This window comes from Engystomops pustulosus, unplaced genomic scaffold (genome assembly GCF_040894005.1).
Source record: "Engystomops pustulosus unplaced genomic scaffold, aEngPut4.maternal MAT_SCAFFOLD_423, whole genome shotgun sequence".
Taxonomy (NCBI): Eukaryota; Metazoa; Chordata; class Amphibia; order Anura; family Leptodactylidae; genus Engystomops; species Engystomops pustulosus.
In genome coordinates, this window is record NW_027285302.1 from 907 (window position 1) to 68,751 (window position 67,845).

Sequence of the window (67,845 nt, forward strand, 5' to 3'; positions counted from 1 at the left end):
AGAGGGGGAGCGGGCCAAACCACCGGGAAGAGAGAGAGCCAGACACCGGGACAGAGGGGGAGAGAGGGCCAGACCACCGGAAAGAGGGGGAGAGAGACAGGGCCAGAGCGAGAGCCAGACCACCGGGAGAGAGAGAGAGGGCCAGACCATCGGGAGAGAGAGGGTCAGACTACCGGGAGAGAGGGCTAGACCACCGGGAGAGAGGGGGAGAGCGGGGGCCAGACCACCGGGAGAGAGGAGGAGCAGGCCAGACCACCGGGAGAGAGAGGGAGAGCGAGGGCCAGACCACCAGAAGAGAGGGGAGAGAGAGAGGGGCCGGACCACCGAGAGAGAGAGGAGGGCCGGACCACCGAGAGAGAGAGGGAGGGCCGGACCACCGGGAGAGAGAGGGAGGGCGGGCCAGACCACCGGGAGAGAGGGAGAGCCGGCCAGACCACCGGGAAAGAGGGGGAGAGAGCGAGGGCCAAACCACCGGGAGAGAGGGGGAGAGGGCCAGACCACCGGGAAAGAGGGGGAGAGAGACAGGGCCAGAGCGCGGGCCAGACCACCGGGAGAGAGAGAGAGAGGGCCAGACCACCAGGAGAGAGGGGGAGAGCGAGGGCCAGACCACTAGGAGAGAGGGGGAGAGAGACAGGCCAGACCACCGGGATAGAGGGGGAGAGCGAGGGCCAAACCACCGGAGAGAGGGGGAGAAGACGAGACCACCGGGAGAAGGCCAGACCACCGGGAGAGAGGGGAGAGGGCCAGACCACCGGGAAAGAGGGGGAGAGAGACAGGGCCAGAGCGAGGGCCAGACCATCGGGAGAGAGAGAGAGGGTCAGACCACCGGGAGAGAGGGGGAGAGCGAAGGCCAGACCACCTGGAGAGAGGGGAAGAGCGAGGGCACGACCACCGGGGGAGAGAGGGGGAGCGAGGGCCAGACCACCGGGGGAGAGAGGGGGAGCGAGGGCCAGACCACCGGGGGAGAGAGGGAGCGAGGGCCAGACCACCGGGAGAGAGGGGGAGAGCGAAGGCCAGACCACCGGGAGAGAGGGGGAGCGAGGGCCAGACCACCGGGAGAGAGAGGGAGCGAGGGCCAGACCACCTGGAGAGAGGGGGAGAGGGCCAGAACCACCGGAAGAGAGGGGGAGAGGGCGAGACCACCGGGAGAGAGGGGGAGAGGGCCAGAACCACCGGAAGAGAGGGGGAGAGGGCGAGACCACCGGGAGAGAGAGAAAGGGCCAGACCACCGGGAGAGAGGGGGAGAGGGAAAGACCACCGGGAGAAGGCCAGACCACCGGGAGAGAGGGGGAGAGGGCCAGACCACCGGGAAAGAGGGGGAGAGAGACAGGGCCAGAGCGAGGGCCAGACCATCGGGAGAGAGAGAGAGGGTCAGACCACCGGGAGAGAGGGGGAGAGCGAAGGCCAGACCACCTGGAGAGAGGGGAAGAGCGAGGGCCAGACCACCGGGAGAGAGGGGGAGCGAGGGCCAGACCACCGGGGGAGAGAGGGAGCGAGGGCCAGACCACCGGGAGAGAGGGGGAGAGCGAGGGCCAGACCACCGGGAGAGAGAGGGAGCGAGGGCCAGACCACCTGGAGAGAGAGGGAGAGGGCCAGAACCACCGGAAGAGAGGGGGAGAGGGCGAGACCACCGGGAGAGAGAGAAAGGGCCAGACCACGGGAAGAGGGCGAGACCACCGGGAGAGAGGGGGAGAGGGAAAGACCACCAGGAGAGAGAACGAGAGAGGGCCAGACCACCGGGAGGGAAGGAGAGAGAGAGAGGGCCGGACCAGCGGGAGGGAGGGGGAGAGAGAGAGGGCCAGACCTCCGGGAGAGAGGGCCAGACCACCGGGAGAGAGGGGGTGAGAGAGAGTGCCGGACCACCGGGAGAGAGGGGGTGAGAGAGAGGGCTGGACCACCGGGAGAGAGGGGGAGAGAGAGAGGGCCAGACCACCGGGAGAGAGGGAGGACCGGACCACCGGGAGAGAGGGAGGGCCGGATCACCGGGAGAGAGGGAGGGCCGGACCACCGGAAGAGAGAGGATCGGACCACCGGGAGAGAGGGGGAGAGAGAGAGAGGGCCGGACCACCGGGAGAAAGGGGGAGAGAGAGTGCCGGACCACCGGGAGAAAGAGAGGGCCGGACCACCGGGAGAGAGGGGGAGAGAGAGAGAGGGCCGGACCACCGGGAGAGAGGGGGAGAGAGAGAGAGGGCCGGACCACCGGGAGAGAGAGAGAGGGCCGGACCACCGGGAGAGAGAGAGAGGGCCGGACCACCGGGAGAGAGGCGGAGAGAGAGGGCCGGACCACTGAGAGAGAGGGCCAGGCCACCGGGAGAGAGGGCGGGCCACCGGGAGAGAGAGAGGGCCGGACCACCGGGAGAGAGGGCCGGACCACCGTGAGAGAGGGAGAGCGGGCCAGACTACCGGGAGAGAGGGAAAGACCACCGGGAGAGAGGGCCAGACCACCGGAAGAGAGAGAGGGCCAGACCACCGAGGCAGAGGGTGAGACCACCGGGAGAGAGAGCGAGAGAGGGCCAGACCACCGGGAGGGAGGGGGAGAGAGAGAGGGCCTGACCACCGGGGGAGAGAGAGAGGGCCTGACCACCGTGGGAGAGAGAGAGGGCCGGAACACCGGGAGAGAGGGGGAGAGAGGACCGGACCACCGGGAGAGAGGGGGAGAGAGAGAGGGCCGGACCACCGGGAGAGGGAGAGAGAGAGGGCCGGACCACCGGGAGAGAGAGAGAGGGAGGGCGGGCCAGACCACCGGGAGAGAGGGAGAGCCGGCCAGACCACCGGGAGAGAGAGAGAGGGCCAGACCATCGGTAGAGAGAGAGAGGGTCAGACCACCGGGAGAGAGGGGGAAAGCGAGGGCCAGACCACCTGGAGAGAGGGGAAGAGCGAGGGCCAGACCACCGGGAGAGAGGGGGATTAGGCCAGACCACCGGGAGAGAGGGGGAGAGCGAGGGCCAGACCAGCGGGAGAGAGGGGGAGAGCGAGGGCCAGACCACCTGGAGAGAGGGGGAGAGGGCCAGAACCACCGGGAGAGAGGGGGAGAGGGCGAGACCACCGGGAGAGAGAGAAAGGGCCAGACCACGGGAAGAGGGCGAGACCACCGGGAGAGAGGGGGAGAGGGAAAGACCACCAGGAGAGAGAACGAGAGAGGGCCGGACCAGCGGGAGGGAGGGGGAGAGAGAGAGGGCCAGACCACCGGGAGGGAGGAGGAGAGAGAGAGGGCCGGACCAGCGGGAGGGAGGGGGAGAGAGAGAGGGCCAGACCACCGGGAGAGAGGGCCAGACCACCGGGAGAGAGAGAGGGCCAGACCACCGGGGCAGAGGGTGAGACCACCGGGAGAGAGGGAAAGACCACCGGGAGAGAGGGCCAGACCACCGGGGCAGAGGGCCAGACCACCAGGAGGGAGGGGGAGAGAGGACCCGACCACCGGGGGAGAGAGAGAGGGCCTGACCACCGGGGGAGAGAGAGAGAGGGCCGGACCACCGGGAGGGAGGGGGAGAGAGAGAGGACCGGACCACCGGGAGAGAGGGGGAGAGAGAGGGGGCCGGACCACTGGGAGAGAGGGTGAGAGAGAGAGGGCCGGACCACCGGGAGAGAGAGGGCCGGACCACCGGGAGAGAGGGGGAGAGAGAGAGGGCCGGACCACCGGGAGAGAGGGCCGGACCACCGGGAGAGAGGACCGGACCACCGGGAGAGAGGACCGGACCACCGGGAGAGAGAGAGAGGGCCGGACCACCGGGAGAGAGAGAAAGGGCCGAACCACCGGGAGAGAGGGCTGGACCACCAGGAGAGAGAGAGGGAGGGCGGGCCAGACCACCGGGAGAGAGGGAGAGCGGGCAAGACCACCGGAAGAGAGGGCCAGACCACCGGGAGAGAGGGGAAGAGAGGGCCAGACCACCGGGGGAGAGGGTGAGACCACCAGGAGAGAGAGCGAGAGAGAGGTCCAGACCACCGGGAGAGAGAGCGAGCGAGTGAGAGAGAGGGCCAGACCACTGGGAGGGAGGGGGAGAGAGAGTGGGCCAGACCACCGGGAGAGAGGGGGAGTGGGCCAGACCACTGGGAGAGAGGGGGAGCGGGCCAGACCACCGGGAGAGAGGGCAAGACCATCGGGAGAGAAGGGGAAAGAGAGAGGGCCAGACCACCGGAAGGAGGGGGAGAGAGGGAGGGCCATACCACCGGGAGAGAGGGGGAGCGGGCCAGACCACCGGGGGAGAGAGAGAGAGAGAGAGAGGGCCAGACCACCGGGAGGGAGGGGGAGAGACCACTGGGCCAGAGGGGGAGAGAGGGGGAGCGGGCCAGACCACCCTGAGAGAGGGACAGAGGGGGAGAGACCACGTGGGAGGGAGGGGGAGAGACCACGTGGGAGGGAGGGGGAGAGACCACGTGGGAGGGAGGGGGAGAGACCACGTGGGAGGGAGGGGGAGAGACCACGTGGGAGGGAGGGGGAGAGACCACGTGGGAGGGAGGGGGATGGGGCGAGACCACCGGGAGAGAGGGGGAGAGAGAGAGGGCCGGACCACCGGGAGAGAGAGGGAGAGAGAGAGGGCCGGACCACCGGGAGAGAGAGGGCCGGACCACCGGGAGAGAGAGAGAGGGAGGGCCGGACCACCGGGAGAGAGAGAGAGGGAGGGCCGGACCACCGGGAGAGAGAGGGAGGGCGGGCCAGACCACCGGGAGAGAGGGAGAGCCGGCCAGACCACCGGGAGAGAGAGAGAGAGGGCCAGACCATCGGTAGAGAGAGAGAGGGTCAGACCACCGGGAGAGAGGGGGAAAGCGAGGGCCAGACCACCTGGAGAGAGGGGAAGAGCGAGGGCCAGACCACCGGGAGAGAGGGGGATTAGGCCAGACCACCGGGAGAGAGAGGGAGTGAGGGCCAGACCACCGGGAGAGAGGGGGAGAGCGAGGGCCAGACCACCTGGAGAGAGGGGGAGAGGGCCAGAACCACCGGGAGAGAGGGGGAGAGGGCGAGACCACCGGGAGAGAGAGAAAGGGCCAGACCACGGGAAGAGGGCGAGACCACCGGGAGAGAGGGGGAGAGGGAAAGACCACCAGGAGAGAGAACGAGAGAGGGCCGGACCAGCGGGAGGGAGGGGGAGAGAGAGAGGGCCAGACCACTGGGAGAGAGGGCCAGACCACCGGGAGGGAGGAGGAGAGAGAGAGGGCCGGACCAGCGGGAGGGAGGGGGAGAGAGAGAGGGCCAGACCACCGGGAGAGAGGGCCAGACCACCGGAAGAGAGAGAGGGCCAGACCACCGGGGCAGAGGGTGAGACCACCGGGAGAGAGGGAAAGACCACCGGGAGAGAGGGCCAGACCACCGGGGCAGAGGGCCAGACCACCGGGAGGGAGGGGGAGAGAGGACCCGACCACCGGGAGAGAGGGGGAGAGAGAGAGGGCCTGACCACCGGGGGAGAGAGAGAGAGGGCCGGACCACCGGGAGAGAGGGGGAGAGAGAGAGGACCGGACCACCGGGAGAGAGGGGGAGAGAGAGGGGGCCGGACCACTGGGAGAGAGGGTGAGAGAGAGAGGGCCGGACCACCGGGAGAGAGGGGGAGAGAGAGAGGGCCGGACCACCGGGATAGAGGACCGGACCACCGGGAGAGAGGACCGGACCACCGGGAGAGAGAGAGAGGGCCGGACCACCGGGAGAGAGGACCGGACCACCGGGAGAGAGAGAAAGGGCCGGACCACCGGGAGAGAGAGAGGGAGGGCGGGCCAGACCACCGGGAGAGAGGGAGAGCGGGCAAGACCACCGGAAGAGAGGGCCAGACCACCGGGAGAGAGGGGAAGAGAGGGCCAGACCACCGGGGGAGAGGGTGAGACCACCAGGAGAGAGAGCGAGAGAGAGGTCCAGACCACCGGGAGAGAGAGCGAGTGAGAGAGAGGGCCAGACCACTGGGAGGGAGGGGGAGAGAGAGTGGGCCAGACCACCGGGAGAGAGGGGGAGTGGGCCAGACCACTGGGAGAGAGGGGGAGCGGGCCAGACCACCGGGAGAGAGGGCGAGACCACCGGGAGAGAGGGGGAAAGAGAGAGGGCCAGACCACCGGAAGGAGGGGGAGAGAGGGAGGGCCATACCACCGGGAGAGAGGGGGAGCGGGCCAGACCACCGGGGGAGAGAGAGAGAGAGAGAGGGCCAGACCACCGGGAGGGAGGGGGAGAGACCACTGGGCCAGAGGGGGAGAGAGGGGGAGCGGGCCAGACCACCCTGAGAGAGGGACAGAGGGGGAGAGACCACGTGGGAGGGAGGGGGAGAGACCAAGTGGGAGGGAGGGGGATGGGGCGAGACCACCGGGAGAGAGGGGGAGAGACCACATGGGAGGGGGAGAGAGGGAGCGACCACATGGGAGAGACCACTGGGAGGGATGGGAATAGGGTGAGACCACCGGGAGGGATGGGAATAGGGAGAGACCACCGGGACGGAGAGGGAGAGACCACCAGGAGGGAGAGGCAGAGACCACCGGGGGGGGGAGGGAGAGACCATCGGGGGGAGAGGGAGAGACCATCGGGAGGTAGGGGGAGAGGGAGAGACCATCGGGAGGTAGGGGGAGAGGAAGAGACCACCGGGAGGGAGGGGGAGAAACCGGCAGGAGAGCAGGGGGCTCCAGAGAGTGGGAGATGTCTTAGTATTCGGGGTCTGTCTCGCAGATCTCTGTCCGCTTTGATGATGTGGCCGTCTTCTTCACGGAGGACGAGTGGCGCAGCCTGGAGGAATGGCAGAAAGAACTCTACAAGGACGTCATGAAGGAGAACTACCAGACCCTGGTGTTTGTTGGTGAGTGACCCCCTCCTCTCCAGGAGGCACTCTTCTTTCTGCCAATCTCACTCTCCCAATCTGCGCTCCCCCCCCCCTCCTGCGCTCTCTCTCGCTCTCTGCCCGCCCCCCTCCTGCGCTCTCGCTCTCTGCCCGCCCCCCTCCTGCGCCCCCCCTCATGTTTCTCGTTTTCCTTAGATCAGCCGGAGATCTTGTCCAGGATTGAGAGGGGGGAGGATCCTTGTATCAGGTCACCAGAGTTGAGCCAAGAGGCCGACACCCACACAGGTCTGGGAGGGGCTTCCAAACAGTAGGAGGGGTTTCATTTTCTTAAATTATTTTAGTCATAACTTTATTCACGTAATTTGCAGAAGGAACCAACTGCGTGTTTACCGATGAGGAGCTGGACATGGAGCTACAGATAAGCTGCCCAGGTACACGCCCCCGTGATACAAACACACGCTGCCCAGGTACACGCCCCCGTGATACAAACACACGCTGCCCAGGTACACGCCCCTGTGATACAAACACACGCTGCCCAGGTACACGCTCCCGTGATACAAACACACGCTGCCCAGGTACACGCCCCCGTGACACACACACACACTGCCCAGGTACACGCCCCCGTGACACACACACACTGCCCAGGTACACGCCCCATGACACACACACACACACTGCCCAGGTACACGCCCCCGTGATACAAACACACGCTGCCCAGGTACACGCTCCCGTGATACAAACACACGCTGCACAGGTACACGCCCCCGTGACACACACACACGCTGCACAGGTACACGCCCCCGTGACACACACACACACTGCCCAGGTATACGCCCCCGTGACACACACACACTGCCCAGGTACACGCCCCATGACACACACACACACACTGCCCAGGTACACGCCCCCGTGACACACACTGCCCAGGTACACACACACACTGCCCAGGTACACGCCCCCGTGACACACACACACACTGCCCAGGTACACGCCCCCGTGACACACTGCCCAGGTACACGCCCCCATGACACACTGCCCAGGTACACGCCCCCGTGACACACACACACACTGCCCAGGTACACGCCCCCGTGACACACACACACACTGCCCAGGTACACGCCCCCATGACACACTGCCTAGGTACACGCCCCCGTGACACACACACACTGCCCAGGTACACGCCCCTTCGACACACACACTGCCCAGGTACACGCCCCCGTGACACACACACACACTGCCCAGGTACACGCCCCCGTGACACACACACACACACTGCCCAGGTACACGCCCCCGTGACACACACACACACTGCCCAGGTACACGCCCCCGTGATACACACACACACTGCCCAGGTACACGCCCCCGTGATACACACACACACTGCCCAGGTACACGCCCCCGTGACACACACACACACTGCCCAGGTACACGCCCCCGTGACACACACACACTGCCCAGGTACACGCCCCTTCGACACACACACACACTGCCCAGGTACACGCCCCTTCGACACACACACACACTGCCCAGGTACACGCCCCTTCGACACACACACACACTGCCCAGGTACACGCCCCTTCGACACACACACACACTGCCCAGGTACACGCCCCTTCGACACACACACACTGCCCAGGTACACGCCCCTTCGACACACACACTGCCCAGGTACACGCCCCCGTGACACACACACTGCCCAGGTACACGCCCCGTTGTCTCTCTAACTGCTCTTGTCTTGCAGAGGATCTGCTGGAGGAGGAGGAGGTACAGCCGCAGTGGCACATGCTGGACATTCTCATATTCCTGGACGAGCTCTTTGACCTGTAGATGGCGCCGGGGGCGCAGTTTATGGTTTTTTTAAATAAATTGTTTATTTTGTATTTGTGTCTGTGGTCTCTTCCTGCAGTCAGGGGATCTGGACCGGCGGCGGGGGTGCGGCGCCCCATGGGACCGGCGGCGGGGGTGCGGCGCCCCATGGGACCGGCAGCGGGGGTGCGGCGCCCCATGGGACCGGCGGCGAGGGCGCGGCAACCCCATGGGACCCGTAGCGAGGGTGCGGCGCATCTTGGGACTGGCGGCGGGGGGCATACCTGTAGGGCAATGGCATGACTGGTTTGTGTTACACCAACACAACGAGCAGCGACACATTGGATCCAGAGTTTATTGGAGAAGACATTATGGCGGCCGCTCGCTACATGTACAGGGGAAATCAGTGACATTGTACAGGCAGTCCCCGCACTAATCCCCAGGATGCCTCAGTGTCCCCGCACACACATCATGGATCCCAATCCCAGAACGTTACACTCCTTGTCCACAAGGAGTCTGTCATAGTCTCTTCCGGAGCAGCGCTCTCAGTTGTGCAGTCTGTTGTAGCCCTATCAATCGTATCCTCCGGAGCAGCGCTCTCAGTGGTGCAGTCTGTTGTAGCCCTATCTATCGTATCCTCCGGAGCAGCGCTCTCAGTGGTGCAGTCTGTTGTAGCCCTATCTATCGTATCCTCCGGAGCAGCGCTCTCAGTGGTGCAGTCTGTTGTAGCCCTATCTATCGTATTCTCCGGAGCAGCGCTCTCAGTGGTGCAGTCTGTTGTAGCCCTATCAATCGTCTCCTCCGGAGCAGCGCTCTCAGTTGTGCAGTCTGTTGTAGCCCTATCAATCGTCTCCTCCGGAGCAGCGCTCTCAGTGGTGCAGTCTGTTGTAGCCCTATCAATCGTATCCTCCGGAGCAGCGCTCTCAGTTGTGCAGTCCGTTGTAGCCCTATCAATCGTCTCCTCCGGAGCAGCGCTCTCAGTGGTGCAGTCCGTTGTAGCCCTATCTATCGTATCCTCCGGAGCAGCGCTCTCAGTGGTGCAGTCTGTTGTAGCGCTATATATCGTATCCTCCGGAGCAGCGCTCTCAGTGGTGCAGTCTGTTGTAGCGCTATATATCGTATCCTCCGGAGCAGCGCTCTCAGTGGTGCAGTCTGTTGTAGCGCTATATATCGTATCCTCCGGAGCAGCGCTCTCAGTGGTGCAGTCTGTTGTAGCCCTATCAATCGTATTCTCCGGAGCAGCGCTCCGAGGGTTGTTCAGTCTGTTGTAGCGCTATATACCGTATCCTCCGGAGCAGCGCTCTCAGTGGTGCAGTCTGTTGTAGCGCTATCTATTGTATTCTCCGGAGCAGCGCTCTCAGTGGTGCAGTCTGTTGTAGCCCCTATCGTCTCCTCCGGAGCAGCGCTCTCAGTGGTGCGGTCTGTTGTAGCCCTATCTATCGCCTCCTCCGGAGCAGCGCTCTCATCTGGACATCTCAAGCTTGACTACTGATGTGATAAGATCCTCCTCTCACTCGTGGATCGGCTGTTGGGTTTCTGTCTAACGTCTTGAGACTTCCTCAATCTGCCTTCACACTTGTTCTGCAAACTCTCTACAAGACGCAATTCAAGAATAAACAATTCCGCTGGTCCAGCCGTTGTTCTTTCAAACTTTTATTAAGTCATCTTCGTTATCCACAGGGTCATTCCTTAAATCCATCATTCCTACGCGTTTCAAACGGACTAGCCGTTCTTAATCTACAGGACGCGCTCTCCCGCATTCGCTCTCTCTACGGCACTCGCTCTCTCTACGGGACGCGCTCTCCAGCACTCGCTCTCTCTACGGGACGCGCTCTCCCGCACTCGCTCTCTCTACGGGACGCGCTCTCCCGCACTCGCTCTCTCTACGGGACGCGCTCTCCCGCACTCCCTCTCTCTACGGGACGCGCTCTCCCGCACTCGCTCTCTCTACGGGACGCGCTCTCCCGCACTCGCTCTCTCTACGGGACGCGCTCTCCCGCACTCGCTCTCTCTACGGGACGCGCTCTCCCGCACTCGCTCTCTCTACGGGACGCGCTCTCCCGCACTCGCTCTCTCTACGGGACGCGCTCTCCCGCACTCGCTCTCTCTACGGGACGCGCTCTCCCGCACTCGCTCTCTCTACGGGACGCGCTCTCCCGCACTCGCTCTCTCTACGGGACGCGCTCTCCCGCACTCGCTCTCTCTACGGGACGCGCTCTCCCGCACTCGCTCTCTCTACGGGACGCGCTCTCCCGCACTCGCCCTCTCTACGGGACGCGCTCTCCCGCACTCGCCCTCTCTACGGGACGCGCTCTCCCGCACTCGCCCTCTCTACGGGACGCGCTCTCCCGCACTCGCCCTCTCTACGGGACGCGCTCTCCCGCACTCGCCCTCTCTACGGGACGCGCTCTCCCGCACTCGCCCTCTCTACGGGACGCGCTCTCCCGCACTCGCCCTCTCTACGGGACGCGCTCTCCCGCACTCGCCCTCTCAACGGGACGCGCTCTTCAGCTGACTCTGTCCTGTATTTCTGAGATGTCTACGTCGCGGAGAGACACTTTACACACAATTTAAGAAGAACAATGATTGGACAATGATTGGTTGTAAGGGCTCCGGGTGCACAGGCCCCGGACATCCTCCTATAAATACTGTTTTGATAAGGACCTTTCACCACTTCCTCTCCAGGTCCTGATTCTGGATAATTTTAACATTCAATATGCAGAAGAGCTGCTCAATTTCAAGTGGACGGGAACTGGCAGAATAGCACCACCCCCCTGACTATTAGGTAAAGAGCTGAAGGAAGTGGTGATCCTGAGGACGTTCCTCCTTAAAGGGAACCTGTCAGCAGCTTTCCCAGCCCAGAGCTCACAGCCTCCTCAGGTAAGGGAGGGAGCGTAACGTCAGAAGACTCTATAACAGCTAGAACCGTCTCACACTCTCCATTTCTGAGCTCATTTGCATATCTGCTGGAGGTTGTGCTAGAAACGAGATTTCATTCCCGACCCAATGGTACTGCTAGTGGTGTAAAAGCTGCTGACAGGTTCCTGTAACACTCTTCGTGAAAGTGCCCTTGAAGGTCCTGCAGCGACGCCCCCCTTCCTGCTGCTGACAGCAGGTTCTGATCCCGAGGGGCACAAGGTCCAGAGGAAGCACCGGCCTCCCCGGATCTGACTGGGGAGCCCAGGATCCCCTCTTTTACCTTCAGGCATATCCACATGACAGGACATTGCTGTACGTCCTATACACGGACGCATCAATGGGCTGTGGAGTAATCAGATGTTCTGGTGATGAGGGGCCCGAAACCATTGGGTCTGTATTATATGGGCAGTATTAATATATATGGAGATCCCGCTTCAGCCTCCTATGGGGGAGGGCACAATATGGCCGCTGCCTGCAGAGAAGAGGAGGCCGGAACCTCAGTCAGACATGATTATTCGATAAATAAGTAATAAAAATAGAAAAAATTTGATAAAACAGTCATGAGGCGACCAGAGAGCGGGGGTCTTCCTGGGGAGGGGCTCTGTTCAACATCTCAGGGGTCATTCTGGGGAGGGGGCACAGTTCATGGACCTGGAGGTCTTCCAGGGGAGGGGGCGCAGTTCATGGACCTGGAGGTCTTCCAGGGGAGGGGGCGCAGTTCATGGACCTGGAGGTCTTCCAGGGGAGGGGGCGCAGTTCATGGACCTGGAGGTCTTCCAGGGGAGGGGGCGCAGTTCATGGACCTGGAGGTCTTCCAGGGGAGGGGGCGCAGTTCATGGACCTGGAGGTCTTCCAGGGGAGGGGGCGCAGTTCATGGACCTGGAGGTCTTCCAGGGGAGGGGACTAAGTTCATAGACCTGGGGGTCTTCCAGGGGAGGGGACTCAGTTCATAGACCTGGGGGTCTTCCAGGGGAGGGGACTCAGTTCATAGACCTGGGGGTCTTCCAGGGGAGGGGACTCAGTTCATGGACCTGGGGGTCTTCCAGGGGAGGGGGTGCAGTTCATGGACCTGGGGGTCTTCCAGGGGAGGGGACTCAGTTCATAGACCTGGGGGTCTTCCAGGGGAGGGGACTCAGTTCATAGACCTGGGGGTCTTCCAGGGGAGGGGACTCAGTTCATAGACCTGGGGGTCTTCCAGGGGAGGGGACTCAGTTCATAGACCTGGGGGTCTTCCAGGGGAGGGGACTCAGTTCATAGACCTGGGGGTCTTCCAGGGGAGGGGACTCAGTTCATAGACCTGGGGGTCTTCCAGGGGAGGGGACTCAGTTCATAGACCTGGGGGTCTTCCAGGGGAGGGGACTCAGTTCATAGACCTGGGGGTCTTCCAGGGGAGGGGACTCAGTTCATAGACCTGGGGGTCTTCCAGGGGAGGGGACTCAGTTCATAGACCTGGGGGTCTTCCAGGGGAGGGGACTCAGTTTATAGACCTGAGGGGTCTTCTTAGATAGGGGGTTCAGTTCTTGGCTCTGGGGCTCTTCCTGCAGGAGAGGGGGAGCTCAGTTGATGGATCTGGAGACCTTACCCCGGTTGTGGGTGAGTTCATGTTTGCGGAGCTTTGTGCGGTCGATGAACCTCTTGTCGCACACTGTGCACCCATGTGGCCGCTCGCCCGTGTGCATCTTCTCATGGCGCTTCACGTGGGCTTGCTGGGTGAACTTCTTCCCACAGAAGGAGCAGGTGAAGGGCTTCTCTCCGGTGTGAATCAGCTGGTGGTGCCGCAGGGTCGAGCGGTCGCTGAAGCTTTTCCCACACTCGCTACACTGGAACGGCTTCTCATCCGTGTGCGTCCTCAGGTGCACCACAAACGCAGAATTCTGCTTAAAACACTTACCGCACTCCAGACAAGTGTAGGGCTTCTCCTTTGTGTGCAGCCGCATGTGGACTTTCAGGTAGCCTCCATCTCGGAAGGATTTGCCGCACTCTTTGCAGGAGTAGGGGCGCTCTCCAGTGTGCACAGTGCTGTGCTGCAGCAGGGTGAAGTGACGGCTGAAGATCTTCCCACACTGTTTACACTGGAACGGCTCCAGCCCCTTCAGTGGTCTCTTGTACCTCTTCTTCAGATGTAGGATGTGGATCTTCTCGGCCGACTCTGCAGGGTGCTCAGGGTGGACATGCTTCATCTGACTCCTCACACACGGTTTGTAGTCTTTATCACATGTGGGATTTTGAGCTTCTACAGTGGGGTCGCTGATTTTATGTCCATATGTAAAGTGCTTCTTCATGGTAGGGTTCAGATGGTCATGGGTCTTCTGGAGAACGTCAGGCCTGCTTTTTGGAAGCTTCTTCTGCTGATTGTAATTTGATGAATCCTTCCTATTCTCCGTTATACCACATTCTCCGTATTTTGTGTGGACCCCATGGTCTCTGCTGTCCACAGTCTTTTCAGGCTTCTCTTCACAAGATTTGGAGTTTAAGATATTCTCTAGAGATTGAGCTGAAGTATCTGCAGCCGTTGTGTCACTGGCTGAGGTCCCTGTGATGGTCTTCAGGACTTCCTTAGTGTGCCACCTCTTGTGAACCTTTAGGTCTTTCCTGTCCTGGAAGGATTTGCCACATTCCTTGCAGAAGTAGGGACACTCTGCAGGGGTTTCTTTTTGTAAAAGACTATGGTGATGGGTGAGGACATTCCTATACTGGACCGGCTTCATCCCTTCTAGTGCTTGCTCGCGCTTCTTCAGGCCTGAAGAACAATTCTTCTGACTCATTTCAGCAGAGCACCTGGAATTGCCGTGTTTTGCTATACTCTTGGTGACTGTATCAGGTTTAGGATTTTTTGGGTTCATGATACAACTCTGTACATAAGTCGAGTGCGTCTTCAGAGCAGCTGGGAGAGGGTGTGGGGTCTTCTGGAGCACAGTGCAGCTGACAGTCGTAGTTGGATTTGTATGCTGGCTGGAGCTTGTTGGATCAACCGTTTGCTCCTTTAAAACAAGTTCTTCACATTTTGTATAGTCCTCATGTTTTCCGCTGTCTCCACTCTTTGTACGTTTCTCTACAGAAGATATGGAGGTCAGGTTCTCAACCTTTGCTCCTCTGCTCGGTCTAGATTGCAGATCTGAATCAGCAGTGGACACGATGGTGGCCGAGGATCTAACTAAAGTCTGCAGCTTAGGATGGAGGTTGATGCTTATGTTGGAATTTTTGGCTCCTTGAGAGCTTTGTGGATGACTCTTGTCTATATCCATGTTGACTCCTGATTTTGGAGCTGATTTTTGGAGCCTTTCTGCTGTTTTGTCATTTTTACCTTCCTTATGTCCTCTTTGCTTTTTATTAACGTAGAAGCTTCTCCCTGAATGCGCTTGAGCAGAGGAATTGGCTGGATCCTGTATAAGGGAACACATTAGCTGGGGTGGTTCTCCAGACCCTGAACCAGGTGAAGGAGACAGTGGATGGACCATAGGGCCAGGAGTGGTGGCTGAGCTGCTGCTCCTGTGATGACCGCACATTCTGCACATGTGAGACGCTGACCGCACTAGGTTCTCCTTTTTATGGCTGCTGAGATTTGACCAGTGGGTGACTCTGCCACATTTTGAGCAGGAATAGGACTTTATGAACTCGAGGCTTGTTGTGTGGGTGGTTGTTTGTGGCGGCCCTGGGGACGTGTCTGACTTCCTGTCTTCTCTCTTCACGTTGGGATATTTCTCTTTGCATTTCCCGGCCTTCTTCATCTCCGCACCGTGCAGCTCATGTCTCTGCGCTACCACATTTTTGGTTAAGAATTTCAGTTCTGGGACTTCTGGGGACAATCCAGTTCCTTCCACAATCCTCTTCTTGCTGCATCGTGTAGGGTCTGGGGGTGAACCTTCCAATGTTTTAGTCTCTTGGCTTACGACAGCCGTTCTCTTTCTTTCTTTCGTAGTTAATGCTCCGTTGCTAGATGGGGAGTCCTGACCCTGAGATGTTGGGTTTTCATGTCCATCACTGTACTTCTTCATGCTTTGCTCTTGGACATTCTCATTTGCAGTGCTGTACGTAGAAGGACACACTCTCTGTATATTCCCTCCAGCCTCCAGGGCTTCAGTGTAGTGTTTTTTAGAAGGTTGGTCAATGAGGATCATGGTGACCACTTCATTAAACTTGACATGCTTGTTCTTGTGGTGCGCTGGTTTGATTATTGTAGTCGATCTTTCTTCCTTCTCCATTATACTTTTTTGGTTTACAATCTTGACATTCCTTGTACTTTTGTTTATCAAAATATCTGAGATTTTGTGTACATGAACATCTTCGGAATCGGCGGTATCACCATCAGGTGTTGAGTCAAGGTCATCTTTTGCATGTAAGCTTTCCATTGTCGGTAGCAGATGAACATCTCCTGAAGGTTCTTCTGAGCTTTTCACGTCTGAGTTGATCCCTGCACCTCCTGTCAGGTTTCGGTTTTCTGGAACGCTCTCTTCATGTATGTCACACGTGCCCACAGCTTTTCCTGGAGACAATTCTTCTGATCCACCATCCATCGCCTCCTCAGGTTCGAGGTCTTGGCTCTCCTGTAGGTTTATGAATGGCTCTTCAGGAAGAGGTTCATCTTGAAGGTTTCGTGGTATCTCCAGTGAGATAGAGAGATCACAGTATCTTCTCTCCAGCGATGGTTTGACTTGACGATCTTCACCAATAATCTTCTTGTCCGCAGATCGTGCTAATATCCGGTGATAGGGACGACTCCGACTTTTCCGTTTCTTGTCCTTCTTTATCCACCTGATGGGGTTGACTCGGGGATAGCGCCGCTGCTTTTTCACGTGCACCTCACATTTACTACGCGGAACATCACTGCAGCGTTGCTGGATCAAAGATCTGTCCTCGATAATATTCTCATGCCAAGAGCCTATCAGATAAAAGAAGACAAAATTAGTTTGAGGTAATAAAGACAGAAGCCATGCCCCATCACTACTGTAACCATAGAGAACCCTGCAATCAGGCATGTACACAGTGACTGCACCAGCAGCAGAATAGTGAGTGCAGCTCTGGAGTATAATACAGGATGTAACTTAGGATCAGTACAGGATAAGTAATGTCATGTATGTACACAGTGACTGCACCAGCAGCAGAATAGTGAGTACAGCTCTGCAGTATAATACAGGATGTAACTCAGGATCAGTACAGGATAAGTAATGTCATGTATGTACACAGTGACTGCACCAGCAGCAGAATAGTGAGTGCAGCTCTGGAGTATAATACAGGATGTAACTCAGGATCAGTACAGGATAAGTAATGTCATGTATGTACACAGTGACTGCACCAGCAGCAGAATAGTGAGTGCAGCTCTGGAGTATAATACAGGATGTAACTCAGGATCAGTACAGGATAAGTAATGTCATGTATGTACAGTGACTGCACCAGCAGCAGAATAGTGAGTGCAGCTCTGGGGTATAATACAGGATGTAACTCAGGATCAGTACAGGATAAGTAATGTCATGTATGTACACAGTGACTGCACCAGCAGCAGAATAGTGAGTGCAGCTCTGGGGTATAATACAGGATGTAACTCAGGATCAGTACAGGATAAGTAATGTCATGTATGTACACAGTGACTGCACCAGCAGCAGAATAGTGAGTGCAGCTCTGGAGTATAATACAGGATGTAACTCAGGATCAGTACAGGATAAGTAATGTCATGTATGTACAGTGACTGCACCAGCAGCAGAATAGTGAGTGCAGCTCTGGAGTATAATACAGGATGTAACTCAGGATCAGTACAGGATAAGTAATGCCATGTATGTACACAGTGACTGCACCAGCAGCAGAATAGTGAGTGCAGCTCTGGAGTATAATACAGGATGTAACTCAGGATCAGTACAGGATAAGTAATGTCATGTATGTACAGTGACTGCACCAGCAGCAGAATAGTGAGTGCAGCTCTGGAGTATAATACAGGATGTAACTCAGGATCAGTACAGGATAAGTAATGTCATGTATGTACACAGTGACTGCACCAGCAGCAGAATAGTGAGTGCAGCTCTAGGGTATAATACAGGATGTAACTCAGGATCAGTACAGGATAAGTAATGTCATGTATGTACAGTGACTGCACCAGCAGCAGAATAGTGAGTGCAGCTCTGGAGTATAATACAGGATGTAACTCAGGATCAGTACAGGATAAGTAATGTCATGTATGTACACAGTGACTGCACCAGCAGCAGAATAGTGAGTGCAGCTCTGGAGTATAATACAGGATGTAACTCAGGATCAGTACAGGATAAGTAATGTCATGTATGTACACAGTGACTGCACCAGCAGCAGAATAGTGAGTGCAGCTCTGGGGTATAATACAGGATGTAACTCAGGATCAGTACAGGATGAGTAATGTCATGTATGTACACAGTGACTGCACCAGCAGCAGAATAGTGAGTGCAGCTCTGGGGTATAATACAGGATGTAACTCAGGATCAGTACAGGATAAGTAATGTCATGTATGTACACAGTGACTGCACCAGCAGCAGAATAGTGAGTGCAGCTCTGGGGTATAATACAGGATGTAACTCAGGATCAGTACAGGATAAGTAATGTCATGTATGTACACAGTGACTGCTCCAGCAGCAGAATAGTGAGTGCAGCTCTGGGGTATAATACAGGATGTAACTCAGGATCAGTACAGGATAAGTAATGTCATGTATGTACACAGTGACTGCTCCAGCAGCAGAATAGTGAGTGCAGCTCTGGAGCTCGTTACATCGTTAAGCTCTGTCTGTTGCTGTCAGAGGCTGTGTGCTGCTGCTGCTCTGAGCTCCAGGAATAATCCATCTCCACCTGGGGCCTGCTCTCTCCCTTCCCAGGGTTTCCAGGCATGAGCCAGAGCGGCAAGCCCCAGGCTCCTGCTTCCCGGGCCTGGCGGCGGGGGGCAGGGATAGCCAGCTACCGGCCAGCGCTATGGAGGACTCAGGGGTGAGACGTTCCACCAGGAGTCGTAGTAATACTGCTCCTACTCCCCCTGGGTCCAGTGTAAAGAGGCAAACCCAGAACCTGGATGTCCATGATGGTGCGGGTGACAGCGGTCCTTCCGGGGCTGGAGCCATGAAGCGGAGTGCTCACAGAGGTAAGGCTGACCATGCGGGGAGAGGCTGGGCGGTGCAGGGGCCCTGGGAGTCTTTGTCCACCTATGCCTCCCGGGTCCAGAGCCACCTCTGAGTATGAAGAGGCGACCAAGACCATCAGGAGGCTCCGGGTGGAGCTGCGATGTGCCCGCGCCAGGGCGAACACAGTGCAAAAGAAGCGCAAAATGGAGGTTAAAGGAGAAATTAACCACCTAAAAGAAGAGATGGATAAGCTGATAAAAAGAAAGACCTTTATTTGTAAGAACAGCAGACCGTTTAAGGAAAAACTGATTAATGATGACCGATTTGCTCATATGGCTGATAACAGAGAGCAAAGGCTGAAGGGGTTGCAGCCTGCGAGCCAGGTGGAGGAGGAGGATGATGATGATGATGACGAGCAGCAGTTCCCACCTGTTATCCCCAGTGCGCATGGAGAACTTTTCCTTTGGTGATGAACTCCCAGAGGAAGCCGCTGGGAAGAGCGGCCGAAGGAAGGCGAAGAATACCAGGCCAAAGCAGCAAGAAGAGGTACGTTTCATCTTTACCCCCCTCCCTGTACACCCCCCGGGCAAAGCGCAGGGTCAGCTCACTGTGCAAGCCCTGCTACCCAAACCCCCCCAGAGTTCTGCTGTGGACCCGGTGCAAAGGTGCAGGGAGATTACAGGTGTGACATCTGATGTGGCGATGGGCTCCGTCTCTGTTTGTGGTAACAGTGGGGGAGCAGGGGAGGCATCGGCTGCAAGGCCGGACAGTCAGGGCGGCTCGGACATGGCAATACCATCAAAATCCAGTGCTGTGGTGCAGCCCCCGGTGGGAGGGGGGATAGCCCGGCACTGGTGGCAGCTTCCGGTGCCTCTTCATGCTGTTGCCGCTGATCACCCAGTTGAGGGGCGGCGGCAGTGTGGAGGGGGTCGCTGAGGCTGAGGGCTCCGGACCTCCCAGACAAAAAGTGTTATTCTGTGTCGGTGTTGGGGATAATGTGAATTCTGTGGAAATTGGAGATCAGCGGCACCTCACACCGGCTAAAGAACAGCGGCGAATGTTACCAAGCCCCAGGAGAAGTAAAATAACATCTGCTACCGATGATGCGGAGGGCACAAGTGTGACAAGAGTGGTGCAGAACCATTACCAGTTATGGGGGTGAGTGATGGAGTGACTGGTGGTGCGGGTGGCGCGGCTGAGTGTAACATGGAGGTGGGTAGTGTTAATGTGGTGGGTGCAGGGGTTGGTCCGGTTGCTCCCCCAGTGGCGGCCCCTATTAAGAGCTATGACAGTGTCGCTGCTGGGGGACGTAGGGTTCCATCATCCTCGTCTCTGGGCTCTGGGGACGACTTTTTGCAGCGGCGCCTCCTGCAGGCCTTACAGAAGGGAGAAAGGACGATCAATGTAGCGGGGCAGGAGGTTGATTTGTCGTTTTGGATAGAGAGGCACGGCCTGTCTGCCTTCCGAGAGCAAAGAGGCAGGGAGACATCATGGTCGCTCCCGACAACCGGGCCGGGTGCTAACCGTAGGAATGTGGTGCGTCTTCGGTGGCGTGGCAGTGATGTGTGTCCCCCTCGGGCACGGGTAGTTGAGCTGCTGCTGAATATGGACTTCAAGGCGGCTGACATCTTTGCCTTGATCCATCCCTATGGTACATCTGAGTTTGATATCAGCTTTGTTCGGCCGGAGGGGCTTGAGCTCTTCTGGCCCAACTATGAGCTGAGATACAACGAGCCCGAGTGGCGGGACTTTGCTGTGCAAGCAGTGTCCCGCCAGAGCGAACTCAAGAGAGTGACCGTTCTTACCCGTAACGAATCACTATCTTGCTTTGACATCATGACCTGGATGAATCGTTATGGAGAGGTAATGTGAGTACCGGAAAAAAATCGTGACGAGTATTGTATCTGGTCAGGGGCCTGGACCTTCATGGTGAAGTTGAGGCGTTCAGGTAACTCAGTCGCCCACATCCCTTCATCAGCCTTCCTGAGGAGGGATCGGATCCTGATCTTCTACCGGGGGCAGCCTAAGCTGTGTCACAGGTGCGGTGACCCCACACATTTCAGCGCAAACTGCACCGTGCAGAAGTGTGCGTTGTGTGGGGGTGTCGGCCATCTCGCTGCATCCTGTACAGGGCAGATTAGGTGTAACCTGTGTGCTGATCTCGGTCACCCGTACAGTCGTTGTCCTCTTTCCTTCGCTAATGCGGGCTCAGCCTCGGTAGATGAAAGCCATGAGGCTGAATCTGCTGGGGAGGGGCCTAGCAGAGGTGGAGGAATGGAGGGGCCAGGGAAGAAAGACAGGAAAAAGACGCCTGCCCAGCTAAGGCAGCTAGAGAAAAGTCAACAGGAGAGAGAGCGGGGGGAGTCTCGGGCTGCTGGGACAACCTCTGGCGCTATCCTGGAGACCACACCTGTCGCTGAGGCCCCAGGGGATGATGTACTGGATGAGGAGGTCAGGAGGATCGAGAGAGAGGAAGGTGCCACGTCCTCAGACTCCTCCCATTATGAGAGTATGGACGAGGATAATAGGGTGTGGCTAAAGGAAAAGCGTAAGCGTGGCCCAAAAAGAAGAAAAAGGGTAAAAAGAAGGGAGGTGTAAGATCTTCTCCCTCCCTGACTAAGGTACCCAAGGAAGGTGCAACCGACCCCCCGCTGGTCGAACTTTCAAATCGATTCCTGGCCCTGGATGGAGCGCCTCCTGCCGATGGAGGGGCTGAGGGCGAAGGGCCAGAGGTGGCGGAGGGGCCTGCAGGAGGTGCCAAGTCTCCCCCTGGGGTGTCAGGGTCCTCAGGAGGGGAGACTGGCCCAGAGTCTGGAGACGAGGATGAGGGGGCAGGTCCTGGATCTGCCCCTGAAGCATCAGAGGTGCGGGAGATGGACACCACAATATGTCTAAAAAGGGGGTGTTCATTTCCCGAGGGTGGTGGTAAGATGGGTAAAAAGAAAGCCGTCTAACTCAATCACTCATGATGGCGGCACCCACTCCGTTGACGCTGGCGTCCATTAATGTCGCCAGCATTAAGTCTGATGCGTCTAGATTTGCGGCCTTTGATTTTCTCGGCCGTGTTGAAGCCGACATTTTATTTTTGCAGGAGACCAGGCTGCCAGATTTGGCGGCCGTGTTTAAAGCTAAGAGGGAATGGAGACACGGGCCTTCCTATTGGTCTCTTGCGGCCGAGCCGTATAGCGGAGTGGCGGTCCTTTTTACCGCACCGGTAGAATGCCGACGAGTTATTGAGTTAGAAATGGGGAGGTGCCTGATCCTGGATGTCCTCATGAAGGGACAAGAACTTCGCCTAATTAACATCTATGGTCCCCAGTCCAAGTGGGACAGGAAGTGTCTCTTTATGAGGATCAAGCCCTACCTTTTTACAAGTCGGCAGGTGGTCTTTGGAGGGGACTTCAATGCTGTCACGAGGTCCCAGGATAGGGGAGGTTCCAGAGACAAGCTGACTTATGATAGCGTCGCTCTTAATAGCATAGCTAGTGAGGCTCGCCTGGTGGATGTCCACATCCGGCACACCCCAGGCCACGCGGGGTTCACCTATTATAGGGGTAGCTGCAGGTCTAGAATAGACAGGTTTTATTTAAGGAGGAAGCCATTTCTTCACCAGTTTCTGTTGTTGAGGTGGAATTCTCCTGTTCCAGGCCGCAGTAAATTTAGTGCTGTGCTTTGTGTTCGGGAGGCAGTGGAGCAGGGCAGGGCTGGTAACTGGAAGGGGTACTTGCTGTCCTTGGATCAGGCAAAAGCGTTTGATCGGGTTAACCACGAGTACCTCTGGTCTGTCCTTCTGAGGTATGGCCTGCCGGGTGGGTTTGTCAATTGGCTTAAGGTTTTGTACGCAGGGGCAGAGAGTTTCCCGCTTGTGAACGGTTGGATTGGCCGCTCTTTTGAGGTCGGGTCTGGTGTTCGCCAGGGTTGTCCTCTGAGCCCACTACTGTACGTGTTCGCGATTGACCCATTCCTTACGAGGGTTGATCGTGGGCCGTTGGTGGGAGTCGGGATGGACCAGGCGGCACCGGAAGCCACTCTAAGGTTGGTAGCGTATGCCGATGATGTCACTGTTTTCGTGCCCTCGGGAGGGGAGGCGCAATGGGTGATGTCAGAGGTTGACCGCTACTCAGAGGCTTCTGGATCCAAGATCAACCGGGATAAGTGTGAGAGTCTCCTGCTGGGAGAGGGGGATCCAGGCTTTGATCTCCCGGACACTCTTCCAGTGCCCCAGGACTCTGCAAAAAGTTCTTGGCATCGAATTTGACCAGGAAAAACTGGGACGGCAGGCTTAAGATCGCCGCTCAGGATCTGGACCAGTGGAAGGGTTGGTCTTTAACCCTCAGAGAAAGGGTTAATCTGATCAAAACCTACCTGCTCCCATTGCTGATATATCTGGGCAGTGTGTGCATGTTGCCGGAACCCCTCTGGACTTGGGTGTACAGTCTGTTCTTCCAGCTGTTATGGGGGAATAGGCTGAACCTTATCAAGAGGGAGGTTACTTACCGCACGAGGAGACAAGGAGGGTTGTGTATGGTCAACCCTGTGGTGTTCCTAGTGAATACCTTTCTTAAGATCAATGTAGCAAACCTCTGGAAAGAGAGGGCTCCTCCGTGGGTATACTCCTGCAGGGGATGGGCTCCTCCGTGGGTATACTCCTGTAAGGGATGGTTTCGGCCTTTCTTCCAGGAATGGGAGACAGGAGGGCAAGTGAAGGATCTCCGCACACCGCATGGGCATCTTCCGGCTTACGCTACCCCGGTTCTGAAGGTGATTCGCCGGTGGGGTCTGGGAATGTGGGAGATCAGGACCATGTCGAGGAAAGTCCTTGACAAGAGGGTTCTGTTTGCCCGTTTCCAGAAGCCTCTGGCCCTCAGGGATTGCCCAAGTCGGGATCTTGGGGTGGGTTTGAGTTTATTGAATTCCATCAGGATCCCCTTGAAGTTTTGGGACGTGACTTGGCGCTGCTTCCATGGAAAGCTGTGTGTGAGGGACAATCTGAAGTGTAGGAGCTCTGAGGAAAGGGGTTGTCCCTGGGAGGAGTGCGGTGGCCTGCTGGAGAGCATGGACCACTTCCTGCTTCAGTGCCCCTTTAACACAGAGGTGTACAACCGGGTGGGCGCTTCCATCCATTGGCCCAGGTTGGCCGGTCTCTCCTATGCGGAGTGGGCCTATGGAGCATTCAGAGGCTTGGGTGGCCGGGACCGCTGCACGTTATTTCTAGTTAGCCTAGTGGTCAGGTACCACACGTGGAACGCACGGTGTTTAGAATCGACGCAGCGTAAAATCCTCCCGGTGGATGAGGTGGTTAGGAAAATTCTGGGTGACCTGGTGAAGGTGCGCTCTCTGGAGTATGAGAGGCTGGGCACAGGAAGGACCTCTCTCCTTAGTGCCCCTTAGTCTGTCCTCTCCCCTCCTGGTGAAGGTGCACTCTCTGGAGTATGAGAGGCTGGGCACGGGGAGGACCTCTCTCCTTAGTGTCCCTTAGTCTGTCCTCTCCCCCCTGGTGAAGGTGCGCTCTCTGGAGTATGAGAGGCTGGGCACGGGGAGGGCCTCTCTCCTTAGTGTCCATTAGTCTGTCCTCTCCCCCCCTGGTGAAGGTGCGCTCTCTGAAGTATGAGAGGCTGGGCACGGGGAGGACCTCTCTCCTTAGTGTCCCTTAGTCTGTCCTCTCCCCCCCTGGTGAAGGTGCGCTCTCTGGAGTATGAGAGGCTGGGCACTGGGGGGGGTGGGGGCCTCTCTCCTTAGTGTCCCTTAGTCTGTCCTCTCCCCTCCTGGTGAAGGTGCGCTCTCTGGAGTATGAGAGGCTGGGCGCGGGGAGGACCTCTCTCCTTAGTGTCCCTTAGTCTGTCCTCTCCCCTCCTGGTGAAGGTGCGCTCTCTGGAGTATGAGAGGCTGGGCACGGGGAGGGCCTCTCTCCTTAGTGTCCATTAGTCTGTCCTCTCCCCCCCTGGTGAAGGTGCGCTCTCTGGAGTATGAGGGGCTGGGCACGGGGAGGGCCTCTCTCCTTAGTGTCCCTTAGTCTGTCCTCTCCCCTCCTGGTGAAGGTGCGCTCTCTGAAGTATGAGAGGCTGGGCACGGGGAGGACCTCTCTCCTTAGTGTCCCTTAGTCTGTCCTCTCCCTCCTGGTGAAGGTGCGCTCTCTGGAGTATGAGAGGCTGGGCACGGGGAGGACCTCTCTCCTTAGTGTCCATTAGTCTGTCCTCTCCCCCCCTGGTGAAGGTGCGCTCTCTGGAGTATGAGAGGCTGGGCACGGGGAGGACCTCTCTCCTTAGTGTCCCTTAGTCCGTCCTCTCCCCCCTGGTGAAGGTGCGCTCTCTGGAGTATGAGAGGCTGGGCACGGGGAGGGCCTCTCTCCTTAGTGTCCATTAGTCTGTCCTCTCCCCCCCTGGTGAAGGTGCGCTCTCTGGAGTATGAGAGGCTGGGCAGGGGGAGGGCCTCTCTCCTTAGTGTCCCTTAGTCTGTCCCCCCCCCCTGGTGAAGGTGCGCTCTCTGGAGTATGAGAGGCTGGGCAGGGGGAGGACCTCTCTCCTTAGTGCCCCTTAGTCTGTCCTCTCCCCTCCTGGTGAAGGTGCGCTCTCTGGAGTATGAGAGGCTGGGCATGGGAAGGGCCTCTCTCCTTAGTGTCCCTTAGTCTGTCCTCTCCCCCCTGGTGAAGGTGCGCTCTCTGGAGTATGAGAGGCTGGGCACGGGGAGGACCTCTCTCCTTAGTGTCCATTAGTCTGTCCTCTCCCCCCCTGGTGAAGGTGCGCTCTCTGGAGTATGAGAGGCTGGGCACGGGGAGGACCTCTCTCCTTAGTGTCCCTTAGTCCGTCCTCTCCCCCCTGGTGAAGGTGCGCTCTCTGGAGTATGAGAGGCTGGGCACGGGGAGGACCTCTCTCCTTAGTGTCCCTTAGTCCGTCCTCTCCCCCCTGGTGAAGGTGCGCTCTCTGGAGTATGAGAGGCTGGGCACGGGGAGGACCTCTCTCCTTAGTGTCCCTTAGTCCGTCCTCTCCCCCCTGGTGAAGGTGCGCTCTCTGGAGTATGAGAGGCTGGGCACGGGGAGGGCCTCTCTCCTTAGTGTCCCTTAGTCCGTCCTCTCCCCCCCTGGTGAAGGTGCGCTCTCTGGAGTATGAGAGGCTGGGCACGGGGAGGGCCTCTCTCCTTAGTGTCCATTAGTCTGTCCTCTCCCCCCCTGGTGAAGGTGCGCTCTCTGGAGTATGAGAGGCTAGGCAGGGGGAGGGCCTCTCTCCTTAGTGTCCCTTAGTCTGTCCCCCCCCCCCCTGGTGAAGGTGCGCTCTCTGGAGTATGAGAGGCTGGGCAGGGGGAGGACCTCTCTCCTTAGTGCCCCTTAGTCTGTCCTCTCCCCTCCTGGTGAAGGTGCGCTCTCTGGAGTATGAGAGGCTGGGCACGGGGAGGACCTCTCTCCTTAGTGTCCCTTAGTCTGTCCTCTCCCTCCTGGTGAAGGTGCGCTCTCTGGAGTATGAGAGGCTGGGCACGGGGAGGACCTCTCTCCTTAGTGTCCATTAGTCTGTCCTCTCCCCCCTGGTGAAGGTGTGCTCTCTGGAGTATGAGAGGCTGGGCACGGGGAGAACCTCTCTCCTTAGTGTCCCTTAGTCCGTCCTCTCCCCCCTGGTGAAGGTGCGCTCTCTGGAGTATGAGAGGCTGGGCACGGGGAGGACCTCTCTCCTTAGTGTCCCTTAGTCCGTCCTCTCCCCCCTGGTGAAGGTGCGCTCTCTGGAGTATGAGAGGCTGGGCACGGGGAGGGCCTCTCTCCTTAGTGTCCCTTAGTCTGTCCTCTCCCTCCTGGTGAAGGTGCGCTCTCTGGAGTATGAGAGGCTGGGCACGGGGAGGGCCTCTCTCCTTAGTGTCCCTTAGTCTGTCCTCTCCCTCCTGGTGAAGGTGCGCTCTCTGGAGTATGAGAGGCTGGGCACGGGGAGGGCCTCTCTCCTTAGTGTCCCTTAGTCTGTCCTCTCCCCTCCTGGTGAAGTTGCGCTCTCTGGAGTATGAGAGGCTGGGCACGGGGAGGGCCTCTCTCCTTAGTGTCCCTTAGTCTGTCCTCTCCCCCCTGGTGAAGGTGCGCTCTCTGGAGTATGAGAGGCTGGGCACGGGGAGGGCCTCTCTCCTTAGTGTCTCTTAGTCTGTCCTCTCCCACCTGGTGAAGATGCGCTCTCTGGAGTATGAGAGGCTGGGCACGGGGAGGGCCTCTCTCCTTAGTGCCCCTTAGTCTGTCCTCTCCTCTCCTGGTGAAGGTCCACTCTCTGGAGTATGAGAGGCTGGGCACGGGGAGGGCCTCTCTCCTTAGTGTCCCTTAGTCTGTCCTCTCCCCTCCTGGTGAAGGTGCGCTCTCTGGAGTACGAGAGGCTGGGCACGGGGAGGGCCTCTCTCCTTAGTGTCCCATAGTCTGTCCTCTCCCCTCCTGGTGAAGGTGCGCTCTCTGGAGTATGAGAGGCTGGGCACGGGGAGGACCTCTCTCCTTAGTGTCCCTTAGTCTGTCCTCTCCCCCCTGGTGAAGGTGCGCTCTCTGGAGTATGAGAGGCTGGGCACGGGGAGGACCTCTCTCCTTAGTGTCCCTTAGTCTGTCCTCTCCCTCCTGCTGAAGGTGCGCTCTCTGGAGTATGAGAGGCTGGGCACGAGGAGGACCTCTCTCCTTAGTGTCCCTTAGTCTGTCCTCTCCCCCCTGGTGAAGGTGCGCTCTCTGGAGTATGAGAGGCTGGGCACGGGGAGGACCTCTCTCCTTAGTGTCCCTTAGTCTGTCCTCTCCCCCCTGGTGAAGGTGCGCTCTCTGGAGTATGAGAGGCTGGGCACGGGGAGGACCTCTCTCCTTAGTGCCCCTTAGTCTGTCCTCTCCCCCCTGGTGAAGGTGTGCTCTCTGGAGTATGAGAGGCTGGGCACGGGGAGGACCTCTCTCCTTAGTGTCCCTTAGTCTGTCCTCTCCTCCTGGTGAAGGTGCGCTCTCTGGAGTATGAGAGGCTGGGCACGGGGAGGGCCTCTCTCCTTAGTGTCCCTTAGTCTGTCCTCTCCCCCCTGGTGAAGGTGCGCTCTCTGGAGTATGAGAGGCTGGGCACGGGGAGGGCCTCTCTCCTTAGTGTCCCTTAGTCTGTCCTCTCCTCCTGGTGAAGGTGCGCTCTCTGGAGTATGAGAGGCTGGGCACGGGGAGGGCCTCTCTCCTTAGTGTCCCTTAGTCTGTCCTCTCCCCCCTGGTGAAGGTGCGCTCTCTGGAGTATGAGAGGCTGGGCACGGGGAGGGCCTCTCTCCTTAGTGTCCCTTAGTCTGTCCTCTCCCCCCTGGTGAAGGTGCGCTCTCTGGAGTATGAGAGGCTGGGCACGGGGAGGGCCTCTCTCCTTAGTGTCCCTTAGTCTGTCCTCTCCCCTCCTGGTGAAGGTGCGCTCTCTGGAGTATGAGAGGCTGGGCACGGGGAGGGCCTCTCTCCTTAGTGTCCCTTAGTCTGTCCTCTCCGCTCCTGGTGAAGGTGCACTCTCTGGAGTATGAGAGGCTGGGCAGGGGGAGGGCCTCTCTCCTTAGTGTCCCTTAGTCTGTCCTCTCCCCCTGGTGAAGGTGCGCTCTCTGGAGTATGAGAGGCTGGGCACGGGGAGGGCCTCTCTCCTTAGTGTCCCTTAGTCTGTCCTCTCCCTCCTGGTGAAGGTGCGCTCTCTGGAGTATGAGAGGCTGGGCATGGGAAGGGCCTCTCTCCTTAGTGCCCCTTAGTCTGTCCTCTCCCCTCCTGGTGAAGGTGCGCTCTCTGGAGTATGAGAGGCTGGGCACGGGGAGGGCCTCTCTCCTTAGTGTCCCTTAGTCTGTCCTCTCCCCTCCTAGTGAAGGTGCGCTCTCTGGAGTATGAGAGGCTGGGCACGGGGAGGGCCTCTCTCCTTAGTGTCCCTTAGTCTGTCCTCTCCCTCCTGGTGAAGGTGCGCTCTCTGGAGTATGAGAGGCTGGGCACGGGGAGGACCTCTCTCCTTAGTGTCTCTTAGTCTGTCCTCTCCCATCTTGTTGTTGTGTTGCTCGGCCGTTACTTTTAGTTTATTTTGTTGCCATGTTCTAATCTTCCCTGGGATTTATGTTTTTCCCCTTTGTATAAGGTGATAGATGTGCGGGGCTCAGGCTCGGGCTCGGGCCCAGTATCAGTTATGTTGTGTCTTGTACCTGTGTCGTCGCTCTCGCTGTGGCTCCGGACGTACGGCTCTCGTCCTAGGTCAATGTTCTGTATGATGTCCGGACGGTCTGTAAGGAAGAGACAGGAGGATGAGCAGGTGCAGCCCCGCGCCCACCACCCCCGGGGCCGACGCACGCCCCGCGCCCACCACCCCCGGGGCCGACGCACGCCCCGCGCCCACCACCCCCGGGGCCGACGCACGCCCCGCGCCCACCACCCCCGGGGCCGACGCACGCCCACCACCACCCCCGGGGCAGACACACGCAAGGGCAGACGCACGCCCCCCGCCCACCACCAGGCGGATACACGAGGAAACACTCACTGAGGGACAGGATCATCCGGTAGTTGTCGTTCATCACCTCCTTGTACAGATCCTTCTGCTCCGCACTCAGCGTCTCCCATTCTTTCCTCGTAAAATAAATCGCAACGTCCTCGAACGTCACCGGATCCTGGAGGAGAGAAGAGGCTGCAACCACCGAGCAGGAACATCCCCCCAATACCCTGCACACACCACAGCACTACAGGGTCAGCTCCAGGGGGAGGGGGGGGCACTACAGGGTCAGCTCCAGGGGGAGGAGGGGGGCACTAGAGGGTCAGCTCCAGGGGGAGGAGGGGGGGCACTAGAGGGTCAGCTCCAGGGGGAGGGGGGGGGGCACTAGAGGGTCAGCTCCAGGAGGAGGAGGGGGGGCACTAGAGGGTCAGCTCCAGGGGGAGGGGGGGGCACTAGAGGGTCAGCTCCAGGAGGAGGAGGGGGGGCACTAAAGGGTCAGCTCCAGGAGGAGGGGGGGGGCACTAGAGGGTCAGCTCCAGGGGGAGGAGGGGGGGGGGCACTAGAGGGTCAGCTCCAGGGGGAGGAGGGGGGGGCACTAGAGGGTCAGCTCCAGGGGGAGGAGGAGGGAGTCACTACAGGGTCAGCTCCAGGGGGAGGGGGGGCACTAGAGGGTCAGCTCCAGGAGGAGGAGGGGGGGCACTAGAGGGTCAGCTCCAGGGGGAGGAGGGGGGGCACTAGAGGGTCAGCTCCAGGGGGAGGAGGGGGGGCACTAGAGGGTCAGCTCCAGGGGGAGGAGGAGGGAGTCACTACAGGGTCAGCTCCAGGGGGAGGGGGGGCACTAGAGGGTCAGCTCCAGGAGGAGGAGGGGGGGCACTAGAGGGTCAGCTCCAGGGGGAGGGGGGGGGGCACTAGAGGGTCAGCTCCAGGGGGAGGGGGGGGCACTAAAGGGTCAGCTCCAGGGGGAGGAGGAAGGGGGCACTAGAGGGTCAGCTCCAGGGGGAGGAGGAAGGGGGCACTAGAGGGTCAGCTCCAGGGGGAGGGGGGGGGGCACTAGAGGGTCAGCTCCAGGGGGAGGAAGGGGGGGCACTAGAGGGTCAGCTCCAGGAGGAGGGGGGGGGGGCACTAGAGGGTCAGCTCCAGGGGGAGGAAGGGGGGGCACTAGAGGGTCAGCTCCAGGGGGAGGAGGAGGGGGGGCACTAGAGGGTCAGCTCCAGGAGGAGGAGGGGGGGCACTAAAGGGTCAGCTCCAGGAGGAGGAGGGTGGGCACTAAAGGGTCAGCTCCAGGAGGGGGGGGGGGCACTAGAGGGTCAGCTCCAGGGGGAGGGGCACTAGAGGGTCAGCTCCAGGGGGAGGAGGAGGGGGGTCACTACAGGTTCAGCTCCAGGGGGAGGAGGGGGGGCACTAGAGGGTCAGCTCCAGGGGGAGGAGGGAGGGCACTAGAGGGTCAGCTCCAGGGGGAGGAGGGGGGGCACTAGAGGGTCAGCTCCAGGGGGAGGAGGGGGGCACTAGAGGGTCAGCTCCAGGGGGAGGAGGAGGGGGGCACTAGAGGGTCAGCTCCAGGGGGAGGAGGAGGGGGGCACTAGAGGGTCAGCTCCAGGGGGAGGAGGAGGGGGGCACTAGAGGGTCAGCTCCAGGGGGAGGAGGAGGGGGGCACTAGAGGGTCAGCTCCAGGGGGAGGAGGGGGGGGCACTAGAGGGTCAGCTCCAGGGGGAGGAGGGGGGGGCACTAGAGGGTCAGCTCCAGGGGGAGGAGGAGGGGGGCACTAGAGGGTCAGCTCCAGGGGGAGGAGGAGGGGGGCACTAGAGGGTCAGCTCCAGGGGGAGGAGGAGGGGGGCACTAGAGGGTCAGCTCCAGGGGGAGGAGGAGGGGGGCACTAGAGGGTCAGCTCCAGGGGGAGGAGGAGGGGGGCACTAGAGGGTCAGCTCCAGGGGGAGGAGGAGGGGGGCACTAGAGGGTCAGCTCCAGGGGGAGGAGGAGGGGGGCACTAGAGGGTCAGCTCCAGGGGGAGGAGGAGGGGGGCACTAGAGGGTCAGCTCCAGGGGGAGGAGGGGGGGGGTCAGCAGAGGGTCAGCTCCAGGGGGAGGAGGAGGGGGGGGGGTCACTACAGGATCAGCTCCAGGGGGAGGAGGAGGGGGGTCACTACAGGGTCAGCTCCAAGGGGAGGAGGGGGGGCACTAGAGGGTCAGCTCCAGGGGGAGGAGGAGGGGGGGCACTAGAGGGTCAGCTCCAGGGGGAGGAGGAGGGGGGCACTAGAGGGTCAGCTCCAGGGGGAGGAGGGGGGTGGGCACTAGAGGGTCAGCTCCAGGGGGAGGAGGGGGGGGCACTAGAGGGTCAGCTCCAGGGGGAGGAGGAGGGGGGCACTAGAGGGTCAGCTCCAGGGGGAGGAGGGGGGGGGCACTAGAGGGTCAGCTCCAGGGGGAGGGGGGGGCACTAGAGGGTCAGCTCCAGGGGGAGGAGGAAGGGGGGGGCACTAGAGGGTCAGCTCCAGGAGGAGGGGGGGGGGCACTAGAGGGTCAGCTCCAGGGGGAGGAGGGGGGGGCACTAGAGGGTCAGCTCCAGGGGGAGGAGGAGGGGGGCACTAGAGGGTCAGCTCCAGGGGGAGGAGGGGGGGCACTAGAGGGTCAGCTCCAGGGGGAGGAGGGGGGCACTAGAGGGTCAGCTCCAGGGGGAGGAGGGGGGCACTAGAGGGTCAGCTCCAGGGGGAGGAGGGGGGCACTAGAGGGTCAGCTCCAGGGGGAGGAGGAGGGGGGGCACTAGAGGGTCAGCTCCAGGGGGAGGGGGGGGGGGGCACTAGAGGGTCAGCTCCAGGGGGAGGAGGGGGGGCACTAGAGGGTCAGCTCCAGGGGGAGGAGGGGGGGGGCACTAGAGGGTCAGCTCCAGGGGGAGGGGGGGGCACTAGAGGGTCAGCTCCAGGGGGAGGAGGGGGGGCACTAGAGGGTCAGCTCCAGGGGGAGGAGGAGGGGGGGGGCACTAGAGGGTCAGCTCCAGGGGGAGGAGGGGGGGGGCACTAGAGGGTCAGCTCCAGGGGGAGGAGGGGGGGGGCACTAGAGGGTCAGCTCCAGGGGGAGGAGGAGGGGGGGCACTAGAGGGTCAGCTCCAGGGGGAGGAGGGGGGCACTAGAGGGTCAGCTCCAGGGGGAGGAGGGGGGGCACTAAAGGGTCAGCTCCAGGAGGAGGGGGGGGGCACTAGAGGGTCAGCTCCAGGGGGAGGAGGGGGGCACTAGAGGGTCAGCTCCAGGGGGAGGAGGGGGGCACTAGAGGGTCAGCTCCAGGGGGAGGAGGAGGGGGGGGGGGCACTAGAGGGTCAGCTCCAGGGGGAGGAGGAGGGGGGGCACTAGAGGGTCAGCTCCAGGGGGAGGAGGAGGGGGGGCACTAGAGGGTCAGCTCCAGGGGGAGGAGGAGGGGGGGGGCACTAGAGGGTCAGCTCCAGGGGGAGGAGGAGGGGGGGGGCACTAGAGGGTCAGCTCCAGGAGGAGGAGGGGGGGGGGCACTAGAGGGTCAGCTCCAGGGGGAGGAAGGAGGGGGGCACTAGAGGGTCAGCTCCAGGGGGAGGAGGAGGGGGGCACTAGAGGGTCAGCTCCAGGGGGAGGGTCATTGCTATGAGTATAGACTGTCAGCTCCGGGGCTCAGTGTCACGTGCTCTGGACCCCACTCCCTGTTCCTCGAGTCATGTGATCACCCGGTACTCACCCGCTCCATAGCGGAGCTCTATGTACGCGCAGCCGCAATCACTTCCGGCAGATACAGGCGGAAGCCCAAGGAATGCCGGGAGATGTAGTCCTGAGCGCCGCCCAGCGCAGGGAGAATCCGGTAACCGAACTACAACTCCCGCCATGCAAAGCGACACCAACCAGGAAAAGGAAGGGGAGAGGCAAACGTTACCCATGACGCACTGGGGTCGTGAGTCACATGATGAGTGGGGGCGTGTCCAGCAGTCCCGGGAGATAACGGGGAGATGCGTCTCTCTATCAGCAGTGATTGCACCGGAGACGCGCGGGACATGACAGTAATGCACGGTCTTATGGGGTCTTATGGTGGGGATAGTACTAAAGAGTTAGTAATATAGTTATTAAATAAGAATGTCCATAATACCCATAAACATGTAAATCATAACACAACCTCCGTGTACACGGCACCACCGGGTCCAGAGCCGCCGGAGATACTGGAGAATGATCCTGGAGCAAAGTACAACACGTCCCGCAAAAGACGAGTCATCCACCGGCTCCACAGCCAAAAAGTGACAACGTTCTGCCCCACATCAGGGATTTATATGGCAAATTTAGTAAAAAATAAGAAAAAATCTTCACGTCAGGTCCCCGAAATCGTATCGCCCCATAGAATAAGGATCACAGGATTATAACAACACGAGAAAAATAGGAGAATCCAACCCCACAATGGTGACACTGGAAAGAGGGTCTCATCCGCAACAATAACGCAGTCACATGACCCCAATAACGGAACAGCGAAAATTTTATATCCTACAAAAGGGGCCAATGAGGAAACTGCAAGCCCCCCCTCCCCTCCTGCGCCTCTCCGTGCCCCCATAACACAAGTAACGGCCACATGTGGGGGATCTCTGCACTCGGGAGAAGTAACGGCCACATGTGGGGGGTCTCTGCACTCGGGAGAAGTAACGGCCACATGTGGGGGGTCTCTGCACTCGGGAGAAGTAACGGCCACATGTGGGGGGTCTCTGCACTCGGGAGAAGTAACGGCCACATGTGGGGGGTCTCTGCACTCGGGAGAAGTAACGGCCACATGTGGGGGGTCTCTGCACTCGGGAGAAGTAACGGCCACATGTGGGGGGTCTCTGCACTCGGGAGAAGTAACGGCCACATGTGGGGGGTCTCTGCACTCGGGAGAAGTAACGGCCACATGTGGGGGGTCTCTGTACTCGGGAGAAGTAACGGCCACATGTGGGGGGGTCTCTGCACTCGGGAGAAGTAACGGCCACATGTGGGGTGGTCTCTGTACTGGGGAGAAGTAACGGCCACATGTGGGGGGTCTCTGCACTCGGGAGAAGTAACGGCCACATGTGGGGGGTCTCTGTACTCGGGAGAAGTAACGGCCACATGTGGGGGGGTCTCTGCACTCGGGAGAAGTAACGGCCACATGTGGGGGGTCTCTGCACTCGGGAGAAGTAACGGCCACATGTGGGGGGTCTCTGCACTCGGGAGAAGTAACGGCCACATGTGGGGAGTCTCTGCACTCGGGAGAAGTAACGGCCACATGTGGGGGGTCTCTGTACTCGGGAGAAGTAACGGCCACATGTGGGGGGTCTCTGTACTCGGGAGAAGTAACGGCCACATGTGGGGGGTCTCTGCACTCGGGAGAAGTAATGGCCACATGTGGGGGGTCTCTGTACTCGGGAGAAGTAACGGCCACATGTGGGGGGTCTCTGTACTCGGGAGAAGTAACGGCCACATGTGGAGGGTCTCTGCACTCGGGAGAAGTAACGGCCACATGTGGGGGGTCTCTGCACTCGGGAGAAGTAACGGCCACATGTGGGGAGTCTCTGCACTCGGGAGAAGTAACGGCCACATGTGGGGGGTCTCTGTACTCGGGAGAAGTAACGGCCACATGTGGGGGGTCTCTGTACTCGGGAGAAGTAACGGCCACATGTGGGGGGTCTCTGTAGTCAGGAGAAGTAACGGCCACATGTGGGGGGTCTCTGTACTCGGGAGAAGTAACGGCCACATGTGGGGGGTCTCTGCACTCGGGAGAAGTAACGGCCACATGTGGGGAGTCTCTGCACTCGGGAGAAGTAACGGCCACATGTGGGGGGTCTCTGTACTCGGGAGAAGTAACGGCCACATGTGGGGGGTCTCTGTACTCGGGAGAAGTAACGGCCACATGTGGGGAGTCTCTGTACTCGGGAGAAGTAACGGCCACATGTGGGGGATCTCTGCACTCGGGAGAAGTAACGGCCACATGTGGGGGTCTCTGCACTCGGGAGAAGTAACGGCCACATGTGGGGGGTCTCTGCACTCGGGAGAAGTAACGGCCACATATGGGGGGTCTCTGTACTTGGGAGAAGTAACGGCCACATGTGGGGGGTCTCTGCACTCGGGAGAAGTAACGGGCCACATGTGGGGGGTCTCTGCACTCGGGAGAAGTAACGGCCACATGTGGGGGGTCTCTGCACTCGGGAGAAGTAACGGCCACATGTGGGGGGTCTCTGTACTCGGGAGAAGTAACGGCCACATGTGGGGGGTCTCTGTACTCGGGAGAAGTAACGGCCACATGTGGGGGGTCTCTGTACTCGGGAGAAGTAAAGGCCACATGTGGGGGGTCTCTGCACTGGGGAGAAGTAACGGCCACATGTGGGGGGTCTCTGTACCCGGGAGAAGTAAAGGCCACATGTGGGGGGTCTCTGCACTGGGGAGAAGTAACGGCCACATGTGGGGGTCTCTGTACTCGGGAGAAGTAACGGCCACATGTGGGGGGTCTCTGCAATCGGGAGAAGTAATGGCCACATGTGGGGGGGGTCTCTGTACTCGGGAGAAGTAACGGCCACATGTGGGGGGTCTCTGAACTGGGGAGAAGTAACGGCCACATGTGGGGGGTCTCTGCACTCGGGAGAAGTAACTGCCACATGTGGGGGGTCTCTGTACTCGGGAGAAGTCAGTTTGTGGTGGGGTAGGGGAGCACAGTATGAGGGGTCAGTGTGGGGTAGGGGTGCACAGTATGAGGGGTCAGTGTGTGGTGGGGTAGGGGAGCACAGTATGAGGGGTCAGTGTGTGGTGGAGTAGGGGAGCACAGTATGAGGGGTCAGTGTGTGGGGGGTAGGGGAGCACAGTATGAGGGGTCAGTGTGTGGTGGGGTAGGGGAGCACAGTATGAGGGGTCAGTGGGGGGGTAGGGGCGCACAGTATGAGGGGTCAGTGTGTGGGGGGGTAGGGGTGCACAGTATGAGGGGTCAGTGTGTGATGGGGTAGGGGAGCACAGTATGAGGGGTCAGTGTGTAATGGGGTAGGGGAGCACAGTATGAGGGGTCAGTGTGTGGCGGGGTAGGGGAGCACAGTATGAGGGGTCAGTGTGTGGGGGGGTAGGGGAGCATAGTATGAGGGGTCAGTGTGTGGGGGGGGTAGGGGAGCACAGTATGAGGGGTCAGTGTGTGGTGGGGTAGGGGAGCACAGTATGAGGGGTCAGTGTGTGGTGGGGTAGGGGGAGCACAGTATAAGGGGTCAGTGTGTGGTGGGGAATTGGTGCACAGTATGAGGGGTCAGTGTGTGGTGGGGTAGGGGAGCACAGTATGAGGGGTCAGTGGGGGGGTAGGGGCGCACAGTATGAGGGGTCAGTGTGTGGGGGGTAGGGGTGCACAGTATGAGGGGTCAGTGTGTGATGGGGTAGGGGAGCACAGTATGAGGGGTCAGTGTGTATGGGGTAGGGGAGCACAGTATGAGGGGTCAGTGTGTGGCGGGGTAGGGGAGCACAGTATGAGGGGTCAGTGTGTGGGGGGGTAGGGGAGCATAGTATGAGGGGTCAGTGTGTGGGGGGGGGTAGGGGAGCACAGTATGAGGGGTCAGTGTGTGGTGGGGTAGGGGAGCACAGTATGAGGGGTCAGTGTGTGGTGGGGTAGGGGAGCACAGTATAAGGGGTCAGTGTGTGGTGGGGAATTGGTGCACAGTATGAGGGGTCAGTGTGTGGGGGTAGGGGAGCACAGTATGAGGGGTCAGTGTGTGGTGGGGAAGGGGTGCACAGTATGAGGGGTCAGTGTGTGGAGGGGTAGGGGAGCACAGTATGAGGGGTCAGTGTGTGGTGGGGTAGGGGAGCACAGTATGAGGGGTCAGTGTGTGGTGGGTAGGGGTGCACAGTATGAGGGGTCAGTGTGTAATGGGGTAGGGGAGCACAGTATGAGGGGTCAGTGTGTGGTGGGGTAGGGGTGCACAGTATGAGGGGTCAGTTTGTGGGGGGGTAAGGGTGCACAGTATGAGGGGTCAGTGTGTGGTGGGGTAGGGGGTGCACAGTATGAGGGGTCAGTGTGTGGGGGGGGGGGGTAGGGGAGCACAGTATGAGGGGTCTGTGTGTGGTGGGGTAGGGGAGCATAGTATGAAGGGTCAGTGTGTGGCGGGGTAGGGGAGCACAGTATGAGGGGTCAGTGTGTTGCGGGGTAGGGGAGCACAGTATGAGGGGTCAGCGTGTGGGGGGGGTAGGGGTGCACAGTATGAGGGGTCAGTGTGGTGGGGTAGGGGAGCACAGTATGAGGGGTCAGTGGGGGGGGTAGGGGTGCACAGTATGAGGGGTCAGTGTGTGGTGGGGTAGGGGAGCACAGTATGAGGGGTCAGTGTGTGGGGGGTAGGGGTGCACAGTATGAGGGGTCAGTGTGTGGTGGGGGTAGGGGAGCACAGTATGAGGGGTCAGTGTGTGGTGGGGTAGGGGAGCTCAGTGTGTGGGGGGTAGGGGTGCACAGTATGAGGGGTCAGTGTGTGGTGGGGTAGGGGGTGCACAGTATGAGGGGTCAGTGTGTGATGGGGTAGGGGAGCACAGTATGAGGGGTCAGTGTGTGGTGGGGTAGGGGTGCACAGTATGAGGGGTCAGTGTGTGGTGGGGTAGGGGAGCACAGTTTGAGGGGTCAGTGTGTGGTGGGGTAGGGGAGCACAGTATGAGGGGTCAGTGGGGGGGGGTAGGGGTGCACAGTATGAGGGGTCAGTGTGTGGGGGGGTAGGGGTGCACAGTATGAGGGGTCAGTGTGTGATGGGGTAGGGGAGCACAGTATGAGGGGTCAGTGTGTAATGGGGTAGGGGAGCGCAGTTTGTAGGGGGGGTCAGTGTGTGGTGGGGAAGGGGTGCACAGTATGAGGGGTCAGTGTGTGGGGGGTAGGGGAGCACAGTATGAGGGGTCAGTGTGTGGTGGGGAAGGGGTGCACAGTATGAGGGGTCAGTGTGTGGCGGGGTAGGGGAGCACAGTATGAGGGGTCAGTGTGTGGTGGGGTAGGGGAGCATAGTATGAGGGGTCAGTGTGTGGTGGGGTAGCGGTGCATAGTATGAGGGGTCAGTTTGTGGGGGGGTAGGGGTGCACAGTATGAAGGGGTCAGTGTGTGGTGGGGTAGGGGAGCACAGTATGAGGGGTCAGTGTGTGGGGGGTAGGGGAGCACAGTATGAGGGGTCAGTGTGTGGTGGGGTAGGGGAGCACAGTATGAGGGGTCAGTGTGTGGTGGGGTAGGGGAGCACAGTATGAGGGGTCAGTGTGTGGTGGGGGTAGGGGAGCACAGTATGAGGGGTCAGTGTGTGGTGGGGTAGGGGAGCACAGTATGAGGGGTCAGTGTGTGGTGCGGTAGGGGAGCACAGTATGAGGGGTCAGTGTGTGGGGGGGGTAGGGGGAGCACAGTATGAGGGGTCAGTGTGTGGTGGGGTAGGGGAGCACAGTATGAGGGGTCAGTGTGTGGTGCGGTAGGGGAGCACAGTATGAGGGGTCAGTGTGTGGTGCGGTAGGGGAGCACAGTATGAGGGGTCAGTGTGTGGTGGGGTAGGGGAGCACAGTATGAGGGGTCAGTGTGTGGTGGGGTAGGGAGCACAGTATGAGGGGTCAGTGTGTGGTGCGGTAGGGGAGCACAGTATGAGGGGTCAGTGTGTGGTGCGGTAGGGGAGCACAGTATGAGGGGTCAGTGTGTGGTGGGGTAGGGGAGCACAGTATGAGGGGTCAGTGTGTGGTGGGGTAGGGGAGCACAGTATGAGGGGTCAGTGTGTGGTGGTGTAGGGGAGCACAGTATGAGGGGTCAGTGTGTGGAGGGGAAGGGGTGCACAGTATGAGGGGTCAGTGTGTGGGGGGTAGGGGAGCACAGTATGAGGGTCAGTGTGTGGTGGGGTAGGGGAGCACAGTATGAGGGGTCAGTGTGGGGGGTAGGGGAGCACAGTATGAGGGTCAGTGTGTGGTGGGGTAGGGGAGCACAGTATGAGGGGGTCAGTGTGTAATGGGGTAGGGGAGCACAGTATGAGGGGTCAGTGTGTAATGGGGTAGGGGAGCACAGTATGAGGGGTCAGTGGGGGGGGGGGTAGGGGTGCACAGTATGAGGGGTCAGTGTGTGGGGGGGTAGGGGTGCACAGTATGAGGGGTCAGTGTGTAATGGGGTAGGGGAGCACAGTATGAGGGGTCAGTATGTGGCGGGTGGGGTGCACAGTATGTGGGGTCAGTATGTGGCGGGTGGGGTGCACAGTAATGGGGTGCACAGTAGTGGGGTGCACAGTAGTGGGTGCACAGTAGTGGGGTGCTCAGTATGAGGGGTCAGTATGTGGCGGGTGGGGTGCACAGTATGTGGGGTCAGTATGTGGCGGGTGGGGTGCACAGTATGGGGTGTACAGTAGTGGGGTGCACAGTAGTGGGGTGCTCAGTATGAGGGGTCAGTATGTGGCGGGTGGGGTGTACAGTAGTGGGGTGCACAGTATGAGGGGTCAGTGTGTGGCGGGTGGGGTGCACAGTAGTGGGGTGCACAGTATGTGGGGTCAGTATGTGGCGGGTGGGGTGCACAGTAATGGGGTGTACAGTAGTGGGGTGCACAGTATCAGGGGTCAGTATGTGGCGGGTGGGGTGCACAGTAGTGGGATGCACAGTATGAGGGGTCAGTGTGTGGCGGGTGGGGTGCACAGTAGTGGGATGCACAGTATGAGGGGTCAGTGTGTGGCGGGTGGGGTGCACAGTAGTGGGGTGCACAGTATGAGGGGTCAGTGTGTGGCGGGTGGGGTGCACATTAGTGGGGTGCACAGTATGAGGGGTCAGTATGTGGCGGGTGGGGTGCACAGTAGTGGGGTGCTCAGTATGAGGGGTCATTGTGTGGCGGGTGGGGTGCACAGTAGTGGGGTGCTCAGTATGAGGGGTCAGTGTGTGGCGGGTGGGGTGCACAGTAATGGGGTGCACAGTAGTGGGGTGTACAGTAATGGGGTGCACAGTAGTGGGGTGTACAGTAGTGGGGTGTACAGTAATGGGGTGCACAGTAGTGGGGTGCACAGTAGTGGGGTTACAGTAATGGGGTGCACAGTAGTGGGGTGCACAGTAGTGGGGTGTACAGTAATGGGGTGCACAGTAGTGGGGTGCGCAGTAGTGGGGTGCGCAGTAGTGGGGTGCACAGTAGTGGGGTGCACAGTAATGGGGTGCACAGTAATGGGGTGCACAGTAGTGGGGTGCACAGTAGTGGGGTGCACAGTAGTGGGGTGTACAGTAATGGGGTGCACAGTAGTGGGGTGCGCAGTAGTGGGGTGCACAGTAATGGGGTGCACAGTAGTGGGGTGCACAGTAGTGGGGTGTACAGTAATGGGATGCACAGTAGTGGGGTGCACAGTATGTGGGGTCAGTATGTGGCGGGTGGGGTGCACAGTAGTGGGGTGCACAGTAGTGGGGTGTACAGTAATGGGGTGCACAGTAGTGGGGTGCGCAGTAGTGGGGTGCACAGTAATGGGGTGCACCGTAGTGGGGTGCACAGTAGTGGGGTGTACAGTAATGGGGTGCACAGTAGTGGGGTGCACAGTATGTGGGGTCAGTATGTGGCGGGTGGGGTGCACAGTAGTGGGGTGCACAGTAGTGGGGTGCACAGTAATGGGGTGCACAGTAGTGGGATGCACAGTAGTGGGTGCTCAGTAGTGGGGTGCTCAGTAGTGGGTGCACAGTAGTGGGGTGCACAGTATGTGGGGTCAGTATGTGGCGGGTGGGGTGCACAGTAATGGGGTGCACAGTAGTGGGTGCACAGTAGTGGGGTGCACAGTAATGGGGTGCACAGTAGTGGGGTGCACAGTAGTGGGGTGTACAGTAATGGGGTGCACAGTAGTGGGGTGCACAGTATGTGGGGTCAGTATGTGGCGGGTGGGGTGCATAGTAGTGGGTGCACAGTAGTGGGGTGTACAGTAATGGGGTGCACAGTAGTGGGGTGCGCAGTAGTGGGGTGCACAGTAATGGGGTGCACCGTAGTGGGGTGCACAGTAGTGGGGTGTACAGTAATGGGGTGCACAGTAGTGGGGTGCACAGTATGTGGGGTCAGTATGTGGCGGGGTGGGGTGCACAGTAGTGGGGTGCACAGTAGTGGGGTGCACAGTAATGGGGTGCACAGTAGTGGATGCACAGTAGTGGGGTGCTCAGTAGTGGGGTGCTCAGTAGTGGGGTGCACAGTAGTGGGGTGCACAGTATGTGGGGTCAGTATGTGGCGGGTGGGGTGCACAGTAATGGGGTGCACAGTAGTGGGGTGCACAGTAGTGGGGTGCACAGTAATGGGGTGCACAGTAGTGGGGTGCACAGTAGTGGGTGTACAGTAATGGGGTGCACAGTAGTGGGGTGCACAGTATGTGGGGTCAGTATGTGGCGGGTGGGGTGCATAGTAGTGGGGTGCAAAGTAGTGGGGTGTACAGTAATGGGGTGCACAGTAATGGGGTGCACAGTAGTGGGGTGCACAGTAGTGGGGTGCACAGTAATGGGGTGCACAGTAGTGGGGTGCACAGTAGTGGGGTGCACAGTAATGGGGTGCACAGTAGTGGGGTGCACAGTAGTGGGGTGCACAGTAGTGGGGTGCGCAGTAGTGGGGTGCACAGTAGTGGGGTGCACAGTATGTGGGGTCAGTATGTGGCGGGTGGGGTGCACAGTAGTGGGGTGCACAGTAGTGGGGTGCACAGTAATGGGGTGCACAGTAGTGGGGTGCACAGTAGTGGGGTGCTCAGTAGTGGGGTGCACAGTAGTGGGGTGCACAGTAGTTCGGTGCACAGTATGTGGGGTCAGTATGTGGCGGGTGGGGTGCACAGTAGTGGGGTGCACAGTAGTGGGGTGCACAGTAGTGGGGTGCACAGTATGTGGGGTCAGTATGTGGCGGGTGGGGTGCACAGTAATGGGGTGCACAGTAGTTGGGTGCACAGTAGTGGGGTGCACAGTATGAGGGGTCAGTGTGTGGGGGGTAGGGGTGCACAGTATGAGGGGTCAGTGTGTGGGGGGGTAGGGGTGCACAGTATGAGGGGCCAGTGTGTGGCGGGTGGGGTGCACAGTAATGGGGTGCACAGTAGTGGGGTGCTCAATATGAGGGGTCAGTGTGTGGCGGGTGGGGTGCACAGTAATGGGGTGCACAGTAGTGGGGTGCACAGTAGTGGGGTGCTCAGTAGTGGGGTGCACAGTAGTGGGGTGCACAGTAGTGGGGTGCACAGTATGTGGGGTCAGTATGTGGCGGGTGGGGTGCACAGTAGTGGGGTGCTCAGTAGTGGGGTGCACAGTATGTGGGGTCAGTATGTGGCGGGTGGGGTGCACAGTAGTGGGGTGCACAGTAGTGGGGTGCACAGTAGTGGGGTGCACAGTAGTGGGGTGCACAGTCTCAGGCCTCCTCCTGGCAGAGGGATAGGACTTGAGGGTCCCGCTCGGTTCTGGATATTGGGGTCTTTGTGCTGTTCTGGGGGTGTCTGGGGGAGGGTCAGTGTCTGTCATTGTCCCGGTGCGGGTGGGATTTGGGGGGACATGTATTCGGCAGCTCCGGCCTGCAGTTAACCAGTTAGTGTCCGTCCTGCAGCTGAGCAGTGACAGGAGAGCGCAGGACCCGGCTCTGCAATGAGTTAACAACGCGGTGATTACACATTCCCCCTCCCTGCCCTCTCCTCCTCCTCCTCCTCCTCTGCTGCAGACACAGATCATCACTGCGGAGGAGCCCAGACCGGACCCCTGAGTGGTGAGTGTGCACCCCCCGGGTCAGAGGTCAGCTGTGTCCTTACAGCCCAGTGGTGAGTGTGCACCCCCCGGGTCAGAGGTCAGCCGTCTCCTTACAGCCCAGTGGTGAGTGTGCACCCCCCGGGTCAGAGGTCAGGTGCGTCCTTACAGCCCAGTGGTGAGTGTGCACCCCCTGGGTCAGAGGTCAGCCGTCTCCTTACAGCCCAGTGGGTAGTGTGCACCCCCCGGGTCAGAGGTCAGGTGCGTCCTTACAGCCCAGTGGTGAGTGTGCACCCCCTGGGTCAGAGGTCAGCCGTCTCCTTACAGCCCAGTGGGTAGTGTGCACCCCCCGGGTCAGAGGTCAGGTGCGTCCTTACAGCCCAGTGGGTAGTGTGCACCCCCGGGTCAGAGGTCAGCCGTCTCCTTACAGCCCAGTGTGTAGTGTGCACCCCCCGGGTCAGAGGTCAGGTGCGTCCTTACAGCCCAGTGGTGAGTGTGCACCCCCCGGGTCAGAGGTCAGCTGTCTCCTTACAGCCCAGTGGGTAGTGTGCACCCCCGGGTCAGAGGTCAGCTGTCTCCTTACAGCCCAGTGGTGAGTGTGCACACCCCGGGTCAGAGGTCAGCCGTCTCCTTACAGCCCAGTGGGTAGTGTGCACCCCGGGGTCAAAGGTCAGCTGTCTCCTTACAGCCCAGTGGTGAGTGTGCACACCCCGGGTCAAAGGTCAGCTGTCTCCTTACAGCCCAGTGGGTAGTGTGCACCCCTGGGTCAAAGGTCAGCTGTCTCCTTACAGCCCAGTGGTGAATGTGCACCCCCTGGGTCAGAGGTCAGCTGTTTCCTTACAGCCCAGTGGTGAGTGTGCACCCCCTGGGTCAGAGGTCAGCCGTCTCCTTACAGCCCAGTGGGTAGTGTGCACCCCCGGGTCAGAGGTCAGCTGTCTCCTTACAGCCCAGTGGTGAGTGTGCACCCCCGGGTCAGAGGTCAGCTGTCTCCTTACAGCCCAGTGGTGAGTGTGCACCCCCTGGGTCAGAGGTCAGCTGTCTCCTTACAGCTCAGTGGTGAGTGTGCACCCCCTGGGTCAGAGGTCAGCTGTCTCCTTACAGCCCAGTGGTGAGTGTGCAAGCCCTGGGTCAGAGGTCAGCTGTCTCCTTACAGCCCAGTGGTGAGTGTGCACCCCCGGGTCAGAGGTCAGGTGCGTCCTTACACGACCTGTGCTACAGCCGCACGGTGATGTCATGGTAACAGCAAACAGGGAACCTCCAGCAATGGGGAACTATAACTCCCAGCATCCCCTGACAGCCACATGATGGGGCACATTTACTTACCCGGTCCAGTCGCGATCTGGTGGTGCGTTGTCCGACGAGGATTCGGGTTCTGCCGGGATTCCCTAAGGTCGTGCGCTGATATCCTGCAGGTGTCGCTGCTGCGCTGAGGTCGGCCGGAGTTCACCTTCTTCTTCCCGGTGCATGTCAGTGCTGATCTTGCGACACAAATCTTTTTTAAATTCCGCGTTTTCTCCGAATCCATTGGGTTGTCTGACGCCCACGCCCCCGGGGCAATTCGGCGCAAATCGGAAATATTCGGGAAACCCGACAAAAGTGCGGCGTTCGGGTGCTTAGTAAATGAGCCCCATTGTGTGTTACTAGAATACCGACTGTTTATAGAACATTTTGGAAATCTGTCAGTGGGAGACGCCGCATCAAAGGAACTGGTGCTCTCCTCCCCTGTGCGGGCGATGCAGGTGCTCTCCTCCCCTGTGCAGGCGATGCAGGTGCTCTCCTCCCCTGTGCGGGCGATGCAGGTGCGCTCCTCCCCTGTGCGGGCGATGCAGGTGCTCTCCTCCCCTGTGCGGGCGATGCAGGTGCTGTCCTCCCCTGTGCGGGCGATGCAGGTGCTCTCCTCCCCTGTGCGGGCGATGCAGGTGCTCTCCTCCCCTGTGCGGGCGATGCAGGTGCTCTCCTCCCCTGTGCGGGCGATGCAGGTGCTCTCCTCCCCTGTGCGGGCGATGCAGGTGCTCTCCTCCCCTGTGCGGGCGATGCAGGTGCTCTCCTCCCCTGTGCGGGCGATGCAGGTGCTCTCCTCCCCTGTGCGGGCGATGCAGGTGCTCTCCTCCCCTGTGCGGGCGATGCAGGTGCTCTCCTCCCCTGTGCGGGCGATGCAGGTGCTCTCCTCCCCTGTGCGGGCGATGCAGGTGCTCTCCTCCCCTGTGCGGGCGATGCAGGTGCGCTCCTCCCCTGTGCGGGCGATACAGGTGCTCTCCTCCCCTGTGCGGGCGATGCAGGTGCGCTCCTCCCCTGTGCGGGCGATGCAGGTGCTCTCCTCCCCTGTGCAGGCGATGCAGGTGCTCTCCTCCCCTGTGCGGGCGATGCAGGTGCTCTCCTCCCCTGTGCGGGCGATGCGGGTGCTCTCCTCCCCTGTGTGGGCGATGCAGGTGCTCTCCTCCCCTGTGCGGGCGATGCGGGTGCTCTCCTCCCCTGTGCGGGCGATGCAGGTGCTCTCCTCCCCTGTGCGGGCGATGCAGGTGCTCTCCTCCCCTGTGCGGGCAATGCGGGTGCTCTCCTCCCCTGTGCGGGCGATGCAGGTGCTCTCCTCCCCTGTGCGGGCGATGCAGGTGCTCTCCTCCCCTGTGCGGGCGATGCAGGTGCGCTCCTCCCCTGTGCGGGCGATGCAGGTGCTCTCCTCCCCTGTGCGGGCGATGCAGGTGCTCTCCTCCCCTGTGCGGGCGATGCGGGTGCTCTCCTCCCCTGTGCGGGCGATGCAGGTGCTCTCCTCCCCTGTGCGGGCGATGCGGGTGCTCTCCTCCCCTGTGCGGGCGATGCAGGTGCTCTCCTCCCCTGTGCGGGCGATGCGGGTGCTCTCCTCCCCTGTGCGGGCGATGCAGGTGCTCTCCTCCCCTGTGCGGGCGATGCGGGTGCTCTCCTCCCCTGTGCGGGCGATGCGGGTGCTCTCCTCCCCTGTGCGGGCGATGCAGGTGCTCTCCTCCCCTGTGCGGGCGATGCAGGTGCGCTCCTCCCCTGTGCGGGCGATGCAGGTGCTCTCCTCCCCTGTGCGGGCGATGCAGGGCATAGATGCTGCAGTCTGCTGTACCTCCTCTGTATAAGTGGCACGGATGATATACAATTCTCTGCTTTGTTACAGTAAGGATCATTTTCTTGTCTCATGTCTCAGCCGTGAGGTCACTCCATCAGATATGTCTGGATTGGGTCGAGCTCCAGGCAAAAATGGCAACATCAAGATGATTGTCCAGGTAAGTAAATCTGATGATCCCTACATGAAACAGATCTACATACACAACCACATCACATAGAAGACCATCTGATGAACATCCACCTGACACCTACACAACCACATCGCATAGAAGACCATCGGATGAACATCCACCTGACACCTACACAACCACATCGCATAGAAGACCATCTGATGTACATCCACCTGACACCTACACAACCACATCACATAGAAGACCATCTGATGTACATCCACCTGACACCTACACAACCACATCGCATAGAAGACCATCTGATGAACATCCACCTGACACCTACACAACCACATCGCATAGAAGACCATCTGATGAACATCCACCTGACACCTACACAACCACATCGCATAGAAGACCATCTGATGAACATCCACCTGACACCTACACAACCACATCGCATAGAAGACCATCTGATGAACATCCACCTGACACCTACACAACCACATCGCATAGAAGACCATCGGATGAACATCCACCTGACACCTACACAACCACATCGCATAGAAGACCATCTGATGTACATCCACCTGACACCTACACAACCACATCACATAGAAGACCATCTGATGAACATCCACCTGACACCTACACAACCACATCACATAGAAGACCATCTGATGAACATCCACCTGACACCTACACAACCACATCACATAGAAGACCATCTGATGAACATCCACCTGACACCTACACAACCACATCACATAGAAGACCATCTGATGAACATCCACCTGACACCTACACAACCACATCACATAGAAGACCATCTGATGAACATCCACCTGACACCTACACAACCACATCACATAGAAGACCATCTGATGTACATCCACCTGACACCTACACAACCACATCACATAGAAGACCATCTGATGTACATCCACCTGACACCTACACAACCACATCACATAGAAGACCATCTGATGATCATCCACCTGACACCTACACAACCACATCACATAGAAGACCATCTGATGATCATCCACCTGACACCTACACAACCACATCACATAGAAGACCATCTGATGATCATCCACCTGACACCTACACAACCACATCACATAGAAGACCATCTGATGAACATCCACCTGACACCTACACAACCACATCGCATAGAAGACCATCTGATGAACATCCACCTGACACCTACACAACCACATCGCATAGAAGACCATCTGATGAACATCCACCTGACACCTACACAACCACATCGCATAGAAGACCATCTGATGAACATCCACCTGACACCTACACAACCACATCGCATAGAAGACCATCGGATGAACATCCACCTGACACCTACACAACCACATCGCATAGAAGACCATCTGATGATCATCCACCTGACACCTACACAACCACATCGCATAGAAGACCATCTGATGAACATCCACCTGACACCTACACAACCACATCGCATAGAAGACCATCTGATGTACATCCACCTGACACCTACACAACCACATCACATAGAAGACCATCTGATGAACATCCACCTGACACCTACACAACCACATCGCATAGAAGACCATCGGATGAACATCCACCTGACACCTACACAAGCAGATCGCATAGAAGACCATCTGATGAACATCCACCTGACACCTACACAACCACATCACATAGAAGACCATCTGATGATCATCCACCTGACACCTACACAACCACATCACATAGAAGACCATCTGATGTACATCCACCTGACACCTACACAACCACATCACATAGAAGACCATCTGATGTACATCCACCTGACACCTACACAACCACATCACATAGAAGACCATCTGATGTACATCCACCTGACACCTACACAACCACATCACATAGAAGACCATCTGATGTACATCCACCTGACACCTACACATGCACATCACATAGAAGACCATCTGATGATCATCCACCTGACACCTACACAACCACATCGCATAGAAGACCATCTGATGATCATCCACCTGACACCTACACAACCACATCGCATAGAAGACCATCTGATGATCATCCACCTGACACCTACACATGCACATCACATAGAAGACCATCTGATGATCATCCACCTGACACCTACACATGCACATCACATAGAAGACCATCTGATGATCATCCACCTGACACCTACACATGCACATCACATAGAAGACCATCTGATGATCATCCACCTGACACCTACACAACCACATCACATAGAAGACCATCTGATGTACATCCACCTGACACCTACACAACCACATCACATAGAAGACCATCTGATGATCATCCACCTGACACCTACACATGCACATCGCATAGAAGACCATCTGATGTACATCCACATGACACCTACACAACCACATCACATAGAAGACCATCTGATGTACATCCACATGACACCTACACAACCACATCACATAGAAGACCATCTGATGATCATCCACCTGACACCTACACAACCACATCACATAGAAGACCATCTGATGTACATCCACCTGACACCTACACAACCACATCGCATAGAAGACCATCTGATGAACATCCACCTGACACCTACACATGCACATCACATAGAAGACCATCTGATGATCATCCACCTGACACCTACACAAGCACATCACATAGAAGACCATCTGATGAACATCCACCTGACACCTACACAACCACATTACATAGAAGACCATCTGATGAACATCCACCTGACACCTACACAACCACATCACATAGAAGACCATCTGATGTACATCCACATGACACCTACACAACCACATCACATAGAAGACCATCTGATGTACATCCACATGACACCTACACAACCACATCACATAGAAGACCATCTGATGATCATCCACCTGACACCTACACAACCACATCACATAGAAGACCATCTGATGTACATCCACCTGACACCTACACAACCACATCGCATAGAAGACCATCTGATGAACATCCACCTGACACCTACACAACCACATCACATAGAAGACCATCTGATGTACATCCACCTGACACCTACACAACCACATCACATAGAAGACCATCTGATGATCATCCACCTGACACCTACACAACCACATCGCATAGAAGACCATCTGATGTACATCCACCTGACACCTACACAACCACATCACATAGAAGACCATCTGATGAACATCCACCTGACACCTACACAACCACATCACATAGAAGACCATCTGATGTACATCCACCTGACACCTACACATGCACATCACATAGAAGACCATCTGATGATCATCCACCTGACACCTACACAACCACATCGCATAGAAGACCATCTGATGTACATCCACCTGACACCTACACAACCACATCACATAGAAGACCATCTGATGAACATCCACCTGACACCTACACAACCACATCACATAGAAGACCATCTGATGAACATCCACCTGACACCTACACAACCACATCACATAGAAGACCATCTGATGTACATCCACCTGACACCTACACAACCACATCACATAGAAGACCATCTGATGTACATCCACCTGACACCTACACAACCACATTACATAGAAGACCATCTGATGTACATCCACATGACACCTACACAACCACATCACATAGAAGACCATCTGATGTACATCCACCTGACACCTACACAACCACATCACATAGAAGACCATCTGATGAACATCCACCTGACACCTACACAACCACATTACATAGAAGACCATCTGATGTACATCCACCTGACACCTACACAACCACATCACATAGAAGACCATCTGATGAACATCCACCTGACACCTACACAACCACATCACATAGAAGACCATCTGATGATCATCCACCTGACACCTACACAACCACATCGCATAGAAGACCATCTGATGAACATCCACCTGACACCTACACAACCACATCACATAGAAGACCATCTGATGATCATCCACCTGACACCTACACAACCACATCGCATAGAAGACCATCTGATGTACATCCACCTGACACCTACACATGCACATCACATAGAAGACCATCTGATGAACATCCACCTGACACCTACACAACCACATCACATAGAAGACCATCTGATGTACATCCACCTGACACCTACACAACCACATCACATAGAAGACCATCTGATGATCATCCACCTGACACCTACACAACCACATCGCATAGAAGACCATCTGATGTACATCCACCTGACACCTACACATGCACATCACATAGAAGACCATCTGATGAACATCCACCTGACACCTACACAACCACATCACATAGAAGACCATCTGATGTACATCCACCTGACACCTACACAACCACATCACATAGAAGACCATCTGATGAACATCCACCTGACACCTACACAACCACATCACATAGAAGACCATCTGATGATCATCCACCTGACACCTACACAACCACATCACATAGAAGACCATCTGATGAACATCCACCTGACACCTACACAACCACATCACATAGAAGACCATCTGATGTACATCCACCTGACACCTACACAACCACATCACATAGAAGACCATCTGATGAACATCCACCTGACACCTACACAACCACATCACATAGAAGACCATCTGATGTACATCCACCTGACACCTACACAACCACATCACATAGAAGACCATCTGATGTACATCCACCTGACACCTACACAACCACATCACATAGAAGACCATCTGATGAACATCCACCTGACACCTACACAACCACATCGCATAGAAGACCATCTGATGATCATCCACCTGACACCTACACAACCACATCGCATAGAAGACCATCTGATGAACATCCACCTGACACCTACACAACCACATCGCATAGAAGACCATCGGATGAACATCCACCTGACACCTACACAACCACATCGCATAGAAGACCATCTGATGTACATCCACCTGACACCTACACAACCACATCACATAGAAGACCATCTGATGAACATCCACCTGACACCTACACAACCACATCACATAGAAGACCATCTGATGAACATCCACCTGACACCTACACAACCACATCACATAGAAGACCATCTGATGAACATCCACCTGACACCTACACAACCACATCACATAGAAGACCATCTGATGAACATCCACCTGACACCTACACAACCACATCACATAGAAGACCATCTGATGAACATCCACCTGACACCTACACAACCACATCACATAGAAGACCATCTGATGTACATCCACCTGACACCTACACAACCACATCACATAGAAGACCATCTGATGTACATCCACCTGACACCTACACAACCACATCACATAGAAGACCATCTGATGATCATCCACCTGACACCTACACAACCACATCACATAGAAGACCATCTGATGATCATCCACCTGACACCTACACAACCACATCACATAGAAGACCATCTGATGATCATCCACCTGACACCTACACAACCACATCACATAGAAGACCATCTGATGAACATCCACCTGACACCTACACAACCACATCGCATAGAAGACCATCTGATGAACATCCACCTGACACCTACACAACCACATCGCATAGAAGACCATCTGATGAACATCCACCTGACACCTACACAACCACATCGCATAGAAGACCATCTGATGAACATCCACCTGACACCTACACAACCACATCGCATAGAAGACCATCGGATGAACATCCACCTGACACCTACACAACCACATCGCATAGAAGACCATCTGATGATCATCCACCTGACACCTACACAACCACATCGCATAGAAGACCATCTGATGAACATCCACCTGACACCTACACAACCACATCGCATAGAAGACCATCTGATGTACATCCACCTGACACCTACACAACCACATCACATAGAAGACCATCTGATGAACATCCACCTGACACCTACACAACCACATCGCATAGAAGACCATCGGATGAACATCCACCTGACACCTACACAAGCAGATCGCATAGAAGACCATCTGATGAACATCCACCTGACACCTACACAACCACATCACATAGAAGACCATCTGATGATCATCCACCTGACACCTACACAACCACATCACATAGAAGACCATCTGATGTACATCCACCTGACACCTACACAACCACATCACATAGAAGACCATCTGATGTACATCCACCTGACACCTACACAACCACATCACATAGAAGACCATCTGATGTACATCCACCTGACACCTACACAACCACATCACATAGAAGACCATCTGATGATCATCCACCTGACACCTACACAACCACATCGCATAGAAGACCATCTGATGAACATCCACCTGACACCTACACAACCACATCGCATAGAAGACCATCTGATGATCATCCACCTGACACCTACACAACCACATCGCATAGAAGACCATCTGATGATCATCCACCTGACACCTACACAACCACATCGCATAGAAGACCATCTGATGATCATCCACCTGACACCTACACATGCACATCACATAGAAGACCATCTGATGATCATCCACCTGACACCTACACAACCACATCGCATAGAAGACCATCTGATGTACATCCACCTGACACCTACACAACCACATCACATAGAAGACCATCTGATGTACATCCACCTGACACCTACACAACCACATCACATAGAAGACCATCTGATGTACATCCACCTGACACCTACACAACCACATCACATAGAAGACCATCTGATGTACATCCACCTGACACCTACACAACCACATCACATAGAAGACCATCTGATGATCATCCACCTGACACCTACACAACCACATCACATAGAAGACCATCTGATGTACATCCACCTGACACCTACACAACCACATCACATAGAAGACCATCTGATGATCATCCACCTGACACCTACACATGCACATCGCATAGAAGACCATCTGATGTACATCCACATGACACCTACACAACCACATCACATAGAAGACCATCTGATGTACATCCACCTGACACCTACACAACCACATCGCATAGAAGACCATCTGATGAACATCCACCTGACACCTACACAACCACATCACATAGAAGACCATCTGATGAACATCCACCTGACACCTACACAACCACATCACATAGAAGACCATCTGATGTACATCCACCTGACACCTACACAACCACATCACATAGAAGACCATCTGATGAACATCCACCTGACACCTACACAACCACATCGCATAGAAGACCATCTGATGAACATCCACCTGACACCTACACAACCACATCACATAGAAGACCATCTGATGTACATCCACCTGACACCTACACAACCACATCGCATAGAAGACCATCTGATGAACATCCACCTGACACCTACACAACCACATCGCATAGAAGACCATCTGATGATCATCCACCTGACACCTACACAACCACATCACATAGAAGACCATCTGATGTACATCCACCTGACACCTACACAACCACATCGCATAGAAGACCATCTGATGAACATCCACATGACACCTACACAACCACATCACATAGAAGACCATCTGATGATCATCCACATGACACCTACACAACCACATCACATAGAAGACCATCTGATGATCATCCACCTGACACCTACACAACCACATCACATAGAAGACCATCTGATGTACATCCACCTGACACCTACACAACCACATCGCATAGAAGACCATCTGATGAACATCCACCTGACACCTACACATGCACATCACATAGAAGACCATCTGATGTACATCCACATGACACCTACACAACCACATCACATAGAAGACCATCTGATGTACATCCACATGACACCTACACAACCACATCACATAGAAGACCATCTGATGATCATCCACCTGACACCTACACAACCACATCACATAGAAGACCATCTGATGTACATCCACCTGACACCTACACAACCACATCGCATAGAAGACCATCTGATGAACATCCACCTGACACCTACACAACCACATCACATAGAAGACCATCTGATGTACATCCACCTGACACCTACACAACCACATCACATAGAAGACCATCTGATGATCATCCACCTGACACCTACACAACCACATCGCATAGAAGACCATCTGATGTACATCCACCTGACACCTACACAACCACATCACATAGAAGACCATCTGATGAACATCCACCTGACACCTACACAACCACATCACATAGAAGACCATCTGATGTACATCCACCTGACACCTACACATGCACATCACATAGAAGACCATCTGATGATCATCCACCTGACACCTACACAACCACATCGCATAGAAGACCATCTGATGTACATCCACCTGACACCTACACAACCACATCACATAGAAGACCATCTGATGAACATCCACCTGACACCTACACAACCACATCACATAGAAGACCATCTGATGAACATCCACCTGACACCTACACAACCACATCACATAGAAGACCATCTGATGTACATCCACCTGACACCTACACAACCACATCACATAGAAGACCATCTGATGTACATCCACCTGACACCTACACAACCACATTACATAGAAGACCATCTGATGTACATCCACATGACACCTACACAACCACATCACATAGAAGACCATCTGATGTACATCCACCTGACACCTACACAACCACATCACATAGAAGACCATCTGATGAACATCCACCTGACACCTACACAACCACATTACATAGAAGACCATCTGATGTACATCCACCTGACACCTACACAACCACATCACATAGAAGACCATCTGATGAACATCCACCTGACACCTACACAACCACATCACATAGAAGACCATCTGATGATCATCCACCTGACACCTACACAACCACATCGCATAGAAGACCATCTGATGAACATCCACCTGACACCTACACAACCACATCACATAGAAGACCATCTGATGATCATCCACCTGACACCTACACAACCACATCGCATAGAAGACCATCTGATGTACATCCACCTGACACCTACACATGCACATCACATAGAAGACCATCTGATGAACATCCACCTGACACCTACACAACCACATCACATAGAAGACCATCTGATGTACATCCACCTGACACCTACACAACCACATCACATAGAAGACCATCTGATGATCATCCACCTGACACCTACACAACCACATCGCATAGAAGACCATCTGATGTACATCCACCTGACACCTACACATGCACATCACATAGAAGACCATCTGATGAACATCCACCTGACACCTACACAACCACATCACATAGAAGACCATCTGATGTACATCCACCTGACACCTACACAACCACATCACATAGAAGACCATCTGATGAACATCCACCTGACACCTACACAACCACATCACATAGAAGACCATCTGATGATCATCCACCTGACACCTACACAACCACATCACATAGAAGACCATCTGATGAACATCCACCTGACACCTACACAACCACATCACATAGAAGACCATCTGATGTACATCCACCTGACACCTACACAACCACATCACATAGAAGACCATCTGATGAACATCCACCTGACACCTACACAACCACATCACATAGAAGACCATCTGATGTACATCCACCTGACACCTACACAACCACATCACATAGAAGACCATCTGATGTACATCCACCTGACACCTACACAACCACATTACATAGAAGACCATCTGATGTACATCCACCTGACACCTACACAACCACATCACATAGAAGACCATCTGATGAACATCCACCTGACACCTACACAACCACATTACATAGAAGACCATCTGATGTACATCCACCTGACACCTACACAACCACATCACATAGAAGACCATCTGATGATCATCCACCTGACACCTACACAACCACATCGCATAGAAGACCATCTGATGTACATCCACCTGACACCTACACAACCACATCACATAGAAGACCATCTGATGTACATCCACCTGACACCTACACATGCACATCACATAGAAGACCATCTGATGTACATCCACATGACACCTACACAACCACATCACATAGAAGACCATCTGATGTACATCCACATGACACCTACACAACCACATCACATAGAAGACCATCTGATGATCATCCACCTGACACCTACACAACCACATCACATAGAAGACCATCTGATGTACATCCACCTGACACCTACACAACCACATCGCATAGAAGACCATCTGATGTACATCCACCTGACACCTACACAACCACATCACATAGAAGACCATCTGATGATCATCCACCTGACACCTACACAACCACATCACATAGAAGACCATCTGATGTACATCCACCTGACACCTACACAACCACATCACATAGAAGACCATCTGATGATCATCCACCTGACACCTACACAACCACATCACATAGAAGACCATCTGATGAACATCCACCTGACACCTACACAACCACATCACATAGAAGACCATCTGATGTACATCCACCTGACACCTACACAACCACATCACATAGAAGACCATCTGATGAACATCCACCTGACACCTACACAACCACATCACATAGAAGACCATCTGATGATCATCCACCTGACACCTACACAACCACATCGCATAGAAGACCATCTGATGAACATCCACCTGACACCTACACAACCACATCACATAGAAGACCATCTGATGAACATCCACCTGACACCTACACAACCACATCACATAGAAGACCATCTGATGTACATCCACCTGACACCTACACATGCACATCACATAGAAGACCATCTGATGATCATCCACCTGACACCTACACAACCACATCGCATAGAAGACCATCTGATGTACATCCACCTGACACCTACACAACCACATCACATAGAAGACCATCTGATGAACATCCACCTGACACCTACACAACCACATCACATAGAAGACCATCTGATGAACATCCACCTGACACCTACACAACCACATCACATAGAAGACCATCTGATGTACATCCACCTGACACCTACACAACCACATCACATAGAAGACCATCTGATGTACATCCACCTGACACCTACACAACCACATCACATAGAAGACCATCTGATGTACATCCACCTGACACCTACACATGCACATCACATAGAAGACCATCTGATGTACATCCACATGACACCTACACATGCACATCACATAGAAGACCATCTGATGATCATCCACCTGACACCTACACAACCACATCGCATAGAAGACCATCTGATGAACATCCACCTGACACCTACACAACCACATCACATAGAAGACCATCTGATGATCATCCACCTGACACCTACACAACCACATCGCATAGAAGACCATCTGATGTACATCCACCTGACACCTACACATGCACATCACATAGAAGACCATCTGATGAACATCCACCTGACACCTACACAACCACATCACATAGAAGACCATCTGATGTACATCCACCTGACACCTACACAACCACATCACATAGAAGACCATCTGATGAACATCCACCTGACACCTACACAACCACATCACATAGAAGACCATCTGATGATCATCCACCTGACACCTACACAACCACATCACATAGAAGACCATCTGATGTACATCCACCTGACACCTACACAACCACATTACATAGAAGACCATCTGATGTACATCCACATGACACCTACACAACCACATCACATAGAAGACCATCTGATGTACATCCACCTGACACCTACACAACCACATCACATAGAAGACCATCTGATGTACATCCACCTGACACCTACACAACCACATCGCATAGAAGACCATCTGATGAACATCCACCTGACACCTACACAACCACATCACATAGAAGACCATCTGATGATCATCCACCTGACACCTACACAACCACATCGCATAGAAGACCATCTGATGTACATCCACCTGACACCTACACAACCACATCACATAGAAGACCATCTGATGAACATCCACCTGACACCTACACAACCACATCACATAGAAGACCATCTGATGTACATCCACCTGACACCTACACAAGCACATCACATAGAAGACCATCTGATGAACATCCACCTGACACCTACACATGCACATCACATAGAAGACCATCTGATGAACATCCACCTGACACCTACACATGCACATCACATAGAAGACCATCTGATGAACATCCACCTGACACCTACACATGCACATCACATAGAAGACCATCTGATGAACATCCACCTGACACCTACACAACCACATCACATAGAAGACCATCTGATGTACATCCACCTGACATCTATACAACCTTGTGACATAGAAGACCATCTGATGAACATCCACCTGACACCTACACAACCACATCACATAGAAGACCATCTGATGAACATCCACCTGACACCTACACATGCACATCACATAGAAGACCATCTGATGAACATCCACCTGACACCTACACATGCACATCACATAGAAGACCATCTGATGAACATCCACCTGACACCTACACAACCACATCACATAGAAGACCATCTGATGTACATCCACCTGACACCTACACAACCACATCGCATAGAAGACCATCTGATGTACATCCACCTGACACCTACACATGCACATCACATAGAAGACCATCTGATGTACATCCACCTGACACCTACACAAGCAGATCGCATAGAAGACCATCTGATGTACATCCACCTGACACCTACACAACCACATCACATAGAAGACCATCTGATGTACATCCACCTGACACCTACACAACCACATCACATAGAAGACCATCTGATGATCATCCACCTGACACCTACACAACCACATCACATAGAAGACCATCTGATGATCATCCACCTGACACCTACACAACCACATCACATAGAAGACCATCTGATGTACATCCACCTGACACCTACACATGCACATCGCATAGAAGACCATCTGATGAACATCCACCTGACACCTACACAACCACATCACATAGAAGACCATCTGATGTACATCCACCTGACACCTACACAACCACATCGCATAGAAGACCATCTGATGAACATCCACCTGACACCTACACAACCACATCGCATAGAAGACCATCTGATGATCATCCACCTGACACCTACACAACCACATCGCATAGAAGACCATCTGATGATCATCCACCTGACACCTACACAACCACATCACATAGAAGACCATCTGATGAACATCCACCTGACACCTACACAACCACATCACATAGAAGACCATCTGATGTACATCCACCTGACACCTACACAACCACATCACATAGAAGACCATCTGATGATCATCCACCTGACACCTACACAACCACATCGCATAGAAGACCATCTGATGATCATCCACCTGACACCTACACAACCACATCACATAGAAGACCATCTGATGATCATCCACCTGACACCTACACAACCACATCACATAGAAGACCATCTGATGTACATCCACCTGACACCTACACAACCTTGTGACATAGAAGACCATCTGATGAACATCCACCTGACACCTACACAACCACATCACATAGAAGACCATCTGATGTACATCCACCTGACACCTACACAACCACATCACATAGAAGACCATCTGATGAACATCCACCTGACACCTACACATGCACATCACATAGAAGACCATCTGATGAACATCCACCTGACACCTACACAACCACATCACATAGAAGACCATCTGATGTACATCCACCTGACACCTACACAACCACATCACATAGAAGACCATCTGATGAACATCCACCTGACACCTACACAACCACATCACATAGAAGACCATCTGATGTACATCCACCTGACACCTACACAACCACATCACATAGAAGACCATCTGATGAACATCCACCTGACACCTACACAACCACATCGCATAGAAGACCATCTGATGTACATCCACCTGACACCTACACAACCACATCACATAGAAGACCATCTGATGAACATCCACCTGACACCTACACAACCACATCACATAGAAGACCATCTGATGAACATCCACCTGACATCTATACAACCTTGTGACATAGAAGACCATCTGATGAGCCTAATGACCAGAGTAGACTGGTGACATTGGTAACAACTGTTCTACATAGACTAGCAAAATCAACTACACAACCCATAGATACCAGCACCTAGTCCAGCATCACTGAGCAGCTTCAATCTATTCAGGGACAGAGGCCGGAGAAGTCTTGTCTTCACAGACACATTAGACCTTGTAATATTTTTAGTTTTTTATTCGATCTTGTGTTTCTCAGACCAGTGTCCTCACAAGGTCCGCACTACCCGGTCATCTCCACTGCAATTCACTGTCACTGACTAGTCAGGAAATATAACGACAGTGATAGAGGTCTCCCTGATCATCCCTGAGCAGGGTGTGATGAGCCTTCGGATCGGCCTCCAGAATCTCTCCGATCACAGAGAATTACAGCTTCACCCATGTGGAGGCTTTCAAGAGATTTTTTTGAACTAGAAATCTAGACTAATTTTCATTTGCAACTTTATTTTTCACAGAATCCTGAGGAGACATCACCATCATCACTAACGCGACTCATCATTCCTAAAGTGCCTTTAACCAAGAAAAGGTGAGTTGTATCAAAACCAACATAGTCCACCCTGCTCCATATACAGCGGAGATGCCAAACGCAACCACAGAAGAAGGTGACAGGATGTGTAGAGTCAGGCAGGTGCGGCCCCGGAGGAGCTCGAGGGGATGGCGCACATTGATCACCTGTTGGATTGGACTACATGGTTGGCTGAAAGATGAGATCTATGGGGGCAGTTTTGTAGTCAAGTCAGGTTTTGGAATTTTACTCTACTAGAGATAAAGACCAGAAGGTCGAGAAGCAGAAGAAGGCATGACCAGTAGACATAGGGATGACCACTCACAATAGATTGACTGTCGGCTGAGAATATAACTGGAAATGATTCATTTATCTTACTGTTTTTTGCAGCAAACACAAAGAAAATCTAATGTTAAGTCGAAGAAAGATTCTGACACATGAGCAGGTAAATAGTATAACCAAGAAAATTATCCCAACACCTGAAAAACAACACAACACAGGGCACCAGAAATCCTGTCCATACATCACACATCTCAGATCATCCTTATGTTCCATTGATAGGATGCAGATCTGTTCTTCATGATGGTCTCTTCCATGATCGATGGTCTGCGCTTCCATTGATAGGATGCAGATCTGTTCTTCATGATTGTCTCCTCCATGATCCATGGCCTGGTCTGAGCTTCCATTGATAGGATGCAGATCTGTTCTTCATGATGGTCTCTTCCATGATCTGTGACCTGGTCTGAGCTTCCATTGATAGGATGCAGATCTGTTCTTCATGATTGTCTCTTCCATGATCGGTGGCCTGGTCTGAGCTTCCATTGATAGGATGCAGATCTGTCATTCATGATTGTCTCTTCCATGATCTGTGGCCTGGTCTGCGCTTCCATTGATAGGATGCAGATCTGTTCTTCATGATTGTCTCCTCCATGATCCATGACCTGGTCTGAGCTTCCATTGATAGGATGCAGATCTGTTCTTCATGATTGTCTCTTCCATGATCGGTGACCTGGTCTGAGCTTCCATTGATAGGATGCAGATCTGTTCTTCATGATTGTCTCTTCCATGATCTGTGACCTGGTCTGAGCTTCCATTGATAGGATGCAGATCTGTTCTTCATGATGGTCTCTTCCATGATCTGTGGCCTGGTCTGAGCTTCCATTGATAGGATGCAGATCTGTTCTTCATGATTGTCTCTTCCATGATCTGTGACCTGGTCTGAGCTTCCATTGATAGGATGCAGATCTGTTCTTCATGATTGTCTCTTCCATGATCTGTGACCTGGTCTGAGCTTCCATTGATAGGATGCAGATCTACGCTTCATGATTGTCTCTTCCATGATCCATGGCCTGGTCTGAGCTTCCATTGATAGGATGCAGATCTACGCTTCATGATTGTCTCTTCCATGATCCATGGCCTGGTCTGAGCTTCCATTGATAGGATGCAGATCTGTCATTCATGATTGTCTCTTCCATGATCCATGGCCTGGTCTGAGCTTCCATTGATAAGATGCAGATCTGTTCTTCATGATTGTCTCCTCCATGATCCATGACCTGGTCTGAGCTTCCATTGATAGGATGCAGATCTGTTCTTCATGATTGTCTCTTCCATGATCGGTGGCCTGGTCTGAGCTTCCATTGATAGGATGCAGATCTGTTCTTCATGATTGTCTCTTCCATGATCTGTGACCTGGTCTGAGCTTCCATTGATAGGATGCAGATCTGTTCTTCATGATTGTCTCCTCCATGATCCATGACCTGGTCTGAGCTTCCATTGATAGGATGCAGATCTGTTCTTCATGATTGTTTCCTCCATGATCCATGGCCTGGTCTGAGCTTCCATTGATAGGATGCAGATCTGTTCTTCATGATTGTCTCTTCCATGATCTGTGGCCTGGTCTGAGCTTCCATTGATAGGATGCAGATCTATGCTTCATGATTGTCTCCTCCATGATCCATGGCCTGGTCTGAGCTTCCATTGATAGGATGCAGATCTGTTCTTCATGATGGTCTCTTCCATGATCTGTGGCCTGGTCTGAGCTTCCATTGATAGGATGCAGATCTACGCTTCATAATTGTCTCTTCCATGATCGGTGGCCTGGTCTGAGCTTCCATTGATAGGATGCAGATCTGTCATTCATGATTGTCTCTTCCATGATCTGTGACCTGGTCTGAGCTTCCATTGATAGGATGCAGATCTGTTCTTCATGATTGTCTCCTCCATGATCTGTGGCCTGGTCTGAGCTTCCATTGATAGGATGCAGATCTGTTCTTCATGATTGTCTCTTCCATGATCTGTGGCCTGGTCTGAGCTTCCATTGATAGGATGCAGATCTGTTCTTCATGATTGTCTCTTCCATGATCTGTGACCTGGTCTGAGCTTCCATTGATAGGATGCAGATCTATGCTTCATGATTGTCTCCTCCATGATCCATGGCCTGGTCTGAGCTTCCATTGATAGGATGCAGATCTGTTCTTCATGATGGTCTCTTCCATGATCTGTGGCCTGGTCTGAGCTTCCATTGATAGGATGCAGATCTGTTCTTCATAATTGTCTCTTCCATGATCTGTGACCTGGTCTGAGTTTCCATTGATAGGATGCAGATCTATGCTTCATGATTGTCTCTTCCATGATCTGTGACCTGGTCTGAGCTTCCATTGATAGGATGCAGATCTATGCTTCATGATTGTCTCCTCCATGATCGGTGACCTGGTCTGAGCTTCCATTGATAGGATGCAGATCTATGCTTCATGATTGTCTCTTCCATGATCTGTGACCTGGTCTGAGCTTCCATTGATAGGATGCAGATCTATGCTTCATGATTGTCTCCTCCATGATCGGTGACCTGGTCTGAGCTTCCATTGATAGGATGCAGATCTGTTCTTCATGATTGTCTCTTCCATGATCGGTGACCTGGTCTGAGCTTCCATTGATAGGATGCAGATCTATGCTTCATGATTGTCTCTTCCATGATCCATGGCCTGGTCTGAGCTTCCATTGATAGGATGCAGATCTGTTCTTCATGATTGTCTCTTCCATGATCCATGGCCTGGTCTGAGCTTCCATTGATAGGATGCAGATCTGTTCTTCATGATTGTCTCCTCCATGATCCATGACCTGGTCTGAGCTTCCATTGATAGGATGCAGATCTGTTCTTCATGATTGTCTCTTCCATGATCGGTGACCTGGTCTGAGCTTCCATTGATAGGATGCAGATCTATGCTTCATGATTGTCTCTTCCATGATCCATGGCCTGGTCTGAGCTTCCATTGATAGGATGCTGATCTGTTCTTCATGATTGTCCCTTCCATGATCTGTGGCCTGGTCTGAGCTTCCATTGATAGGATGCAGATCTGTTCTTCATGATTGTCTCTTCCATGATCTGTGGCCTGGTCTGACCTTCCATTGATAGGATGCAGATCTGTTCTTCATGATTGTCTCTTCCATGATCGGTGACCTGGTCTGAGCTTCCATTGATAGGATGCAGATCAGTCATTCATGATTGTCTCTTCCATGATCGGTGACCCGGTCTGAGCTTCCATTGATAGGATGCAGATCTGTTCTTCATGATTGTCTCTTCCATGATCTGTGGCCTGGTCTGAGCTTCCATTGATAGGATGCAGATCTGTTCTTCATGATTGTCTCTTCCATGATCCATGGCCTGGTCTGAGCTTCCATTGATAGGATGCAGATCAGTCATTCATGATTGTCTCTTCCATGATCGGTGACCCGGTCTGAGCTTCCATTGATAGGATGCAGATCTGTTCTTCATGATTGTCTCTTCCATGATCTGTGACCTGGTCTGAGCTTCCATTGATAGGATGCAGATCTGTTCTTCATGATTGTCTCTTCAATGATCTGTGGCCTGGTCTGAGCTTCCATTGATAGGATGCAGATCTGTTCTTCATGATTGTCTCTTCCATGATCTGTGACCTGGTCTGAGCTTCCATTGATAGGATGCAGATCAGTCATTCATGATTGTCTCTTCCATGATCGGTGACCCGGTCTGAGCTTCCATTGATAGGATGCAGATCTGTTCTTCATGATTGTCTCTTCCATGATCTGTGACCTGGTCTGAGCTTCCATTGATAGGATGCAGATCTGTTCTTCATGATTGTCTCTTCCATGATCTGTGGCCTGGTCTGAGCTTCCATTGATAGGATGCTGATCTATGCTTCATGATTGTCTCTTCCATGATCGGTGGCCTGGTCTGAGCTTCCATTGATAGGATGCAGATCTATGCTTCATGATTGTCTCTTCCATGATCTGTGGCCTGGTCTGAGCTTCCATTGATAGGATGCAGATCTGTTCTTCATGATTGTCTCTTCCATGATCTGTGGCCTGGTCTGAGCTTCCATTGATAGGATGCAGATCTGTCATTCATGATTGTCTCTTCCATGATCTGTGGCCTGGTCTGAGCTTCCATTGATAGGATGCAGATCTGTTCTTCATGATTGTCTCTTCCATGATCCATGGCCTGGTCTGAGCTTCCATTGATAGGATGCAGATCTGTTCTTCATGATTGTCTCTTCAATGATCTGTGGCCTGGTCTGAGCTTCCATTGATAGGATGCAGATCTGTTCTTCATGATTGTCTCTTCCATGATCCATGGCCTGGTCTGAGCTCCATTGATAGGATGCAGATCTGTTCTTCATGATTGTCTCTTCCATGATTTGTGACCTGGTCTGAGCTTCCATTGATAGGATGCAGATCAGTTCTTCATGATTGTCTCTTCCATGATTTGTGACCTGGTCTGAGCTTCCATTGATAGGATGCAGATCAGTTCTTCATGATTGTCTCTTCCATGATCCGTGACCTGGTCTGAGCTCCATTGATAGGATGCAGATCTGTTCTTCATGATTGTCTCTTCCATGATTTGTGACCTGGTCTGAGCTTCCATTGATAGGATGCAGATCAGTTCTTCATGATTGTCTCTTCCATGATCGGTGGCCTGGTCTGAGCTTCCATTGATAGGATGCAGATCTGTTCTTCATGATTGTCTCTTCCATGATCTGTGACCTGGTCTGAGCTTCCATTGATAGGATGCAGATCAGTTCTTCATGATTGTCTCTTCCATGATCGGTGGCCTGGTCTGAGCTTCCATTGATAGGATGCAGATCTGTTCTTCATGATTGTCTCTTCCATGATCTGTGACCTGGTCTGAGCTTCCATTGATAGGATGCAGATCAGTTCTTCATGATTGTCTCTTCCATGATCGGTGGCCTGGTCTGAGCTTCCATTGATAGGATGCAGATCTGTTCTTCATGATTGTCTCTTCCATGATCCGTGGCCTGGTCTGAGCTTCCATTGATAGGATGCAGATCTGTCATTCATGATTGTCTCCTCCATGATCGGTGGCCTGGTCTGAGCTTCCATTGATAGGATGCATATCTGTTCTTCATGATTGTTTCCTCCATGATCCATGGCCTGGTCTGAGCTTCCATTGATAGGATGCAGATCTGTTCTTCATGATTGTCTCTTCCATGATCGGTGGCCTGGTCTGAGCTTCCATTGATAGGATGCAGATCTGTTCTTCATGATTGTCTCTTCCATGATCTGTGGCCTGGTCTGAGCTTCCATTGATAGGATGCAGATCTATGCTTCATGATTGTCTCCTCCATGATCCATGGCCTGGTCTGAGCTTCCATTGATAGGATGCAGATCTGTTCTTCATGATGGTCTCTTCCATGATCTGTGGCCTGGTCTGAGCTTCCATTGATAGGATGCAGATCTACGCTTCATAATTGTCTCTTCCATGATCTGTGACCTGGTCTGAGTTTCCATTGATAGGATGCAGATCTACGCTTCATGATTGTCTCCTCCATGATCGGTGACCTGGTCTGAGCTTCCATTGATAGGATGCTGATCTGTTCTTCATGATTGTCTCTTCCATGATCGGTGACCTGGTCTGAGCTTCCATTGATAGGATGCAGATCTATGCTTCATGATTGTCTCTTTCATGATCCATGGCCTGGTCTGAGCTTCCATTGATAGGATGCAGATCTATGCTTCATGATTGTCTCTTCCATGATCCATGGCCTGGTCTGAGCTTCCATTGATAGGATGCAGATCTGTTCTTCATGATTGTCTCTTCCATGATCTGTGGCCTGGTCTGAGCTTCCATTGATAGGATGCAGATCTGTTCTTCATGATTGTCTCCTCCATGATCCATGACCTGGTCTGAGCTTCCATTGATAGGATGCAGATCTGTTCTTCATGATTGTCTCTTCCATGATCGGTGACCTGGTCTGAGCTTCCATTGATAGGATGCAGATCTGTTCTTCATGATTGTCTCTTCCATGATCCATGGCCTGGTCTGAGCTTCCATTGATAGGATGCTGATCTGTTCTTCATGATTGTCTCTTCCATGATCTGTGGCCTGGTCTGAGCTTCCATTGATAGGATGCAGATCTGTCATTCATGATTGTCTCTTCCATGATCGGTGACCTGGTCTGAGCTTCCATTGATAGGATGCAGATCTGTCATTCATGATTGTCTCTTCCATGATCCATGGCCCGGTCTGAGCTTCCATTGATAGGATGCTGATCTGTTCTTCATGATTGTCTCTTCCATGATCCATGGCCTGGTCTGACCTTCCATTGATAGGATGCAGATCTGTTCTTCATGATTGTCTCTTCCATGATCGGTGACCTGGTCTGAGCTTCCATTGATAGGATGCAGATCAGTCATTCATGATTGTCTCTTCCATGATCGGTGACCCGGTCTGAGCTTCCATTGATAGGATGCAGATCTGTTCTTCATGATTGTCTCTTCCATGATCTGTGACCTGGTCTGAGCTTCCATTGATAGGATGCAGATCAGTCATTCATGATTGTCTCTTCCATGATCGGTGACCCGGTCTGAGCTTCCATTGATAGGATGCAGATCTATGCTTCATGATTGTCTCTTCAATGATCTGTGGCCTGGTCTGAGCTTCCATTGATAGGATGCAGATCTGTTTTTCATGATGGTCTCTTCCATGATCGGTGGCCTGGTCTGAGCTTCCATTGATAGGATGCAGATCAGTTCTTCATGATTGTCTCTTCCATGATCGGTGGCCTGGTCTGAGCTTCCATTGATAGGATGCAGATCTGTCATTCATGATTGTCTCTTCCATGATCTGTGGCCTGGTCTGAGCTTCCATTGATAGGATGCAGATCTGTTCTTCATGATTGTCTCCTCCATGATCCATGACCTGGTCTGAGCTTCCATTGATAGGATGCAGATCTGTTCTTCATGATTGTCTCTTCCATGATCTGTGGCCTGGTCTGAGCTTCCATTGATAGGATGCAGATCAGTCATTCATGATTGTCTCTTCCATGATCTGTGGCCTGGTCTGAGCTTCCATTGATAGGATGCAGATCTGTTCTTCATGATTGTCTCTTCCATGATCTGTGACCTGGTCTGAGCTTCCATTGATAGGATGCAGATCTGTTCTTCATGATTGTCTCTTCAATGATCTGTGGCCTGGTCTGAGCTTCCATTGATAGGATGCAGATCTGTTCTTCATGATTGTCTCTTCCATGATCTGTGGCCTGGTCTGAGCTTCCATTGATAGGATGCAGATCTGTTCTTCATGATTGTCTCTTCCATGATCTGTGGCCT

The 67,845-nt window shown here is 55.2% G+C and overlaps 1 protein-coding gene and 1 long non-coding RNA gene across 4 annotated transcripts; one reads left to right on the plus strand and one right to left on the minus strand.

The window, feature by feature from the left end:
• Positions 1-8,999: 8,999 nt before the first annotated feature.
• Positions 9,000-32,699, minus strand: LOC140111335 (uncharacterized). 2 transcript variants are annotated; one of them, XR_011851918.1, is made up of 5 exons: positions 32,619-32,699; positions 28,981-29,107; positions 28,649-28,726; positions 12,386-16,347; positions 9,000-12,347 (listed from the first exon to the last, which is right to left on the minus strand). XR_011851918.1 is itself a non-coding variant. In XM_072132360.1 (4 exons), the coding sequence occupies exons 1-4, from the start codon at positions 32,625-32,627 to the stop codon at positions 13,025-13,027; spliced, it is 3,537 nt and encodes a 1,178-aa protein (XP_071988461.1). In that variant the 5' UTR covers positions 32,628-32,699; the 3' UTR covers positions 9,001-13,024. The 2 variants fall into 2 exon arrangements, 1 of the variants encoding a protein (XP_071988461.1); XM_072132360.1 differs by having other exon boundaries at positions 9,001-16,347.
• A 108-nt stretch (positions 32,700-32,807) lies between these two features.
• LOC140111336 (uncharacterized) lies at positions 32,808-60,687 on the plus strand. 2 transcript variants are annotated; one of them, XR_011851920.1, is made up of 4 exons: positions 32,808-32,934; positions 45,666-45,774; positions 60,191-60,261; positions 60,631-60,687. It is a non-coding gene; the product is annotated as an uncharacterized lncRNA (long non-coding RNA). The 2 variants fall into 2 exon arrangements; XR_011851919.1 differs by lacking the exon at positions 32,808-32,934 and adding an exon at positions 42,484-42,551.
• The last annotated feature ends 7,158 nt before the right edge of the window (positions 60,688-67,845 follow it).

Bases quoted from the DNA above. Each gene is read 5' to 3' on its own strand.
- LOC140111335 (XM_072132360.1), bottom strand. The intron at 28,727-28,980 runs GTGAGTGTTTCC...TCTTCCTTACAG, and splicing joins CCGGATGATCCTGTCCCTCA to ACCGTCCGGACATCATACAG. The intron at 16,348-28,648 runs GTACAAGACACA...TTTATCTGATAG, and splicing joins CAGCGAGAGCGACGACACAG to GCTCTTGGCATGAGAATATT.